General features: G+C 46.3%; 1 long non-coding RNA gene across 1 annotated transcript; it reads right to left on the bottom strand.

The window, feature by feature from the left end:
* Positions 1-27973: 27973 nt before the first annotated feature.
* On the bottom strand, positions 27974-48980 carry LOC134736408 (uncharacterized). Its single transcript, XR_010120408.1, has 4 exons — positions 48855-48980; positions 42274-42350; positions 28938-29152; positions 27974-28224 (listed from the first exon to the last, which is right to left on the bottom strand). It is a non-coding gene; the product is annotated as an uncharacterized lncRNA (long non-coding RNA).
* Between the last annotated feature and the right edge of the window lie 23109 nt (positions 48981-72089).

Below are 72089 nucleotides of genomic sequence, written 5' to 3'. Positions count from 1 at the left end.
TCCCTCTTTATGCACTGCTCCAGTTCCTACCCCAAGCCTTATCACTACACATGGTGGGGAGGGGCATGGGGGCACGCACATAGGGATCATGTCCTTTTGTAGGAGTTTAGGCATCCTCCTGACATTGCTTCTCTCTCATCCACCATCCTGAGACCTCACTCCTTCCAATCAGCAGGCTTTTATTCTCCTGGCTTTGAGGCCATGACACCTGTGTCTATAAATAAGAAGTGGCCTGGATGACAAAACACGAAGTTCTGAACTTATTTTTGTTGTCAGTTCATTTCTTCCTTCTGTGCCTTATTTTCCCCATATGAAGAGTGAGACGAGATCTTACAGAGACTTTTGGTTCTAAAGGCTGAGGGTTTTAGAATTTGGGGTGCCACCTGCCACCCCTCCCTGAGCTGGAGCCATAGCATATTCTAACGGGCTTCATCTTTAGTGAACTGAACATTAATGAGGAACATTAATGTTTTATTCAGGCAAGGAGGCAACAAGGACTCAATTTAAGGGAACATGAGATGTCAGTCCCAGCCCCTTCCATTCTCTGAGCCCCCTTGCTGTCTTGTCCTTGGTGCTGTCCTCTAAACCCTGGCCTTGGGGCTACGGCCCCATCAGAGCTGAAAGGGGTCACCTCTGGGCTGGGTAGAGCCTGCTGGGGCACAGATTTGAGGCTTCAGTCACCTCTTTGCCCTGCAGAAATGACCAGAGCCTGCCTTGAACTTCTTTGCTTGCAGCCAGAGTCTCCTGCCCTCAGCTGGGAATTGACCAGGTGGAGGTGCAAGCTGTGATGCCCGTTTCCCCCTCTCTCCTGCTATTCATCCCCATGCAGCCCCTCTCCACCCTGTCCATGGCTTCTGCTTGGCTGTTCTGAGCTGCTGTGTGATCATGCTTTCCTCCTTGGAGGCATTCATGCTGAAGGCATGGAAAGAACCAGAATGGCAGAGTCCTGTCCACTCTGCAGTGATCTCTGCAGACCTGGGCCAGGAGGTCCTTAGAGAGAGAGGGCATGGGCCTCGGCCAGCAGGATGAAGGCTGCTGAGCAGCAGCTATGCAGAACAAGCATAAGCGGTAACATCTTCCCTGTCCCAGATGCCACAGAGGGCAGGGGTGTGCCCAGATATGTATGTTCCTAGATGGGGTGACAGAAGAGTGCTGGCCACCTGCCACCTACCACCCCTCCCTGAGCTGGAGCCATAACAAATTCCTGAGTACCCAGTGTCCCTCTACCCATCAGTCAAAGTCTCTGAGAGCTCAGGTACACCTGGGTCCATTCCCAAGTTCATAGGAAAGGGCATGAGTGTTTGCTCTCCAGTGTTACATGCCCTCCAAGGAATCACTAACCTTAAACTAGAGGAGATTTGCCTCTTATGATTGCCCATTCTCTCCCCCGTGGGTCCCCCCACCACTCACTTTATTTAGTTATCGTATTCAGTAAATACCTTTGAGGGATCTGGAATTTTCCAGTTGGCATAGATACCATGCATTAGTTTGTAGCCACCCAATTTGAGGGATCCTGAGTGTCGGAGATAACTGTGATCCTGTAATAAAAATTCCTGCTTCCCCTTTTAAGCATAACCTAAAAATTCTGTTTTAAAAATTAAGATGAAATTCACATAACATACAATCAACTGTTTTGAAATGCATATTTCAGTGATAATTTTTAGTGTGTTCTCAACACTGTGCTACCCCCAGCTGTCTAGTTTCAAAACTTCTTCCTCACCCTACAAAAACACCTGTATTAACTAAGTAATCATTCCCTATCCCACTTCCTGTCATGCCCTGGTAACCTCTAACTGGCTTCCCATCCCTGTGGTTCTACTTATTCTAGATATATCATATAAAAATAAACACAACATGTGACTTTTTGTGGCTGTCATCTTACAGCACTTAGCATAATAGCACTTAGCACTTAGTTTTCTTGGTCCACTCATGAACCTTTTCAAGATTTTTCCTTTTTTATAGTTGAATAGGATTCCATCTTATGGATTAGCCAAATTGTGCATGCTTTCATCCTTTGATGGATTTTTATGTTGTTATTCATGAATAATGCTGCTATAAACATTTATATACAAGATTTTGTGTGGATGGATGTTCTCATTTCTCTTAGATATATGCCCAGGAGTGGAATTGCTATATCATATGGTAACTCTACTTTTAACTTTTTGAGGTACTGATGAACTGTTCTCCAAAATGGCTGCACAGTTTTACATTTCCCCCAGCAGCATATGTGGGTTTCAACTTCTTCACTTTTTCACCAACACTTGTTATTATTGGTCTCTTCAACTCAGGCCATCCTGTTGAGTATGAACCAGTGTCTCATAGTTTTAAGTGGTGTTTCCCCAGTGACTAACAATGTCAGTCATCTTTTCATTTGCTTACTGGCCATTTATATAGCTTCCTTGGAGAATGTCTATTTAGAAACTTGCTTATTTTTAATTTTTTTATTATTAAGTTATAAGAATTCTTTATAAATTATGGATGTTAGGCCTCTATCAGATAAATTATTTGCAGGTATTTGCTCCCATTCCATAGCTTGCCTTTTCGTATCCTTGATAATGGTCTTTGATGCACAGCTGTTTTAAGTTTTGATAAAGTCCAATTTATCTAATTTTTCTTTTGTTGCTTATTTATTTGGTGTCATATCTAAGAATCCTTTGCCAAAACTATGATTGTTATATATTCTCATATTTTCTTCTAAGAGTTTAATAGTTTTGGCTCTTATATTTAGGTGTTGACTGATTTTGAGTTGATTTTTGAATACGGCACGAGGTAGGAGTACAAATGAACTCTTTGCCTGTGGATATCGAGTTGTCCCACTTGAATGGGCATGTTTAGAGAAAGGATAAATCAATAAACTGATGTCTTTTACTAGTTAGATAAACAAAGGTGTCCATATAGAGATACATATAAACTGGTTCACATTTTTCATGTTCAGCATTGTTGCGAAGTTATAAAATAATGTGTGTAACACTCATGTAGTTGAATAGGACCTAATGGTGCCACCAAAGGTGAATTTAGGACACATAAATGATTAGAATCTTTGGCAGAAAAAAGTACAGGAATCCCTCCCTTCGTGGGGGCTGCACTCATCTGTGTGGCATTTGCTGTTTTGCTCTGAAGCCCTGCATGACGTCTCAGCCCACATTCATCCTGGGTGTGCTGGTGGCATCTGCCTCATTGCTGGGTCATTGGGGCAGACAAGGCCAGCCCTCAGAGACAGCTTCTGCCCTGGGAAGGTGAAGCTGCCACCCTGGAGCATCTCCCAGAGGCCATAGTGCCTTGCATCTGGCTGTGGGGGGCCCGCTCTGGGTCTCTCCCTATTAGTGGAGGATTAGTCTCAGATGTCACCACCACATGTCTGGCTATCCATCAATACAGGAGAGTGCTGAACTGAGAATGTGATATTTTTTATGGGTTCACATCCCAGGAACAGGGTCATGAGCTCCACTGAGCTCAGTTTTTAAATAGTCGTTATCCTAGGTGGCCACCCTTGGGAGTGGTTGCTCTGCCCTCTGGGACTTAAGTCCCCTCAGTGATCTCTTGCTTGATCACTTCTAATGATTGTGCTTGCTTCTCTGCTACCCACTTATGCCATCATCCAGAGCAAAATGTTCTTTCTTACTCCAGAACTTCCTCCCTTCTAACCGTCTCAATCGGTTACTTGGGACACACAGCTTGAATCTCCCAGACCATCGCTCTCTCTGCCTTCTCCCCACCTCTTGGATCGCCACTGCCTTCATCTGCTCCTCGCTTGCTTAGACTCCATAGATCGCCACTGCAGCCACTCTCCCGCAGGTCTCTCCTGCTTTACTTTCCTTTGGTTTAGGCCCCAGCAACACCCCAGCCATGAATTAGTCCATCCACCCCCTCTCAGCACTGATACCTGGCCTGTTTGGTGCTGCTGAAGAACATCAGACCATGGGTGTGTGTTTGGAACCAGAATCATCAGAACTCATGCTCCTCCTTCACTCTCAGCGTTGCCTCACCTCCAGCTCAAAGCCACGGTGGGAGCAGCAGACACTCTCTCTTCAACCCATCTGTCAACTTCGAGACGGCTCCCTGTGCCCTTGCCCTTAAGGACTACTCGCTGGGGCTTTGGTGGCACAGTTTTGCTCCTGTCATCCTCTTTATTTACCCCTTTTTGGTTGCTGGTTCCTGCCTTGCTCTTCCTTCTTAAAGAAAAAGGGAGCCCAAATTTGCCCCATTCCCTCATGTCCAGCCCCTTCCTTTGCTCACTGGCTTCTACCCCATTCTCCCAATGAGCCACTGTAGCCCAATGATCGAGCCCCTTATGACTGAACTCAATCCAAGGAGCATCCTCCAGCATTAAGCTCTCATAGATTCTCTGCAACACTGGAGTGTGAACCACTTCCTCCTTGGTTTCCACAGTGACACATCCCTTGCATGTGCTCCCTACATTTCCCAGCTGGCTTCTTCTCCGTTTCCTTCGCAGATACCTTTTCTCTGCTGGTAGTTTAGATGTTGGGTTTTCTCTGGCCTTGTCCTTGCTCTTCCTCTCTCCTCTCCCTGGCTCACCTTGCCAACCTGGAGTCTCCCGTGGTCTGGTGAAGCCTGGAGGTGGGTGGCCCTTCCCAGCATGTGCTACCTGCTGTACTCTCTGTGTGGCAGCCAGGCTGGGAGCAGCTGGAGGCTGGCTCCACCAGGAGCACCATGAAGACATTGGCCTCTGGGGGTCTGGGCAGTTGACCCTTTGCACAGCAGTTCTGGGGAGGTCCCTGTGACTGTGCAGCCGGTGAAGCAGCATCGTAGGCATTGCCCGAGAGCTTGTTGATCTAACTGAGAGATTGGTAGATCTAACCGAGAGCCTGGTAGATCTTGGCTTGTTAGCTGAGAGCTTGTTAGATCTGCAGGGTCGCGGCCCCCCAAGCTCCCGAACCAAATACACGTGTTGACAAGCCCCCAGGAGTAGTGCCCATACAGCAGCGTGTGAGGGGCCGCTGGGGACCCGTGTCAGCCTGTTGAGATGGGGCAGAGCCGGGAGAGAGTCAGGGAACTCAGTTTCTTAAGATGCTTTTGCTTCAAAATAGAGGCCAGGTTTCCAATGGAAATTTGATGGAAGGAGCCCTATATTTTTTTCTAATGGAATGGAAGCTTATACTTGGTAAGCAAGAGATTCTTATTTGAAAATAACTCTTGCTCCAACTTTGTGGGCTACAGGGGAATCGAATTAGAGTAGAGGGGAGAGAAGCAGTAGCAGTGAAGCAGCCTGGCCGTGCCTGACGCGGGTGGATCTCAGGGCTGAACTGTTCCCACCCTCAATCTGGGGCCAGGCCTGGGCCCAACACCACTCTGGGAGAAGGAGATGAAGATTTTCTCTAAGGGGCTGTGTGCACCCCCTCAGGTTCCTCCTTCCTAAAGCAGCCAAGGGCAGTGCCGTCCAGGGTACTGCATAGGCCCAGCAAGGCCTGTCCTCCCAGCCCTGCCTCCCTCTGCCCCTCAGGCCGAAGCTCGAACCCTTTGCTCACTGAACTGGGCCTGCAGAACTGGAGTACATGGGCCTGCGATAGCTACATATGACCAAAATCACCCTTGGCTTTTGAGCCGACTCCTGAGGCCAAAAACAACAGTTCCTCCTGCTGTGCATGACCAGGGTGGTTTGGGTTTAGTTGGTAGCTTGCCCGTCACCATCCCTGCCTCCATAATGAGCACCCCTGGGCTGGGCAGAAAAGGCCCAGGCTGTTTCAAGAAACAAGAGCCCCTCTGTGGGACCAGTGTGTTCTGGTTCCACATTCCAAATAGAGATGATGGGGATAGACAGGAAGTGAACTTGGGATGGCACTAGGCTCTTATGGTTTCAGACAGAAGAGAAATGACAGAACAAGAAAGCTCCTGGCAGCATCTGGAAAGGGCCAGGGTCTGGGCTTCAGTCCTGCAGCCACAGTCCAGGGTGTTGCCATGACTGGCCATCATCTCCTGACCCTTCCTGTGCAGATCCCTCGCCATGGGCACCCTCCTCCACTGCTGGGTGCCTCTCATCCACTGCTAAGCCCTATCCCTGACCTTCCAGGGCAGGTGTGTCCCACTTCTCCACAGGGCCCTAGTGCACCAGCCCCTGGGTACAAGGCACTATCATTGTAATGCATCTTGCCTCTCCTGTAAGACCCACATGGCAGGCACAGAGACTCACTGCCTAGGACCCCTGTAAGAAAGTACTGGCTGCTGCCCAGATGCGAGATGTGGTCAGCTGAGGGCTAACCTCTGGGTGCTTCCTAGCCAAAGCCACTCCTCCTGGGGCAGTCCTCAGGCACTGACTGAGCAGAGTGGTGATACAAGGGCATAGCTGTTCCTGTCCAGCAGGGCTTCTCCTAATGGCAAATCCCTGCTGTAGAGCTCTCTTGGCCTGGCAGAAACCTTGTCTCAGCTGCATCCCAGCCTGGCCACTCCCTGCCCAGTCCTACTCCCCACCTTTCCTTCCTGTGTGGTACTCCCAAGACACCATTTGCACTCTTAACTTTGTCTCACCCTCTGCTGCCCAGAGAGCCCAGCTGGGGCAGCCTGGCAGGGCTGGGGCCAATGCAGCTTCAGCACCTGGCATGCAGCTGTCACCAAGCCCAGCGGCCAGGTCAGTCTTCAAAGTAGGAAGGTGATGACTAGGCCGGAACACAGAGAGCTGCATCCTCAATGGGGACCATATTCCTGCCTTCTGGAGAGGGAGTGAGGAGGCCAGGTGATCTAGAGCCTCCTTTACCACCTAGTCTGCCTGAGGCATGCTCTGGCTGACACCACGTTTGCAGGATTCCCAGGGATGCCTGCCCAATGTTATATCCCTGAAAGTGCATTGGAGGTAGAAAAGCATGGGATAGTGTGTGCATGGGTGTGTGCGTGTGCATTGAGGGGCAGCTGTGGGCAGTGGGTAGTGGGAGACCTTTGACATCCCCCTGTGGGCCTCCTAGCCTGGGGACTGGACTTGGGAAGTGAGTCAGGGGGGATGAGTTCTGGGCCTCAGCCCAGCTCCCTCCCCAAACACAGGCAAGATGTGAGAGTTTGGGGGGAACCTAGACGACTCCATCCTAGGGTCTCAACCCCAGGGCCAACTCCATATGGGTCCGAGTCCCTGAAGGGTGTGGTGTAAGTGGGGCCAGGAGGAAGTCTTGACCCCAGGGCCTCTCCCTGCCTGTCCTCCAAAGCCTGAAATGCCACCATTTGGGAAGCCTGCCTTTGCAACTGCACAGCTTCAGTTTTTTGGGGGGCAAAATCCTAGGAGGTGGTGAAGCTTTAGGACAAATTCAGCCTTGCAGAAGCTGCCTCAGCCTTCAGCTCCCAGCTCATGTGCCCTCACTTGTGCCTTGGCCGCACCTTGAGGCACCTACTGCAGCAACATGGCCTGTACTGCAGGTCTTCTCACAGCTATGAGGGACTGAGCCCAGTTATCCCCTCGCCTGGCACTGCCTGGCACAGAGCATGCGCTCATCAATGAAGATGGGGTGCAAGTCAGGCCGATGGCAAGGGAGACAGCACTGTCACTCGTGACTCAGGGTTGGGTGCTGGTTTGCCTGGTGTGGGAGGAGCTATTCTGAACACTCCAGGTTAATCCCTTCACTTCATCCACACAGCTTCATCCTCATGAGGCTGGTGCTATTGTGATCTCCATTTGTGAGGAGGACTGAGACACAGAGCAGTTAAGGAATGTGCTTGGGTGTCACACAGCCTGGCAATGGGAGGAAGACCCCGCATAATGGGTCAGGCTGTGGTGGGGTGGGTGTGGGGGTCCTGGGGCTGAGGCTCAAGCTGCAGGGCCATCTCCAAGAATCATTCATGTCCCATCAGGCTTACATTGTCCTGGGGGATTCTTGAAAAGGTCCAGGGAGCCTGGTGGGAATGGGAAGAGACACTGTGGTCTGGGCATCTGTTTCCAATGACATCTGCACTGTCTAGGCTGCAGCCAGGCCTCCCTCCTGCCAAAGCACCAGCTCTGCAGTGCTGCTGGCTGGCTATGCCTCAGCAGGTCTGCACTGTTCAGAAGCCTCATCAGCATGTTTTTCCCCAGGAGGCTGGGGCTGGTGGGCACCCTGGGACACGACTGTGAGTGGAGGAGGCCAGGGCTCTGGGGCAGAGGCAGCCCAAGCCCACTGCAGGGCTGGCCCATCCTGTGCTCCAGCTGCTGAGCCTCCCCACACCGCACCACCCCTCCACCCCACCGGAGGGCACAGGGACAGGCACCTGCCAGGTGAGCTTGTGCCCAGAACACCTGGGGTGTTTTCACACCCCCGTCTCACTGAATCCCACGGCACCTCTGTGTTCTCCACTTTCCAGGAGAAAATAGGCTCAGCAGTCAGGGAGTTCTAAGGCCACCCAGAGGTGAGTGGATCGGTGGCCAGGGTTTGGACTCAACATTCAAAGAGATGGAGAAACATATCCATCCCGGGTCTGAGTCTAAGCAGTGAGTCACTTGGGCCAGGCATTAATCCAGACCATTCTCATTTGGATGAGAAAATGAGTGGCAGGTGAGGCTCCCCTGAAGAGCCAGCACCCCACATGTGGGAGGGGCAGGCCCAGCCCCCCTAGCTTCAGGCAGGTCAGCCGGCTCCTGCATGACACATCCGCATTGCTTTGGGCACTTCCCCACCTCATTTTCATGCATGGGGTGGGGTCAGGAGGGAGCCCCGCCTTTCTGCCTGGACCAGAAGCCCCTGGTGTTCCCCACGTGGTGGTCCTAGACCTGCACTTATCCTGAAGCACAAGGCAGGCTAGAGTCCTGCTGACCTGTTTCGGTTTTCTCCTCTGTTAATCTGGAATGCTAACACATTTTTCACAAAGTGGTGGGGAGGACATGAAGGCATATTATAGGCATTACAGAGCTGCAGTGCAGACTCATAAACTATTGCTATAATGAGAAGCCGAGGAAGAAAACTGGACTAGAATTCAAGTGTCGAAGGCAAGGGTTAGTCTGTGGGGCAGGGGTTTCCAAATTTCTGATCAGGGGTCTCTGGGTGAGGCCTCGGGCTGAGTGAGCCCCTCTGCTCTTGTCTGTCCCTGCCTGTGGCCAATGTCAGAACAACTTTCTGAGGGTCCTGAGAGGTGCAGTCCTCCTTCAGGTGTCACACTGGTGAGATGCTGTCTGGATTTTTATTGAGCCTGATCAGAAGCCATAAATCAGCCATGTAGCAGATGCTGGGCCTCATCCCAGAAGTGTCCACTACATACGAGAGCCTCCTGGGTGGCCAGGCAGTGCCCTGTCTGGAGCACACTGGGGCTTGGCTGGCCAAGGCCGGCAGGCTCCCAGGCTCCCTGGAGACTCTAGGGAGGAGGATGGCTGTGCTAGGAAGATGGGCCACTTTTTCACTTTGCTTCATTACCAGTGATGAGAGGCTGCAACTGGCTTGCACAAGATGGTGCAACCCACTCCCCGGGGGCCTGTAAGTCAACAGAGGCGTAAGTGTCTTGCCCGCCCTTGGCTGTGGCTTTCCTGGAGGCTGAAGGCTGGCTGTGACATGCTAGGAGGCCCCTTCTGATTTTACATTTATTCTCTAGGGCCCAATAGGGCCTCCTTTCTCCTAGCTGCTGGAGCAGAGTGTCTAGGAAACCCACGTTTTCAACTCCTGCACGGAGTCCCTGGCTTTGGCCTGGGCTGAGTTTGCCACTCTCCCTATTCCCTTCTACTTTTTGCCCTTATCAGAGAATCAACCCAACCTGCCACCCTGTTGGGCTCTGTGGGACTGAATAGGGAGAGGCAGGGCAGGTCCCACTTGCTTGCTGTGGAACCGGAAACCCAGGCCACCCTCAGGTGGGAGAAGCAGCACAGGCTTAGCAGAACATGGCCCACAGGGAGAAGTGGGACTCAGCAATCCAGAGCATGGGCTTGAAAGGAGGCAGGGCCTGGGTTCAAATTCAGATGCAGACTTCCCAGCTGCACTACAGGCCCCCTGCATCTCCCGGAGCTGTATATGAGCACCCTGGATAGCAGTTACAGGTAAGCCCTTTAGTGCAATGTCTGAGCCCCATGTGCAAGGGGCTGGGGAAGTCATGGGAGTTATTACTGGTGCCATGCCACACAGTGTAGGTGGCTCATCTCAGCCCCTTGATGGTGCGGGAGGTAATATTATACCCATTTTACAGGTGGGGAAAGCTAAGGTAGAGAAGAAAACAGACCATTTTGATTTGCCCCAAGTCTCACTGGAATCCTGATGTTTTTAGCCCCAAAGGCTGGACTGCTATTTACTAACTTTCGCATTATCTCCTGGGGTTGAGGTTTGATGCTCGCAGTGCCCTGGATGCGGTAGAACTGGGTTTCTCTGGTGCAGGACTTAGAGCAGCAAGCTTGTTTTGGCACAAGCAACACCCACCATAATTGAGCATTTCAGAGATGAGAAAGTATGCCTTTCTTCTACTCCCCACCATCTTCTAACAAAGACATGTCTATTATGACATCACAAAAATAACAAACCAGACCAAGGAAAACAGAAAGTAAAAGTGGAGAAGCAAGGCTAGGTAAACAAGACACATATCCATCCACTGCAAAGACCAACATAGATGCTATAATTGAGCCCTGGAGTTCACCCCGAACTTCTGGCAGCAAAAGAGAGCCTCAATAGGTTATAACATTCTCACAGACACAAAGAAGCCCCACTGGTTGTAGTTGTTCAGGGACGCTCAAGATTTCCACGGCAGGGCTTGGCATGTGTGGCGGGGCTTCCAGACCTTCTCCACTGCAAATGGTAATGGCCCTCCCTCAGCTGCCCCTGAGGCATCTCCTCCGTGGAAGCCGAGATTTCAACTCCTGAGGTTTCTGCATTTCTGGAAAGGGACAGGCTTACTCTCCTTTCGTAGAACACAGGTGGTTAACCACCAAAAGTCAGTCGCTCAATGGGGGAATTTATCTAATGGGGAGATGCCTGTCAGAACAGCCACTGGACTTCAAGACAATGACTGTGTACTTCCCAAAGGTTCCCATTTTCCAAAGACATTCTGGCTTCATGGACACCCGGGGCTGTGGCCACACAGAAGGTGGGTGTGGGTTCTGGTGCTGCACTTGGCTGCGAGTGGCAGAGAGGTGGGCATGGGGCATGTGGGGCCGGCGGCTGAGGTGGCGATGCGGTTAATTAGAGTCCCACGCCCATGATCCCTCACTGCTCCCTGGCACCTTCCAAAGGAACCCAGACATTTTCTCAGAGACACAGCTAGTGCCAGAAGCTGATTCCTTTTGACTGATCCTGGGGCGATGCCATGGGAAGTTTCCTCTGAAATGCAAGTCTGTCTATTCCAGGCTCCAGAGGGGCCTCTAAATCCAAAGGCCCTGCTCTCTTCCCCTCCCCAGGGTAAATGAAGGGCTGTCTCAGCTTCTTGCTTGAAGAATACGCCAACTTTCACTCTCAGAATAGAAGTGTGAGTCAAGAGGGAGGGAAATAATTCCTGAGCACCTACCTTGTACCGGGTGCCTCCAGTGGGAGAGTCAGCTTCTCAGTTTGTCCACAATGGAGGAGTTTTCTGGGACACTCAAACTTGAATAGCTGGTCACCCAGCTTCAATAACCCCACAGCATTCTCATGAGGTGGGAGCTGTCACTGTTCATTACAGATGCAAAAGCTGGGGCTTTAGGAAGCCATTTGCCCCATCTGGGGTCCCCAGGGTCATGGTCCTTTCAATCCCGCATCTTTTCACTCCTGAGGGTATGAGAAGACATTGAAAACCTAGCAAGCTGAGTTCCCTGAAACCTTCTGGCTTTCCTGGGCTTGTTCTTTGCTTGCTGGTGGGGAGGCCCTCCTTCCCCCTGACTCCATGTCTCTATGGAAAAGGAATCCCCCCATTAACCTCCGAGGCCTCTGTGTGCCCCAGGTCTCACTGGAATCCTGTGGCTGAGGAATCCTGAGCCCCATGTGGCTCAGAGCCAAATCACAGGCTGTGCTCAGATTTCTGTCCCATGTCGGGATCACTTGCCCTGCAGAGAACACTCTTGGCCATGTAGGGTTGGAGGAGGAGATATGTCTACCTGGCAGGTCTGTATAGCTGCACATCTAATGCTGCATTCTTCAATCAGCTTTGCCAGAATGAAGGTCACATCTTGCTACCCATAAGTAGGGCTCCTGCTTGTCCCTCCTAATGGATGCCTAAGAGGAATGTTATGTTTTGAAACCCCAAAAGCCCTAATAGGTAAGTTTTCCTGTGTGTCAGAGACTTCTAGCAAGACCTTTTACCCCAGGAAAAGCCGCAAAGTGCTTTGCTAGAAGTAAAGCACTATGTGGCTTTTCCTGGGGGACCCATGGACCACCACAATTTTGTTTCTCAGAAGAAAGGAGCCTCCTGTGCAGAGGCTAGTTAGAGTCTTGTGAGAAGTCAGGCTCTGAGCTTTCTCAGCTGAGGGTCCAGCATTAAGGCCAAACCTTTCTGTGGCTCTGAGAAATGGGAGACTTGAGGGCTTATGGGACAATGCAGAGGCTTCCAAAATATTCTCCTGAGAAATGTTATGCAGGGGCTGCAGGAGACCTCTGTTTTTTTCTTGCTCCAAGAAATCCTCCCTCTCTGGTCTCTGGCTGGAGCCAGAAAGAATTCTACCCTCCTTCCCCTTCCCTCCTCCTTGACCTAGAGGATCCTGAATCAAAGGGGACCTCATGCCTGGCTTGTTCTTATCTTGATTGGTGCCCTAAGCTTCCCCCCTTGGTATTTTCAGAGTGAGGGCTTAGGTTAATCTGCAAGTCCTGCTGGAGACCACCCACCTCCCTTAAGCAAGCAGCTCACCTTTCAGCCTAGCGCCGCCTGTGCCTGGGATGTTTGACAGGCATGCTCACACTGAAAGTGGCTGATAAGCCCTGGGAGCTATGGCTGTTTCACAGATGTTGGAGCCAGAAAGCTCATTGGCAGAGTCCTTCCTCTGAATGGCATCATTTTGTCCACTGGCTTGGGACACGGCAGTGAAGGTCAAAGCTGAGATGATGTGGCAGAGGGGACAAGCACTGTGGTCCCCTGGCTGGAAGATGGACGTGGGAGGCTAGAAAGCTCCCGACCTCCCAACAAAGCTTCACAGGGATCTCACCCACATTGCCCAAATATATGCCTCTGGGGCAAGGATTTGGGGGGTGAAGATCAGATAGAGCTCAGAGTTTGGTTTGCAAATCTTCAAGCACTTCTCCTGGTGTCCTCTAAAGAGGAAGTCACCATCTCAGGCTAAGAATGGTATGTGCAGGGCCCCACCTGAAGTCAGTTTCTTGTGTTTGTCACTCTGTTGTCTCATCTTTGTCCCTGTAGGGAACCTGTAGGAAGAGCCTTAAATTGAGAGTGACCCTGGGCTTATTAATAGCAGAAAGTAGGGAATGATGATACCAAGGGACAGGACGAGAGAAGGCCACACTAGGAAGAAGATGAAGCTGTTCAAAGTGTAGGGTCTCAGGCAGGAGAACCAAGGGGGTCAGGTGCCTGCAGGTCTATGAAGAGCTGTTTCAGCTAAACATTCCACTCCAAAACTTAGTGGCTTGAAGAAACAACTTATGATTATTTCTCCTGGTTATGTTTTGGGTTGACTGGGCTCAGCTGGGTGGTTCGTGTTGAGAGTCCTCATGCAGTTGCAGTCATAGGGTGCCTGGGCTACAGTATGTGAGGGCTCTGCTAGGCAAGACACAGCTGGCTGCTGATGCTGGCCTTTGGCTGGATACTCAACTGGCATGTCAACACCTATCTGTGGTCTCTCGGTGTGGCTTGGGCTTCCCACAGCATGGAAGCAAGAGGCCCAGAGAACATCCCAAGGGTGAGCTGGCAAGAGGCCCAGGTGGAAGCTATAAGGCTTCTTTCAACCCAGCCTCAGATGTCCTAGAATGTTACTTCCATCGCACTGTATTAGCCAGGAAGTTAATGAGGTCAGCCCATTTTTAAGGGGGCGAGGATTAGATGCCACCTCTTGACGTGAGGAGTTAGTTGTGCATGTACGGGGGGGCAAGGACAAGAGGGCAGCACCTGGCATCTATCTCTTGCTGGACTTGCCAGGTAGAGTGTGGAAGGCAGGGATGAGGGTTTTCTTCAGGCTCTATCTGGTATTGCTTTTGGCAGCAGTGATAATGGTGAGGCTATTTCCCAAACGCACTTCACAAAACATTTTTCACATCTACATGATTTGCCAGGGAGTAAGCAAGAGGTTAGTGAGAAGCAGAATATTCTTTACCTACCTGTGTTAAAGGTGAAGAGACAGGCTTGAAGCAATCAAGTGACTTTGCTCACATGACACGAGTTTTCTGCCATTTGCCCCAGCACAAGCCCACCCATCCTCGCAGGTGACACCCTCCATGTATTAATGTGCTCCTGTCCCAGGCTTTGGCAGCATCCCCAAGCCCTCTTCATGCCTCTGGGCAACAGATCTCCTCCTGGGCTCTGACCTGGTTCTCTTGCTGTTTGCTGAATGCCCAGTTAAATGGCTTCACTTCCATGTGACTCCGTTTTTCCATCCTTAGTGTGGAATTGGAGCCAGGGCTGGGGAGCAAGGAAAGGAGTTGGAGAAAGCAAAACCTTTCTGGGTGATGCAGAGTGGGCTCTGGGAATGTCCTGGGGGCAGACAAGAAGGCCAATTCCAGCTGGCCCCATGGCCTCCTTGCTGGCTGTCACTGGGCGGCTCCTTTTCAGGCCACTGGTCCAAGGAGAGCGCAGGTCAAGGGTGAGCTGCTGGTCAGATCCCTAACCCAGGGCAAGCCCGGAGGCTGCAGTTATGTGTGGAACCACAACTGCCCCAATCTGCAGCTGTTGAAGCATGAAAAGTAATCCTGTTTTGCCTAAATGTACTCAAATCATCAGGAGTGTGTGTGTGTGTGTGTGTGTGTGTGTGTGTGTGTGTGTGTGTGTGTGTGTGTGTGTGTTGGGGGGGGGTATTTAATGAGTGAGTGGATATTTTAAAACAGGTTTCATTAATAAACTGTACTTAACCATTCCCTGCCCAAGCACCTACCCTACTTCCTCCAACTCTGAACCATCTGGGGGTGCTCTTGGCTAGTATTACACTCAACACAGATGAGGACCATCGGTAACACTGGCTGGAGTCCCCTGAATGTGCCAGCTAGTCTGGAAACTGTGGGCCCAAACACCAGCAATGTCTGTGGCTGACCTCTGTCTCACCGTCACGTCCTGGTACTGTTATGGAGCCCTGGCCCTCAAACTGAGGGAGCACACTGGTCACTTCCATGAAAAACCACATGGTGCCCGTGATGGGGTTAAAGTGCTTCATCTACGGAGTGAGCTTGTGTATCTTACAAAAGGGCTGGGCATGGGGGTAAGAATGGAATTTCACCCCAAGGATCAAGCTCTGTTTCGACCTTGATATAAGAGGAGGAGGAGGAGAAAACTGACACTATACAGAAGAATTAAACCTCTGACACATGATTTCCCTCCCCTGGATGGCAGCCCAGGAAGTGCTGCCCCCTGTTGCCAGCATAAACACTATTTGCAGCTTCTGCCCTGGGCCACCAGTCATAAAATATAAAATACACAGAGCCCTAAGTCAACACCAGGGAGAGCCACCGCACATGGTGGGCTCCAGTATGGCCTGGGGGTTGGCTGGCATGGATTCCTTGAGCCCCTGCCCTTTCTAGATCTTTCCCAGGTTCCCTCGGGGAAGCCTCACCATGCCTGGGATGGGCAGCATCTGGACATTTCAGAGCTCCGGGGTGGAGAAAGGAAGACTCAGCCAGGAAAACAAATGGCTGGGCCCTGGGCATTGCCTATATCACTGGGTACTGCTAGGGAAACTAGCAGTCAGCAGCAGGCAACCCCAGGAGGCTCCAGGGCTCCGTGCCCGGAAGAGCTGTTTGGAACCTCTCCGACTTCCGCGGGCAAGAGTGAAGTGGGGAGAGGCTGGTATCCTTGCTATCCACATCTGGCAGAACTACTAAAGCCAGTGGGGGCCAGGGGCAGGGGTGACACTCTCCTCTTACTCCAATCCAGAGAAGTGGTCCCGGTGTCTGCAGAGAGGGTGGCCTCATACGGCTCCTTGAGTTAATGTTTAATGTATTTCTGTGTGATCAACTACCCCAAAACTTAGACCCTCAAAATAATTTATCATGCTCTTTCACAGTTCTGAGGGTTTACCGGGCTCTGCAATCAGATGTCACCTAGGACTAGAGTCATTTGAAATCTCACCTAGGCTGGACTCTCAAGACAGCATTTTCTCTCTCATGCCCAGTGCCCAGACTGAGATGGCTGGGCCAACTTGGCTGGCTGGGAATCTTTCTCTACAGATGACCTCTTTGTGTGGGTAGCTTGGGCTTCCTCACATCATGGTGGCTTCAGAAGAGTTGTACTTCTTACCTGATGTCATGCTTATTGTGGATTAAATGAGGATGTGAATATTGGGAAACATGGTTCATCAGGGAGCCATCTTTAGTGACCAGCTTCCACAGGTAGAAAGAGAGGTGCTAATATTGGGGTGATTTGGAGACCTTTACTTCTCCTTGTTAAGCTCACTGTGGAGTCAGAATGGCCAGTGGGGGTCATCTGGTTCACTACTTCAGACAGTTAAGCACAGCCTCCCAGTGCCCTGAGGGTTCTGGGGTCATGTCCAGACAGACCCCCTGGTCCCTGCAGCAGTCTGCTTGCCGTCAATATATCCTGAAATGCTCCTCAGACAACTTGGTTCCTTGTTTCCATGTGTCCTGCTATCCTGTTGTCAAAGCAACTACCCAATCCTGGGAAGTCTTATTATTATTTGTCTTTTTTTATTATAGCCATCCTAGTTCTTGGTTCTTTATTTCCTGTAGCCATTTCTTTTCTATTGTTTTCACTGTTTCTAGCCTCTCTTTGCTCCACCCCCTGGGGCACATGATTGCCAAGGTAATTATCATCAGATGTTGATCTTAGCCTAATATTCTCCTATAGAGGAACTTGGAGTAGATATGATAATTCTCCAATGAGAAGTTCGGGGAAAATAAAATACATCAGGTCCATATGAGGTCAAAGTCATTTTCTCTTTGTTTGATACTTAAGTGCACAGATTGCTTCTTTGAGTTTTTTGGTGTCATATACATATACAATTCACACATTCATGAAATTCATTCTTTTAGTGTGCAATTCAGTGGTTCTTAGTATGTTTACAATGTTCTACAAGTATCATTCCTATATAATTCCAGAATATTTTTATCACCTCAGAATGAAACCCTGTGCCCATTAGCATTCACTCTCCATTGCCTCCTCCCCACTCCACCGACAATCTAATCTATTTTTGTCTCTATGGAATTGCTTATTCCGGACATTTTCTATAAGTGGAATTCTACAATATGAGGCCTTTTGTGCCTGGATGTCTTTACTTGGTGTACTGTTTTCAAGGTTCATCCATGTTGTAATATGTATCAGTACCTCATTATTTTTATAGCTGAATATTTTATTGTATGGATATACCACGTTTTTTATCCATTCATCTATTGATGCACACTTGGTTTGTTTCCACTTTTTGGCTATTCTGAATAATGCTATTATGTTTATCCATATTCAAATTTTTGTGTGCACATATGTTGTCAATTCTCAGCATTGCTGAGTCATGGGGTAACTCTATGTTTAATATTTTGAGGGACTGCTGGACTGTTTTCCAAAAAGCCTGCACCATTTCATATTCCCACAACAGTGTATGAGGGTTCCATTTTCTCATGTGCTCACCAACACTTTCTATTATCTGTCTTTTTAATTATAGCCCTCTTGGTGGATGTGAGCAGTATCATATTATGGGCTTTATTGCATAAAAAAGGCTAACGAAAAGATATAAATGTCAGGTGGTCCAAGTGTGAACAACCTTGAGATTATTAAGGCAGAGTTGCAATCTAAATGCCGAACGGGAAGAGTTCCCGACCCTTCTGCATCATAAAGTCCAAAGAGCCTTAGAATCAGGGCTAGCAGACTCCTTTCTAATTCTTATAACATGGGCTTCCTTCAAGAAAGCTGGAGTCCCATCCCTTTTAGTAGAGCCAACTGACTGCTGCTGTCATCACCATGAACAGGACCTGGTCCACCAAGAACTTGACATGATGCAGATGTGGGACCTCACTTACACACATGAACCCAGCAGGCCAAGGCAGGACATTGTGTGAATAGGACCAGCAGCATGAGAGCATTGACCTTGAGGAAAGTGCTCAGGCCCCTCTCAGGCTCAGCTGACCCATTTCAAAAGCGAACAGGTGGGATTGCTATTCTACTCTACCGCTTTTGAAAGATGAAAATCAACAGCCCTTGCCTCTATTGGTGGCCTAGGGCAAACACAACAAAGTACCACAGACCGACGACTAAGCGACAGAAATTGATGCTCTCGCAGTTCAGGAGGACAGAAGTCCAAAATTAAGGCATCAGCAAGGCCACGCTTTCTCTCCTCATTTCTTGTGGTTCCCAGCGATCCTTGGCCTTTCTTGGTGTGTAGCTGTGTAACTCCAGTCTCTGTCTCCATCACCACAAGTCTGTCTTCCCTCTGTGTGTCTGTGTCTTCACGTGGCTTTCTCCTCTGTATGTGGGTCTGTGTATCCTTCTCCTCTTATAAGAACATTCGACATATTGGATTAAGGGCCCACTTCACTTCAGCATGACCTCATTTTAATTTATAACTTAACTATATATGCAAAGGCCTTATTTCCAAAAAAGGTCACATTCACTGGTACCAGGGGTCAGGACCTCAACATATCTTTCAGGGGGACACAGTTCAATCCACAAAACTGCCCATGGCTCGATCTTTTTTGCCATATTCTCTACACTGCTTCTCGGTCCATCATGAATGTCTTTCTTCTTTTCTATTCCCCCACCCTCCATCACACTTCCCCTCAGGCCTCTACCACTCCTTCCAGCTTCTACTATCCTAGTGCCTCTCTCTATGCCCTGATGACAAAAGCTGTAGAGTTAGCCACTGCCTTGTACCTGGCACTAAGTTGTACCTTTCTCCATCTGCAGTTAAGAAACTTGGATAGTCTCTCCTACTAACTTCAGCTTCAGAAAGCATAAAGTCCTTCCCTGTGCTTGCCCTGGATTCTTCCACAGATGGAGGGATGCAGAGTTGCCTGCCAAAAGGTGTGTGCCTGCTTCTGTGGTCTGTATAAAGCAGCATGCTGTGCAAATCAGCAGCATTTAGAAAGCTCTCAGCATCTCCTGAGAACTTGTCAATAACGCAGATTTTCAGCCCCTACATCAGACCTACTGAATCAGAAACTCTAGGTGGACCCTGGCATTCTATGTTCTGACAAGTCCTCCAAGTGATTCCGATTCATGCTGAAGACTGAGAGCTGCTGGTGTAGACAAGTGCTTTAGATCTCTTGGAGAGGCTGATAAATCAGAAGGCAGTAAATAAATTGCCAAACGCTTAGCCTGCAAGTGATGAAGTGAGACCAAAATGTGTGTCTGGCTGAACTGACAAAAGCTGTCCATGGGGCTGCTAGCTCTTGGGTAAGAGACAAAGCAAGTTTTTAACAACTGGGGGGAATTGGTGGCCTGGCTCCATCATACTGCCCCAGTGAAAATCTGCATAGTGAAAAAGTAAAAGAAAAGGAGTAGAAAAGTAAAAATCACATATGAGGAAACTAGAAAACAGGTACATTTGAGCCACAATTGGTGAGGAAGCATGCATGGCCTTCCAAAGGCAAGCTGCACAAACTGAGGGGTCTAAGGCCAGACTCCCCCTTTAGAATGACACTGGGGGACACGGGAGGGTTCTTCATGCAGCACAGCGTGTAGAGTGTAGGGAAGCAGGGCAAAGTGATAGAACATGGGGAAGCATGTGGACATGCATCTTTGCAAAAATGTGGATACCAGCATGGGGGCCAAAACAGGGAAGGCAAACCAGCAGACTTACCATTCTGATCTTGGTAACTAGAAGGAAAGGAAACATGAAATCCTAAAGATGCACAAAGAGATATAGAAATAAACCAATTTTCTGCATACATCCATGATATTAGGGGCTTCACTCTAAGCTTGGAAGATCTCATGACTTGGCAACATCAGATTTTCAGGGAAGAATGTAGGTGGAAATACATTCACAGACGACAGGTCAGAACCAAGCTGCCTACTTATCTGCTATTCTTTAACACTTAGCAAGAGTTAAAGACTCCCTTCCAAGATAAGTAGTGATCAACAAGAAGCCAGCATGATATCTATGGAAGGTATTGAGGAACATGAAAAGGAAAAGAGTAAAGACAAAGGGCAGATGAGAAACACATACCTGGAGCATGATGACATCCAACACATGAAATTAGACCCCAAAGCCAAGAAATCAATAAAATTAGAGGAAATGTCATCACTCTGAAATGAGAGCTCAAAGAAAAGGTATGAGAACTTGAAGAAGAGATGATAAGATAGCTAAGAAGATTTAAAAAATGAATCTGTAGCAATAACATTAAAAATTGTATAGAAAGAAAAGTTACATGACAGTCATCAAAAAAGAGACCAGATACTGTTGAGTAAATAGGCAGTGACAAGAAGGACAGAATTGAGAAAATGAAGCACAATGAAGTGGAAAAAAACAAAGAGCTAATATAGATAAGAAGAAAGTGAGATTTGAAAGACAGACAAATGCTGTCTCAAGTACAAATAGTTGATTTTTCTGAAGACAATAGCAGAAAACAGAATTGAAAAATAAAGATATAATAGAAGAAATTATCTGCATGTAAAGAAAGATCTAAATTTACCTGAAATTTCATGACCCATAAAAATGGTCATAGCACAACAAAATATGAGTGATATTCTGATGGAGATACTTTAATTAAAATGTAAAAAAGTCCCAACTCATTGGCCATCTAGGTTTAAAAACAATCAACTCAATTGCAAGAGAAGGAAGTTTCTGATAGTGGCCTGCAGTTTTCACAACAGAATCATTCAAAGTTAGAAGACAATGTGGTAATCTTAATCTTCAGAGAAGAAAACATTATTTAAGTTTAAGCAAGTAAAGCTATCATTTTAAGAGTAAATGGTAGGCTGGGTATGGTGGCTCATGCCTGTAATCCCAGCACTTTGAGAGGCCAAGGCGGGTGGATCATTTGAGCTTAGGAGTTCAAGACCAGCCTGGGCAAACCCCAGTCTTTGTGATAAAACCCCATCTCTACCCAAAATACAAAAACTTAGCTAGGCGTGGTGTCATGCATCTGTTGTCCCAGATACTTGGGAGGCTGAGGAGGGAGAATCGCTTGAGCCCAGGGGCGAAGGTTGCAGTGAGCTGAGATCTCACTACTGCACTCCAGGCTGTGCAAGAGACTCCATTCCAAAATAAAAAAAAAAGATTAAATAATAGTAATGGTAATAATCAATTTTACTGATAGCCAGACCCTTTTTAAGTGCCTGGCATGTGCAAGTGTGTGCCAGAGAGAAAGGGGATGAAATACTGTCTACTGCTGTCATCCTACCACCTCAATCAGAGTGACTCTACATCATTCCACATGCATGTTCTCCTGATAGGAGGCATGTGTGTTTGTGTGTGTAGGGGTGGTGGCTGGGGCCGGTTGTTAAAAATCACTTGACCAGCTGTGACAAAAATAAGGACCACAATAATGAGTCATGGCTCCCATTTAGCAACTAAACCAGAATTAACCCTATCTTTAAACAAAACAAACCCTTTTTATTATAAAATAATACTCTTATAGACAGTTTAGAAAATATAGAAATAAAGAGGAAAATAATAGTTGCTAGTAGTACAACTTTAACAAAGAATAATTTCTTTCTATTTTTTTTTCAGTGCAGCCTCTTTTATTTTTACATAGTTGTTCCCAAATAAATATAGTTTTTATTTTGCATGTAACATTTAATGTTTTTGTATCATTGGCATTTTTTATGTCTTCATACATTTTATATTCATAGCCTAATAATATCCCTTATGTGAAATACATGTATACCTAGTGGGGGGCATAAAGGTTATTTCCATGTGCTGGCAGGAGAAGGGTTTGGCTTCTGCTGACAACTCTTATAAATAGCAGTGCAGGGCATAAAGCCTTTGGAAGGTGGATTGCTTCTTGGAATAAATTCTCATGAGTGAAAATAATTAGTTGCAAGATACATCTGGGCCTGACACAGAATGCCAAATTGTTTTTTGGAAGGTTCATGATGGTTCACACTTTCACCCACAGGGCAGGGAGAACCGCTTCATTACACCCTGCTCATCCCTTGAGTATTCTTCCAGAGGAGAAAAATGACTCTACAAGAGGCTTTTAATTCTTTGTTTCATTGATTGCTAGTTAGGCTAAACCTTCATTGCGCATTCTGCAACTGAGTAAATGATCTGCTTCTACTGTGGCCTGTGCATCCACTGCCCGGCTCCGAGCCCTGTTTTACTTCCTCCCAGTCTTCAGCTCTCCAGCCAGATGCCACACATCCCAGCCCCAGTCTGGGTGAGTGTTCTGAGCACATCTATCCCCACCCAGCTGGGAGACTTCTGCATTGAGATCTGTCCTCCACTACAGCACGACCTCCTGAGAGCAGGGAGACACACAGAGTAGACACATCGTCTGTGCTCAGTGCTGAACCAATCTGTGTCTTCCTCCCAGTGCCATCTGATGAGACTGCCTTTGAACTGTTATTTCCATCTTGAGGTCTTGACTTCTAGGCTCTGATCCTAGAACTGTGGCTGCTTCCAGCTACAGAAGTCACCCCAAATGCCTTCCATTTCTTAATAAAGTCATCTTTCTGGGCCTCAGGAATCTCAAATCCCTTCTGTAGAGCCTCCCAGCACAGGGCTGCTAAGAGTTAATTAATCCACTTGGGAAGCCAGTCTGCCCTGGCAGGGTTCAGTCAATGGAGACGATCACATTTATCAGTTAGTTAAAGGCTTCATTTAGCCCCTGCCCTGAGGTGCGCACAGAGACGTTTTCTTGGGCAAACTTAATTATTGCATCAGAAGAAAAAACATGTTCTCATGTTAGTTTTGGGGAGGGAGCAAGCGCCAGCAAGGCTTCCTGTAATTTTCATTACCAGTAATGACATTTTCCACAATCCTGAATTCATTGGGTTATTTTAATTCTTTTTATATTCTTTATCTAAATGATGAAGGAATCTATCAAGGGGAGGCATGATATCACTTTTCATAAACTCAAGAAGTTGTAGGGTATTTTGAAAATCACCAAATCTATGCCTCCACCTTCAGACAGCAGAACCACAGCTAAACCCTCTAACAGCTAGAAACCTCCTGGATCAGTCAAGATTTCTAGAGAAATGACTTCCACAGTCTCCCTGAAAAAGCTGTTCTGTGGTTTGGAAACTCGGAATCAGGAAGGTCTCCCCAGGTCTGATAATCGTCCTTTGCAATAGCAGTGACAGTGTAAGGCTCCCTTTTATGGGCTGCAGCATTCTCAACCTGGGTGCACGTGGAAATCACTGGGAAAATTTGAAGGTCCTGATGCCCAGGTCACACCCAGACCAATTAGATCACCTGCCTTGGGGAGAGAAAAGAAACTTGTCTTTTCAATGTTCCTACCCTGGGGGATGCTGATGGGGAGCCAGAGTGAAGCCCCTGGCTCCATTTCTGCTTATTTGTCAAATATCTCACCTGCAAGGGACATTAATATCCACCTGGTTCATGGTTCCCAGCCCTACCTGAACAACAGAATCACCTGAGAAGGTTAAACAACCTACTGGTGCAAGGACCCCACCCCTACTGGTCCTGACTGAATTGATCTAGGGCCTGGCTGCTTTTTGAGAGCTCCCCAGTGCTCTCTATCCAAGTGAGGAAGGTGGCCAGGTCGGCTACCTTGTGCGAGAGGAGCTAAGGTGGACTCCAAGAGACCTTCCCATATGCGAATGCATTCATTTTGCAAGGGCATTAAGAGTCCCTGAGTTCTGCTGTCAGGCCAACAGTGCCTCTAGGACCCAGCGGCCACTCCATGTGAGTTACTTAGAAAGATGATTTCTTATCGTTTGGTGCCTGAGAAGGTCCTAATCCCTGCAACCTGCGAATGTGAATTTCTAGGCAAAAACAATGTATTCCAGATGTGATTAGGTTAAGGAATTTGACAAGGGGGATTATCCTGTAGTATCCAGGTATGCCCTAAATGCACCACAAATGTCTTTATAAGAGAGGCAGAGGGAGATTGAAAACAGACAGAAAAGAAGTGATGTGACCATGGAGATGGAGAGTGGAGTGATGCGGCCACAAGCCAAGGAATGCTGGCAGCCACCAGAAGCTCAGCCAGGCAAGGACCAGAGTCTCCCCTTGGGACCCCGGAAGGAGCATTCCCCAGCTTTTTACCTGTAGAGGGTCTTGACTGCAAGTTGTACAGGTTCTTGGTGTTTTGAACAAAGAATTGAACAAAACACACAGCAAAGCAAGGAAAGACTGAAGTAACAAAAGTAGAAATTTATTGAAAATGAAAGTACATGCCACAGGGTGGGAGTGGGCCAGAGCAGCAGCTCAAGGGCCTTGGTTACAGTATCTTCCGGGGTCTAAATATCCCCTAGAGGTTTCCCATTGGCCACTTGGTGATCACCCCATGTAAATGAAGTGGTGGTCGGCAATCAGTCTAATTGTTTTGGAAAGCAACCAGAGTCTGAAGTTACAAAGTTCCTCTATGCAAACATCTGATTGGCTGCTGCAACCAATCAGAGGTACTTTCAATTATCTATCTGCCTCAAATAATGACAGCTTGGATTATTGCTTTCCAAATTCCTCTGCCCACCTCCCAAGGGCAGAGGAAGCTCAGTTTATTTCTTTTTTCTTCTTATTGCACTGCCTAAGCCATTTAATGCATTACAGCATTGAAAAGATAAAAGAAGGCATTCTTGCCATTTTTCTGATATTAAAGGGAATATCTTAAACACCTTTACATGTGATTTGCCATAGATTTTGCTTCTTTATTAAGTCATGAGTTGAATTTTATCAAACAGATCTTTGCATCTATAAACCTGAGCATGGACTTTCTGCCTTCGATCTGTTGATATGACATGTTACATTAATTGATTTTCAAAATTAAACATCCCACTGACATTCTGGTGGCTTCCTGAACTTGCTGCCTTGTATGGCTCTTTGGGCTTCTACCCTTTCTTCGGTTCCCATGGGAGTATCTTTGAGTGGCCCTGCTCACCCCAGAACTAGACATTACATTTTTCATGACTCCAACAGTGCACTTGCAATCAGGCTTATGTTGACGGACAGGGCTAGATTTCTTCCATCGTGCTGCCTCCCTCGACTGTCCGATCTTGGGACATTTGACAGCAAGCCTCTCGGGTGACCCTCAAATCATCTTTCTCCCAGACTTTCTGACAGTTCACCTTATTTATTGTCTTTGGCCTTGGGACCTCTCTCTTCATCATTCTCCTGCATCCCTGATTCTCTAGGACCTCAGTCCTGGGGACCAGGCCTTTGCCTGGCTGAGGAGCACATCCTCCCCTCTGCTCCCCTGCCCGCTGTGCTGACCCTTCTGGCTGTGCTGTGAGACTGGCCAGAATGCCTAATGGGAGCCCCCATTTCTGGGCCTCCTGTTGCTCAGCTTGGTCTTTTAGAGAGCACCCCTCAAAACCCAGAGCACCAGATGGCAGCCACCCCCAGGTCTCCACGTCACCTATGAGAAGTGTTCAGGCCCAGCACACGGCCTGGCCCCGGAGTGGTGCTTAAGAAATGTTTGTTGGTTCTTGCTCTTTCTTATAGTTGAGCCCGGGTCTAGTGATGCCCACCCTGGTCAGGCATGGCTAAGAGGTGGGGTGAGGGACTTCATGGGTTCCCCTGTGTCCCCTGCAGCACCCCTCACTACAGCCTCAAAGTTACCAGGACCCCCACTACTGACTAAACACACATGTTGGATCCTACTATTAAAAGCAATGAGAATTTAATCCTTCAGAGTTCAGCTCAAACATCCTTTTCTCAGAAGACTACCTAACTTCCCAGACTAGGTCATTGGGTCGGTCAGAGACCCTGTGGGAAACAGATGGTATATTTAAATTGGGTAATTTGATCAGAGTTCAGTGAGGGGACTGTCTACAAAATGTGACGACTGGTTTAGGTAAAGCCCCTGGGGTGGGGTGGTCCGCTAAGCCAGTGGAGCTACGTTAAGTGGGGAACTCTACCTCCCCAGACCTGATGGAGTGGGGGCAGGAGTGATTCTCAGAACCTCGTGCAGCATGGGGGCTGAGCGGGAGCTGGGCCTGCTGCGGAGAATGCAGCAGGCAGGGAGTCAGAAAACCAGTGCCCACATTCCTCCTCAGCTGCCTCCAGCCTCTGGTCTCCAGCTGGCCCTCCTATCAGGTGAACGCAGCTGGAAGGCATGGGCCAGCCTGCAGGGAGGCTCTGCATACTGCACATGTGTGCGATTGTGTGATTGTGTGTCTGCCCCATGAGAGTGTGAGCTCCACGAGGAAGGAAATGTGCACATCTCACTCACAGCACAGCATCTGGCACATTACCAGGCCTCACTAAAAATCTACTGACTGGTGCAGAGGTGTAATCAATAGACTGTCCTGGAAGACATTACTGAGGAACCCAATAGGGACTCATCACTCCTCTTCCCTTGAATACAGTGCCCTTACTGTTTTCTCTTGTCTCTTCATGGAACTTGGGAGGTCCTAGATGAAAGGTCTCAAGGGCAACCCCCACCTCATCTCCAAGTCCATGGCTAGAGCATGCTCACCCTAGCATGGCTAGGGGCCTTCAGCGTGGCTTGATGTCCTCCGAACACGTGACTGCTCTCCTGAGATGTGTGGGTGTCTCCTCTGCTCTCATGCCCCAACTTCCTCAAGTGCCTTGCTATGGACTGAATGTCTGTGTTTCTCCAAATCCATATGTTGAAGCCCCAAGCCCTAGGGTGATATTATGGGAGGTGGTGCCTTTGGGAGGTAATTACGGTTAGATGGGGTCATGAAGGTGGTGCCTCCATGATGGGATTAGCCCTTACGAGGAGATGAAGGGAACAGAGCTTTCTTTCCCGCATGTGAGGACACAGTGAGAAGTCGGCTATCTGTAAGCCAGGAAGAGAGTCCTAACCAGGGACCCTCCATGCTGGCTGGCACCTTAATCTCCAACACCCAACCTCCAGAACTGTGAGAAATCCATGTCTTGTTTTAGCCCCTAGCCCCTTGGTCTATGGTATTTTGCAGTGAAGACATCTCCTGGAAGCTTCTTTCGGACCCCCCAGCTTCCCTGTCTCTGGCCCTTGACACCACTCTTGAACTTCCCTCCTGTCCTACATGTGGTATCTAAGGAGGAGTCAGTGTCCCTTCTGAATGCTGAAAGGCCCTGAATGGTCAGGAGTGGCTCTGGCTTCCAAAAAGTGAAAGTTAGTCCTAGAATTCGAGGTGTGGGCTAGAGGGAACAGCCCCTCCATCCTCAGGACAAGTGGGGGCGCTGGCCTTCCAAAGCTTCTCTTCAGATGCGGAGGAGGACAGGCTAATGGGAAGGAGCTGCTGGCTCTTTCCCTTGGTCTACATGAGGCGCATCCTGCCCTGGGCAGACGGCCAGGCCTCAGGGAGGAAGGAGTCATGAGGAGGTCTGCAGCATGGGGAGGTACCGGGACTCGGAGGGAACCTGAGCAAAGGGGAGGACTTGAGCTGAGTCTAGGGGGACCGGGCCACTTTCCACATGCAGGGAAGATGTTGGCAGAAACCCTGAAGAGAAGCTGTGCCTGCTGAGAACCATCAGACACAGGGTAGACCCATATAGGGCTCACTCAAGGGCATGGTGACCTTGAGGCCCCAGCTTCAGGTAGGTAGGTTGCCTGCATTCTTCTGTCATCCCCAACTTCTCTCATTTGACTAGGTGTGAGTGATAGCGTCAGTGTCTCCTAACTCAGGAGATATCACCTGGCCACACATCAAAGTCATGTAGGGAGCTCTGTGAAAAGACACTGGTTTGGGGGCTCCTCCTCCTGAGATAAATATTGACTGGGCTGGGCAGGGGCTGGGAGATTTGACAGTTTTTAAACCTCCTGCAGCTATTTGAGTGTGTAGCTGAGATTTAGAGCCACTCGTCCAAGGAATGTCTGCAGAGGCAGGCAAGCTCTTTCTCTGCGTGTCCCAGCCTATTAGCTGCCAAAGATGATTCCAAAGTCCATTCTTTCCACTTTAAAATACAAGATGCTGTTTGATAGATCTCATTTTATGTTTTTCAAAGCAATGGTTTTTTTTTTTTTTTTTTTTTTTTTTTTTTTTTTTTTTTTTTTTTTTTTTTTTGCAGAATTGAATGACTGTGGAGTTTGGGGAGAAATAGAGGCTGAGTGCCAGCTTTTCTTCCTCCTCTTGGAACTGGCACATCAGCTTGTGGAAGCATGTGGAGCTTCTGTGGAGTCCTGGGGCACGGACAAGTGGGAATCAGTCAGCTAATAGTTCAGTAGGGCGTAGGGAGTGAAGCTTTGACTGCACCCAGGAGAGCTGTAGAAAAAAGTCACCATGAGATATTAAATGTCATCACTTTCAGATTATTTCATTATATATATATATATAGGAATAATTTTAAAAGCCACTTGAGAGATCAACTGAAGAGGTGTGGACAGAGTTTATGCACAGAGATACACATATTGAAAACCACCAACTTTTTCAGCAAAAAGAGAAAGCTGCTGTGCCAGATGACAGAATCCAGTGGAGAAAAAATTTAGCGACAGGGAGATCGTGGTATAATGCTAAACCAAACAAATATACAAGCCTACACATAAAGTAGCATCTCAACCATGTAAAATTCAAGAATGAGGCCACAATTTTTAAGTATTTTCAAATACTGCAGCCTTTCAATTATCAGTTAATGGTATTACATATGAGTTATCATTTCTTTCTTATTTATTAGTATTTTTAAAGATTTTCTGTAATAAGAGTGCATTATTTTCATAATCAGAAAATAAATTATAACAAAAATGTCATAACAAGTCAATTAAGTGGTAAGTGGCCAACTGGAGGAAGGGTTTCTACATTTAGCAAATAAAAAGATAGAATGTTCATTGCATTTGAATTTTGGATAAATGACAAATAAATGTTTAGTATAAGTATATCATAAATATTGCCTAAGATATACTTATGTTAAAAAAGTATTTGTTACATCTCTGAAATTCTAATTTAATTATGTATTTCTTTAATTTATCTGATAACCCTACCTGGAGGGGAAGGTGAACAGGCCCAGGCCAGGTGGGAGATTTCAAGCCATCCTGAGAGCTCCCGTGCTACCCAAGACACAGGCTTTGGCTTGGCTTCCCTATGCCAAGCGATGGAAGGCACCATCTACGCAGCAGCCATGCTCTCTCCTGAGTCCTCAGATCAATTGTCTTCTTATTTCTGGACTTAAGTACAGCTGCTCCAGCATATACACCTACTTCATGCAAATGATAACAATGATATTTATTTGTGTTGCATGCTAACATTCTCAATGGGCATCATATTACTAATCACATGTGTGGATTTTTATCTCTGATGGGTCACCCATCAAGTGTCAGATCTTAACACAGCTCCTCTAAGACAGGGTCTATTCTTAGTCCCATTTTGTGGCTGAGGAAACCAATGCTCAGAGACGACAGAAGCTTGCTGCAGGGTCTGGTCTCAGAGCCCGCTGCCCTGCCCCCACTGAGCCTGGTGCAGGAAAGCTCTTCTCTGTGCTGTGCTCTGTCACTGTAATCTTGGAAGCAGCCCTGGGAGATGGCAGCCCTGGGAGATGCCTACCGTAGGAAAGCCAAGTCCCCTCTGCCCCTCCCCCAACCCCAGCAGGATCCCATTGGTTTCTTCTGATCTTTCTCCCTCCCTCTCTGCAATGAAGGTTTTTGGAATCTGCTGGGTCTGCTAGATCCTCTCACTATCTCTGAACCTCAGGCAAATCACCAGAGCTCCCAGTGCATCAATACTCTCACCTGATTCAGAAACATGAGCTTGGCTCTCAGTGCAAACACCCTTCCCACCGGGTTGCAGCATTCCCAGATGGCTTTTAAGTGGGTTACAGTGAAAGTTTCTTCAAAAGCATCTCTTTCCCTGCTATCCAGGGCTTTAACTGCTGATTAATGATTTATAACATAACAAACAGAGAAGTGTTTTTTTTGTGATTGAATTTCTGGCTTCGGCTCTTATCAATCTTATATTGTCTAGAAAAAACCAAGATCGTGACTTCTGAGGAAAACCCCCAGATACATCTCATTGTACTTATTTCTTGATGAAATCCTTAAACTGAAGTCTTGTTGTGAATACATTGTTTCTAATTTTTCTTATTTCTTTGAGTCCCTTCAAGGCCTCTCACCAAACCAAATCCTAAAGCTTTCTTGGAAATCCAGAAAATTAAGTGAAACAAGAACACTGTAGAATATATTAAATGGTCTGGCACAAATTAATGAAAAGCTCTTTGCTTGTAAAAGAAAATAAAGATTCAGTTCACTCAAACAAGGAAAGCTCTGTGGCGAAAGCCCACATTTTCCATTTGGCTTCAGCACCTCCAAGTGCAGTGAGCGGTGAGTGAGCAGCTCAGTATGCGTATGCCACTGTCTACACGGGTGGCATGAGGAACAAGAGTGGCCCAGCACAAGGCAGGGGCTGCTCAAGAACGGTGACGGATAGAGAACACCATGTTCATTTTCTGCATGAGGAGATGGATCCTCCCATGCACAGAGGGGTCCAGCAACATGCCCAGAGTCTCCCAGCTAGTAAATCATGAAGCTGGACCTGACCCCAGACCCTGAGCTTTCCAGCACATGGCTCTGCCTCCCTCATGGGCCAATGTCTCCAAAGTCTAAGGAAGGATCGATCCTTTAAAGTCAGAATGTACTTCAGTTCAGAGGTTTTTGAACCCGGGGTTGGCTCTGAACCATCTCCAGGGCCTGCCTTTGGGCTGCCCTGGAAGCTTTCTTGGCACCTTCAGTCATCACTGGGCTAGCCCCCATCATTCCTATCTCCCTCTGAACTGATTCTCTTTTCCAGCTTCAGCATGAGGGAGAATGCCAAGGTCATAGACCATGGCCAACAAGTAAACTGTGAAGATTTGTCCCCTTCACAGTGTGGTGACCTAGGGCAAGTTATTTGACCTCCAGGACTCAGTCTCCTTGTCTGCAAAGTGGGTATACTAATGATCACTTCCAGGACCGTTGCAAAGATTTATGAGACACTGAAGATGTTCAGTAACCTCGTCCATCCTCCGGCTCTTTGCAGGCTCAAATATTTCAGATAAACCAGACACTGAATGAGTAGGAGAAGGAACATGTGAAGAAAGCCAGGGGCCCACAACATCGCTTTCTTTGCACAAGATACTGCAGTTCTACTCCTAAAAATGATCCTCCAATAAGACTATATCTAGGGTAGAAGCACGCCCAATGATACTTGGTATCTCTCTGTGGTCAATGATAGGACTAAGTTGGACATGAGAGATGCTATTCTCAGAATTAAGGGTCAGGGAATACAATGTGGTGACTGCAACCTGGTGCTCAGCTACCCATTAAGAAGCTCTTTAAAAAGTAAAGTCGTGGTGACATTCAGGGATGGTAGGGCAGCCAGTTCAGCTGACAGACACTCAAAGCTCTATGTGGGATAGTGGAGGAGCCTCAAACTGTTCCCTGGCCCCGGCCAGAAGGAAATGCCCATGCCAGGCATCTTGGGCATGGTGTTCTTGCCTCTCGCCTGGCTCCCCATCCAATCTGCAGCCCTCTGCCAAGGATTGAAATCATGGCCACCTCCACTTCCAACACCCGCTCTGTGGCTGTGCCAGGAGTTGGGCATTAGCTCCCTTTCACTTATTTGTAGAGGATGAATTATGCCAGGGTCGTGTTAACCATCATTTGGAGATTATTTTTGGAGACAGAAAACTCTTTAGCAGCAAGCGCTGGAGGTTATACAACGACTGTGTGAGGGAGACTCTTGGATACTCAAAATAGACCTTCCAAGGTGAGGTCATCATCAAATGGTGCTCTGGGGACAGAGTTTACGGACTCACCTTTGGAATACCGTGTGGTGAGCGTGCCGTCACCCCAGCCAAGAGCAGGGCCTGCTCTAATGCAGCTGGGCTCGCCCTCATTTATGTTGGGATGGTGCTCAGTGTGGATTGATGGAAAGAGGTGGAGCAGGATCCAGAAACATCCACTACCTCACTCATGTTATCTCATCGCACAAGGGATCCAGTGTTAGGGAGACCCAGGGCCTGGCCGTGGACATTTCACATGTCCAGTTCTTTTTTAACCCTTTTCTGCAATGTGCTGTTTGGTCTGTGGATCCTGTGGCTGGTTCCCACATGCTTGTGTTTCTCTGTCTTCATGATGAGAACTGTAGCTCTAGATCTTTGAAGCTTGATTTTGCTTGGGGACCCACTGCATGAGAGCACTGCATCATAGGAAATGTTGTTAAGTTCCAAATATCCCCAAGAGAGCTTCCCTTACAAACTGCAGAATAGGACTTTGCTCTTTTCAACCGTTAATGAGGTCTAAAATTTGAAAGGCCAGCCAGTGAATATCTAATGTTTTCAACTGAATTCACCCCATAAGAATTATATTATATGTCTGTATTAGTCAGCTAGGGCTGCCATAACAAACTGCCACAGACTTGCTTGCTGAAAACAACAAAAAATTAATTATCCCAGTTCTGGAAATGAGAAGTCCAAGATCAAGGTGCCAGCAGAGTTGGTTTTTTCCCAAAGCCTCTCTGCTTGGCTTGTAGATCCCATCTTCTCACTGTCCTCACATGGTCTTTCCTCTGTGTGTCCATGTCTGTGTCCCAATCTCCTCTTCTTATAAGGGCACCAGTCATATTGATTAGCATCCACTCTAAGGACCTCATTTTAACTTCATCACCTCTTTAAAGACCTTGCCTCCAAATACAGTCCCATTCTGAGGTTCTGGGAGGCAGGGTTTCCACTATGAATTTGGAGAGGGTACAATCCAGCTCATAACAATCTCAACACTCAGTACATAAAGATAACTAACAAAGGCCGGGTGTGGTGGCTCATGCCTGTAATCCCAGCACTTTCGGAGATCGAGGCAGGTGGATCACCTGAGGTCAGAAGTTTGAGACCAGCCTGGCCAACATGGTGAAACCCTCTCTACTAAACATATAAAAATTAGCCAGGTGTAGTGGTGCATGCTTGTAATCCCAGCTACTTGGGAGGCTGAGGCAGGACAATCGCCTGAACCCGGGAGACAGAGGTTGCAGCAAGTCAAGATCGTGCCACTGGACCAAGGCCTGGGCGACCAAGGGAGACCCTGTCTCAAAAACAATAATAATAATGATAACAATAATAATAATAATGAGATGTGAGTTAAAAAACAGAACAAAACAGTACTTACCTGATATGGTTTGGCTGTGCCCCCACCCAAATCTCAACTTGATTTGTATCTCCCAGAAGTCCCACGTGTTGTGGGAGGGACCCAGGGGGAGGTAATTGAATCATGGGGCTGGTCTTTCCGTTGCTATTCCTGTGATAGTGAATAAGTCACAAGATCTGATGGGTTTATCAGGGGTTTCCGCTTTTGCTTCCTCATCATTTTTTCTTGCTGCTGCCATGTCTTGCCGTTCACTTCCCACCGTGATTCTGAGGCTTCCCTGGCCATGTGGAACTATAAGTCCAGTTAAACCTCTTTTTCTTCCCAGTCTCAGGTATGTCTTTGTCAGCAGCAACAAAACGGGCTAATACATTACCTTTACGATGTGGGAGACCATTTGATCTTTGCTATTCTATTCTATTTTTTTTTAAATAACCCTGGTTATGGCCCACCAAAATGATTTCATAATCCACTAATGGTTACAACCCACAGTTTTTCCAGATCAAGGCCAAACCCTGAGAATACCTATTTCCACTCTGATCTAAGGAGCTAAGCAAATACTAATCAGAATCAAAGCCTTTATCTTAATGATGGGGGAGCTGAGACAATGGATAGGCTTGAGCAGGCCTGGTCAGGGAATGGTGGTTACAACAGTGGCCCCGGTCTGGGGACCAGGGGTTTGAGCTTCTTCCAGAAAGAAGGACGGCCAGGCAGGATCAGGATGGAGGGGGAGCGAGAACTGTGTCTGAGACACAATGCTAGGGGACAAAACCAGGGGACCATTCACAGAGCAAGTGCAGGCCAGAGAAAAGAAGGAGCTGCCAAGAAGGCGAGACTCAGGGCAGAGGCAGGGACAGAGGGATGAGCTAGAGCCACATGGCTGCAAGCATCCTAAAGGTCAGAGCTCATCTATGTTGGGGATGGTGTTGGCACAGGCTCGGTCCCTGCGTGCTGTAGACTACAAAACAAGTGTTGCCCTTTTAGGTCCACTTCGTCTCGTTTGCCTTTTCCATAGAACACAGGGGAGCTCTGGCTGAGTCCATGTGACAGGACACCTCACAACAGAGGGGCCCTGGCACTTTACACTTGAAAAGTTTGGGGAAGCCAAGGAGAGGAGGCTTTAGCTACTGGTAAATCACCAGAGAAATTCAAGCTGCAGAGAAAGCCATTTCTAAAATTCCAAAATGGTCATCCCAGCATTATGCCAATTACCTTCCTAAAACACAAGTGCCATACACCTAATCCCTTGATTGTGTGAACACATACTGTTTCCTGATGGAGTATATAGTTATTGCTTTAGAACAGAGTAAAAATTCTTTAACATGGGATTTAAGCCCTAAGGATTTTTTATGTCATCGTCCAACTTAAATCCTTCCAGCTTCTTAATTTGTCATTTGTACTCCCTGCCACTTCCCACTGTACATACATATTTTAACATCATGGTAATAATACCAGAGATATGGTGCTCTGCTTTTTAAAAATAGCATAAAATAATTTCAAACAATAAAATACATAAAAAGAATTGAAACTGTTTTTAATAATAAGAATTGCAAAATAATCTAATATAAAAAGAGCCCAAAAAGAGTATATGTACAGCTGAAACAAGAAAAATCCAATAGACATCATGAATCTACCACCCAGCTTAAGAAACAGACCTTTCCAAATGTACTAGAAACCCATAATGTCCCCTTCCTCAGTTATACTGCACCTACTCCCTGCAAGCGACTGTCATCCTGAATAATGTCTTCATCACCTGTTGCTTTTCTGTGTTATTTTCAAACAGCATCGAACTTTAAAAAATCGTATTTTGTAAATTCAAGTTGCTGATGTTCAGAAATGCAGTGTGACTTTCGTGTTTTGAATTTAAAAAATTCAACTAGTAAATTTGTCTCTTAGTTCTAAAAAATTATCTGTGGTTTCTTTGGGGTTTTCTATATAGAAAATCTTAACATCTACAAATAATGACGCTTTGTTTATTGCTTTCCAATCTCTCTTTTATTTCTTTTTTCTTCTTACTGCACTGGTTAAGCCCTTTAATACATTATTGAGCAGGAAAGAGAAAAGCAGGCATTCTTGCCATTTTTATGATCTTAAAGGGAATGTCGTAAACATCTTTACATGTGATTTGCTGTAGGTTTTGTTAGGTGCTCTTTAGTAAGTTAAGGAAGTTCTTCCCATTCTTGTTTTGTTACAAGTTTCGTTTTGTTTTAAGTCATGAGTGGATGTTGAGTTTTGTCAAACAGATCTCTGCATCTGTAAACCTGAGCACGGACTTTGTGCCTTCGATCTGTTGATGTGATGTGTTACACTAATTGATTTTCAAAATTAAACAACTTTTATTCCTGGGATAATCTCAACGTGATTATGATGTATGATTCTTTATACATTTTCCTTTGTGTGTTCTTTATGGCAGTTTTATTTCGATGTTTTCACTTTTATTTATAAAGAAACTTAATCTGTAGCTTTACTTTCTTGCAGTTACTCATCTGTTCTTAGTATCAGACATATGATAGCCTCATAAAATGAGTTGGGATGTGCTTTCACTTTTTCTATTCTTTGGAAGAGTGTGGGTAAGATAAAACTATTTGATCTTTGATGTTTGATAGAAATCAACTGTAAGGCCGCTGGGGTCTGGGGTTTCCTTTGTGAAAGAATTTTAGCAACTAATGAGGCCTCCTACATCTTCTTGAAATAATTTTAGTAAGGAATTTTTTAGATATGTATCTTTCTCGTCATTTATTGCTATGACATTGTTCATGACATCTCTTTGTTACTAGTTCATAGCATTTTTTTTTGTCCTTTCCTTTTGTGCCTTATTTTGGATGGAGTGCTTTAAAATCAGATTCCACTATTATCCCTCTACTTGTTTTACAAATATAATTGTCTATTCTATTAGTGATTATCTTAGCTATTTCAGTATGCACATTTAAGAATGTCTAAAGCTTATCAATATCTACTGTCATCTCAACTGATATACTTGATATACTTCATTTCAAGGTTTATTGCTTTCCACAAGTGGATGTACTGTGAAGCTAATGAAATATGAGTTTTTCAGGATGCTTCATTTTCATGAGCTCTTTCTAATCCACTGAGCCTAATTTTGCTTTTTAAAATTTGGTATTCTTTTCGTTAACAAGGCACATTTTGTACATTTACAGTCTCACAGAACCTGGATTGACCCCTGATATTTTCAAACTATTCTGTGGATTTCTAACTTCTGTGCCAGCTAAGCATTATATTTAAAAATATATTATTTGTGGCTGGAAGCGGTGGCTCACACCTGTGATTCCAGCACTCTGGGAGGCTGAGATGGTCAGATCACCTGAGGTTAGGAGTTTGAGACCAGCCTGGCCAAATGGCCAACCTGTCTCTACTAAAAATACAAAAAATACACACGCTTGGTGGCAGACGCCTGTAATCCCAGCTACTTGGGAGGCTGAGGCATGAGAATCATTTGAACCCGGGAGGGGGAGGCTGCCGTGAACTGAGATTGTGCCACTGCACTCCAGCTTTGGCAACACAGTAAGGCCTCACCAAAAATAAAAAAAGAAAGAATGAAGAAAGAAAGAAAGAAAGAAAGAAAGAAAGAAAGAAAGAAAGAAAGGGAAAGAGAAAGAAAAGAAAAAAGAAAAAAATAATAATTTGTATTGTATCGGTTATTTCATTTGTCTCGGCAGATCTAAGGGACCTCACTGCTGTGGCAGGGACTGAGATCATGAAACTTGCTACTCGACTGCAAACATGGCCATTTCTTATAGAAAAATTAAGATATCAAATAGTGGATCCCAAAGCTTTTGAGGACAATGAATTATGGCATCAGCTCCAGGGAACAGAACCAGTTTCTAATCAGGGACATTCTCTTATCCCAGAGCAGGAGGTTCTGCTGGAGCCCAGGTAGATTTCAGCAGTTGTAATGTACCTCCCTTTCAACTCCTTCTGGGTGGAAGTGTCTATTTAGTTATTCTTCTGTCTCTGTCTCATGATTGTATTCTGAATTAGGAATGAGGGGCAAATAATTTCTTTTTTCAGTTTTTAGGTCTCTGTGCCTGACTTAGATGACAAGATCCTGAACTTTAAAGAGCTTAATGTTATAATGAGATGAAACTTTTGGGTCTAGCGGTGAGAACACTTTGCCAGACGACCCTGCTTTGGGCTCAGGAAAGCCCTTGACCAGAGCCTTGCTCTGCTTCCTGGGTCCACAGTCTGCTCTCAGAGGCACCTGGAGCCACTCCTAGTTTTTGCTCTGCATCAAAAGCTAGTGGGGATATTTCTGGAAAGAGAAGTCCATCCTGGGATTTCTTTTTTCTGAACGTTAAATATAGACATTAAGTATAAACACTAAATAAAATAAATAAAAATAAATATTAAATATAAATAAATATAATAAAAATATTTTCCAAGGTGTTAATTCATTTTAAAACAAATAACTGAATAAAGTATCTTTGGGTGTCTGCTAGAGTTAATTAAATTACCTATTTAATTTCAAATATTCATGCCCCTCTTCATATAAATAATTATTGGAGGGGGCTTATGAAAATTGGTATGGGTTAAAAAAGAGTGAGTGGGGCTAAGAGAGTAGAAATAGTAAGATGAGGCATGAAATATGCTTTATAAGAGTCCACACACAAAGGGATCTTAAAGTGTTTCTGGGACTCCAAGCAACCCACCAGAAAAGGAAAACAGGATCCTGTGACATGAATTACAGTGTCCTTGATATAAACAAACTGTAACGACTGCATACTGCACTTTATGCTGCTGATACTTGAGACCCACAGCCCTGTCACTGTATAGGGCCAGGGACAGCGTCCTTTACCAATATCCTCACAGAGTTAGCAATGGTGGGTTTCCCAGCTGCCTTTGAGTTTGCTTTCCACATGTCTGCACTTTAAGCAGGAAGCACACTTTCGTGAAAAGAGCTCCACGGGAGGGGCTCTGAGAACGAGGTCCATGCTGCTCTGGATTAATCCTTCGCCAAATTCTCAATGAATAATTTTTGCTCAACTTTAAATGTGAGGTGATGATGTTTTCAAGGTTTGACTCCCTGATACTTGCAGTGAAGCTGGCCTCCCTTGCCTTTTCGTTTGAAGGATGACAAAAAAATGCTTAGTCAGAGTGAATCCCAGATTCCATGCTCTGCAGAGAGCTGGACAGCTGCTTAACCAGGACACCAGCCTGAGAGCAGATCATGCTGCCTGTCCCACCCCTGCCCAGCATCCAGGGCTGACCTCTCTCCACTGCACAAGAGGCTTCTGGAGGGCCAAGCCCATTGCTGACTTGCTCACTGTTTATATTGGTCTGCAGGGGTTGCTGTAACAAAGTGCTGCAAGCTGAGTGGCTTAGAGAACAAAATGTATTGGCTTGAAATTCTGGAGGCTGGAAGTCTGAAATCACAGTGTCATCAGGGCTGGTTCTAGGCCACTCTCCTTGGCTGTAGATCGCCATTGGCATATTCACATGGCCTTCTCTCAACTGTATGGCTGTCTCCAAATTTCCCTTTCTTATAAGGACATCACTCCTCCTATTAGATTAGGGCCCATTCTAATTACCTCACCACACCTCTGTAAAGTCTCTATCTCCAAATAAGGTCACATTCTGAGGTTCTGTGTGTTAAGATATCAACATATGAATTTTGGGTGAACACCATTCAACCTTAACACCATCATAGCTCCAGTTCCTAACACAGTAAAAAAAGCAACTGCACAGCACTAAAAAAAATTTGGAGAATAATGTATGAAGACATAAATTGGAATCTATTTTATCAATAGACAGAATGTGTTCAAGGCCCAAGATTTTAATATTATAGCAATAATTCTGGGCTGCAAAATTTAAAATAGATGTTACTAAATGCTCATGTTTGTCATAAAAGGCTTAGCAAAGTTTAGCAGAAGATGTCTAACTTTAAGTTATGTGACTTCCTGAGGAACACCCCAAGATAAACCTGTTATAAAAAGTACCTCTTAGCAAATGAATGAGTTGAACTTGCACCTACACAGGGTCATTACCCAAACATATAGGCACACCATGGAGATACTACAGGTTTGGTTCCACACCACTGCAGTAGAGTGAATATCTCAATAAAGCAAGTTGTATTCATCCATTTTCATACTGCTATGAAGGAATACCCAAGACTGGGTAATTTATAAAGAAAAAGAAGTTTAATGGACTCACAGTTCCACATGGCTGAGGAGGCCTCACAATCATGGTGGAAGGCAAAGGAGGAACAAAGGCACATCTTACATGGCAACAGGAAAGAGAGCGTGTCCAGGGGAACTATCCTTTATAAAACCATCAGATCTCATGAGAATTATTCACTATCATGAGAACAGCATGGGAAAACCCCATCCCCCACCCCATGATTCAATTACTTCCCACCGGGTCCCCCACATGAAACGTGGGGATTTTGGGAGCTACAATTCAAGATGACATTTGGGAAGAGACGCAGCCAAACTATATCACAAGTCACACAGGTTTTTTGGTGTCCCAGTACATATAAAAGTTATAATTTACAGTATACTGCAGTCTACTAAGTGTGCACTGTCTAAAAAACATACCTTAATTTAAAAATCCTTTGCTGCTAAAAATGTTAACAATCGTCTGAGCCTTCAATGAGTCATTATCTTTTTGCTGGTGGAGGGTCTTACCTCGATGTTGACGGCTGCTGACTGATCAGGTTGGTGGTTGCTGAAGGTTGATGTGGCTGTGTCAATTTCTTAAGATAAGACATCAATGAAGTTTTTAGCATCAATTGAGCCTTCTTTCAATGAAAGATTTCTCTGTAGCATGCAGTGCTGTTTGATAGCATCTTGCACACAGAACTTTCAGATTTGAAGTCCATCCTCACAAACCTGATTTGTCAAATCAGTTCATGTAATATTCTAAATCCTTTGTTGTCATTCCAATGATGTTCACAGCTACTTCACTAGGAGTAGATTGCATTTCAAGAAATCAGTTTCTTTGCTCATCCATAAGCAACTCCTCTTTCTTTCGAGTTTAATCACCAAAAATCAGCAATTCAGCCACGTATTCAGGCTCTGCTTCTAATTATAGGTCTCTTGCTATTTCCACCACATCTGCAATTACTTTCTCTACCAAAATCTTGAATCTTTCAAAGTTATCCATAAGGTTTTGGATCAACTTCTTCCAAATTCCCATTAATGTTGATATTTTGACCTCCTCTCATGAATGACGAATTCTCTTAGTGGCATCTACGATGATGAATCTTTTCAGAAAGTTTTCAATGTATTTTCCCCAGACCTATCAGAGTAATAATCATCTATGGAAGCAATGGCCTGACAAAATGTATTTCTTAAGTAGTAAGACTTGAAAGTTGAAATTAATTCTTGATTCTTGGGCTGCAGAAAGGATGTTGTTTTAGCAGGCATGAAAATAACATTCATCTCCTTGTACACCTCCATCAGAGCTCTTGGGTGACCAGGTACATTGCCAATGAGCAGTAATATTTGGAAAGAAACCTTTTTTCTGAGCAGTAGGTCTCAAAAGTGGACATTAAATATTCAGTAAAGCATGCTGTAAATAGATGTGCTGTCATCTAGACTTTATTATTCCATATATAGAACACAGGTAGAGATTTAGCATAATTCTTAAGGGCTTTAGTATTTTTGGAATGATCAATGAGCATTGTCTTAAATTTCATGTCACCAGCTGCATTAGTCCTTAACAAGAGAGTCAGTCTGACCTTTGAAGCTTTGAAGCCAAGCATTGACTTCTCTCTACCTATGAAAGTTTTAGATGACATCTTCTTCCAATCGAAGGCTGTTTTGTGTACATTAAAAATCTGTTGTGGCTGGGTGCAGTGACTCACGTCTGTAATCCCAGCACTCTGGGGGGCCGAGATGGGTGGATCATGAGGTCAGGAGTTCAAGACCAGCCTGACTAACATGGTGAAACCCCGTCTCTGCTAAAAGTACAAAAATTAGCTGGGCATGGTGGCTCACACCTGTAATCCCAGCTACTCAGGAGGCGGGGGTTGCAGTGAGCTGAGATCATGCCACTGCACTCCAGCCTGGGCGACAGAGTGAGACTCCGTCTCAAAAAAAAAAAAAAAATCTGTTGTTTAGTGTAGCCACCTTCATCAATGATCTTAGGTAGATCTTCTGGATAACTGGCTGAAGCTTCTCCATCAGCACTTGCTACTTTACCTTGCACTCTATGTTATGAAGATGGCTTCTTTTAAACCTCAAGAACCAACCTCTGCTAGCTTCAAAACATTTATTTTGCAGCTTCCTCACCTCTCTCAGACTTTGTAGAATTAAAGAAAACCTGGGCCTTTCTCTGGGTTACACTTTGACTTAAGGGAATGTTGTGGCTGGTTTGATTCTCTGTCCAGACCACTAAAACTTTCTCCATATCAGAAATCAGCCTGTTTTGCTTTCTTATCATTCATGTGTTCACTGGAGTAGCACTTTTAATTTCCTTCAAGAACTTTTCCTTGGCATTCACAGCTTGGCTAACTATTTGGCACAAGAGACCTAACATTTGGCCTATTTTGGTTTTCAACATGGCTTCCTCAGTAAGCTTAATCATTTCTAGCTTTTGATTGAAAGTGAGAGAGTGTGGGCCAGGCGCGGTGGCTCACGCTTGTAATCCCAGCACTTTGGGAGGCCGAGGTGGGCGAATCACGAGGTCAGGAGATCGAGACCACAGTGAAACCCCGTCTGTACTAAAAATACAAAAAATTAGCCAGGCGTGGTGGTGGACGCCTGTAGTCCCAGCTACTTGGAGAGGCTGAGGCAGAAGAATGGCATGAACCCGGGAGGCGGAGCTTGCAGTGAGCCGAGATTGCGCCACTGCACTCCAGCCTGGGCGACAGAGCTAGACTCCATCTCAGAAAAAAAAAAAAAAAAAAAAGAAAGTGAGAGAGTGTGACTCTTCCTTTCACCTGAACACTTAGAGTTCATTGTAGGGTTATTAATTGGCCTAATTTTAATATTGTTGTTTCAGGGAATAAGGAAGCCTGAGGAGAAAGAAAGAGACAGGGGAATGGCCAGTTGGTGGAGAAGTCAGAACACACCCATTTATCAATGGAGTTTGCCGTCTTGTATGGGCATGGTTCCTGGTGCCTCAAAACAATTACAATGGTAACATCAAAGATCACTGACCACAGATCACCAAAACAGATGCAATAATTATGAAAAAGTTCAAAATATTGTGAGAATTACCAAAATGTGACACAGAGACACGAACGAGCACTTACTGTTGGAAGAATGGCACTGATAGACTTGCTTGACCCAAGGTTGCCACAGACCTTCAATTTGCAAAAGCATGCAACGCCTGCAAAGCGCAATAAAGTAAAGAGCACATAAATAAGGTATGCTTGTAGTTAACATGAAAGGAAAGCTTCCAAAATGATGACTTGGGTTTGAAAGGGCTGGTCTTGATCTAACACTAAGGAGACATCTGGTGAACTACCCGGCCTCATAATTTTAACATGAGCACTTCTGCTCCAAGCTGTCTGTGCCATCACAGCTGCAATTGAGAGGCATTCCTTATTCTCCTTTCCCCACCAAAATGTAAATAGCTGTGTTTATTTTTTCTGATTGAATGGGTAATGCATGCTAACTGTAAAGAAGATAACTAACAAATCTGAAAACTAAAAAGAAAATGTTCATTATAAACCTCTAGAAGTTTGTGATAGCAACTTCACAATGAAACTATATCATTCCAAACATTTAAATTAAATATATCAAATATGACATATATTTATGCAAATGGGATAATACAATATGCACTATTTCATCACTTGAATTTGGCACGTGATAAATCATGACCGTGAACCATGCTGAAACCTACTTGGTAGCATTGTAGGATGTAGCTCTCCCTAGAAACCTGGCTCTTTACTGAGGAACATGCAGCATTTCTAGTTTCTGCTACTAAAAATATCATTTCATAAACCTTCAGGTATGTACACATTGGTATGATCACCCAATAATTTCCTAATGAAGTGCCCAGAAGTAGAATTGCCACATTAAAATGAATACATATTATCCTACAGATTTTTACAGTGTCCTTCAGAAATATTGTACCGGTACTAACCCTTACCAATAGTCCTTGAAATTGTGTTTGCCCACAACTTAAACTACATCAGATGTTATTGTTTTTAAATTTTGCCAATTTGATGGATAAAACTAATATCTCATGGTCAGTATAATTTACATTTCTTTTATAACCTAATCTGTGCATTGGCCACTTGCCTTTTTTTCCTTTTTGAGTTTCTTTTTTCATTTTTTATGTTTATTATTTATTTGTCAATTTTCTCCCCTACATCTTCTCCATTGTCCCTTTCTGAAACTTCAGTTCATTCAATTTTGGATGTATATTTTGGTTTTTCTTTTGCTTCATATTGTGTGAGAATTCTCTATTTTCTAGAATGTCTAATGACTTGCTATCTTGGCAATTATATCTCTAAGAAGTCTATCGTTCTCAGATTGTTCTCTTTTCATAGTCCCTTCTTCTTGCTTTAAATAAATAAATATATAGATATATTTGCTGCTTCTTAATTAGCTTATTTATTTATTTATATCTATCTATCTGTCATCTATTATCATCATATGTAGATACATCCTTTAATTATTTTGGCTTCCAAGAGAATAGGTTGAAATATCAGCACGATCCGTTTATATGAAGTTGCCCATATTGTGCACAAGTTCCAGACTCTGGAAGTAGTTTTGGAACGGATGGAGGGAGAGAGGTATTACCAGGTTTGTGACTGCCTTATAGTTTCCAGTGTCCTCAGTTTCCTTTTTCTTCACTTTTGAAACATTTGTCCATTTTCACAGAAGCCGTGATTACCATATTAGTTAGAGTCTGTTTTGGCACAAATAATGCAACGCATTCAAGAGCAGCTAAACATATTACTATTACAGGGTGGACATTGTTGTCTTTCCTCATGTGCCTGGGATCTGGTTCAGAGGCTCAGGACTGTCAGAACCATGATCTGAAATTCTTGTGGCCTTTCCTAAATGGTTGCAAGATGGAAACACACTCTTGTTTTCTGGGAGGGGGAGAGTGAAGAGATAAGGAAGAAAGAGTAACACTTAGAGCTGGAAGCAGAAACTGCCTGCTAATGCTGCTGTCATCGCATTGGCCATTTAGAACAATTTCCCAGCATCCCTGGGGTTTGAGGTGATCATGTGACACCGTGACTGGTGCAGACACTGCTAGCTTCCTATGTACTGCCCGTTCTTAACTTCTTTCTTACTAATATGCCTCAGAGTTTTGCTTAGTCTGTTTTTGTTTTGGTTCCTGATAGATTTTAGGACTTTTCAGAGTGACCTGTTAATTACCTTATTTTAAAACTCCCCAACAGTGCTTAGCCTAGGCTTGAGCGCACAGCAGGTGTCCCCAGTTCCTGGAATTTGGTTGGCTGCCAGTCAAGAACTTAATAAAACATAGCTACTACTTCTTGAAATTTTCCTATGCCAAGTACACTTCCAAATGCATCACATATATTAATACATGTTATCCCACCATAGCCTTATGAGATAGATATTATTATTATTACACCCATTTAACTGATGAGGAAACCAAAGCACAGATTGGCTAAGTAACTTGCCTGAAACCACACAGCTAGAAAGCAGAAAGGAAAGAATTGGAATTTGATGGCAGGCAGGCTGCTTCCTGCACTTGTTCACTACCGAATTGCATTAGTAAATTAAGCCGTAAGTGGCTTACACCTTCAAATCTTCATTACATGATGAAAAGTGATAAAAAGCAAGAAAATATACAACTATTTTAAACCTATACATTAAGGGGAAACTGACAGCCATGTAAAGTCAAGGAGCTAAAAAAACCTTGTTGCTACAGACGTTCCATCCTTCACCTCTCGTCCACGTGGATCACACTGAAAACCTAACCACCTTCTTCCTCATTCATTCTGTGTTTGTGGAAACTTCACAGTGATCAAAGCTGTCTTGGGGTGAAGGGTGAGCCCGGCCGTAAAGTGAGCTCTGTGAAGACTGCTGCCTTTCTTCCAGCCCAGGGCTGTCAACACAGTGGCTGGGGAGTGTTGTGTGACTCTCCTTTGAAGCAATAGGTCCGTTGTGCAATTTCCATAACATGGCCTAGTGAGAAGACGGAAGCCCAAAGGGCCCAGTGTAAGCTCATCCAGAAACTAGGAGACTGCAGTTCCACATCTATAAAATAAGGCTAGCTTGGATTTCTAGGAAGGAAGTAGTTTATAAAATTAGCAGATAATGTGTAGATTGGCAGGCACAATGGGGGTGGATTTTTCTCACCAAAGAGAGTCTTTGATCTTTGCATAGAGCCAAGGTGGCAACTCTAGCAGCCTAGTTTAACTTCATTTCACGATCTGTGACCTTCTTGGTTCCCAAACTTTCATGTAAGGTATTGCCCATTTAACACGGAAGGAGACCTAGTCATGGCCTCTGGGAACTGGAGAAATATGTACAGTGCTCCAAGGCTCCATGAAAATAGGCAGACCCAGGGATATGACTCTCCTTTTATCTGTCTCTTCAGAGCCCTGCTCATCTTCTCTAGTCTCTTCTATGGCCCAACAGGAAATTAACATGCCCTTTGTTCTCACAGCGTAGCAGCTAGGGTAGGCTAAATTGTGCTGCAGTAACAAAATACCTCAAACTCTTTGTGGCTTACCACAAGAAGTTGATATCTTGGTCTCATAAAGTTGACTGCAGATCTAGGTAATTCTCCTCCATATTTAGCAAGTCAGATTGTTTCCTTCTTTTGGCCTTTCCATTTCAACACTAAGCAATCCCAAACTGGTGCGGATGAAGAAAGAGGTGGAGGGTCAAGCAGCTGTAGTTAATTGCTTGGGCCTAGGAGTGGCACTATTTCTATTCATGTTTCTTTGGTGAGAACTATTTACTTAGCCATACCTAAATTCAAGGAATACCTTATGATTCTCTGTGTAACTGAAAGGAGTAAAGTACTAAATATTGGTGAACATTAACTCTTTTGATCATACAGACCAAAGCTCTCTTCATTTGCTAAAGAGTTCCATCTGGCTAAACTCTGAGCTATTACATTTGTGTTAGCCAGATTCAGGATTATGAAGTCTTGGTGAGGAAGAAACTTGGAGGCCATTAGTCCAGTTTATCCCAAGTCAGGAACCTTGACGTTAATCCTAACAAATGATTATCAAGCCTCTCTTTGGACACTTTCACAATGGAGTCTCACTATCTTATGAGCCAGAAAATTCCATGTTGAGACAGCTCTTTGTAAAATTCCTCTATGTTCTGATCCTGTCTACCTTCCTGGCAGGGCCAGTCCTCAAGTCCAATTCTCTATGCTTAATAAAACTGGCTCTATCCACACCCACTGTCCCATGCCTGAGGCCATTGGCATTTTCCATTTCATCTCCTCCTTGCTCGGTTCCATAGCCTCAGTTCCCTCCACCACCCCTCCCATGACCTCCAATTTCTCCCTGTCTTGGTCACCACTCTGTATGTCACCTCCTTTTAGTGTGGTATTCAGAACCTCTTTGTCTGATGGTTGTCAGATAAAGTGTTATCACTGATCTTGTTCGAGGCGTTGCATGATTCTAGCAGTGTCACCTACGATAGCATTACTTTTCCCAGCAACCACATCACACTCTGGGCTTATATTCCAACTGGAGCTATTGGGATTTGAAGTCTAAAACTGACCCCCTCTTCCCTTCCAAGGTTCTGTTCCCATGGCTTATAGGCAAAAAGAGATGTAAATAAAAGTGACAGGCTGATTAATGGTTGGGCATGCATCCCAAGATTGACAAAAGGCAGGCCTCTTTGATTTAAACTGGAATAGAGAATTCACCTTGAATTTTTGAGGCTGAAGGGTGACCGCAGCTCTCTGCATCCTATATTGAAGACAACTGGGAACTAATGCAAGGCTGACTTAACTCACTCATTTGAAGGTAAAGAAACTGGAACACACACACATACACATTAGAAGATGGCCAGGCCTGCCTACAGAAGATAAGCCCTTGGCCTGGCCACTTATGCTTAGACTGCAGAGAAGGAGGAAGATGCTTCTGGCTCCTCTACTGGCCTTTGAAGCAAGCTGTGAAGTAAATGGGTGAAAAGACATGGTAGCCCTGTCCATTAGCTAAGGGCTCTGAGTAACATGCTTTCTTTCTTTCTTTTTTTTTTTTTTGAGGCTGAGTCTTCCTCTGTCGCCCAGGCTGGAGTGCAGTGGTGAGATCTCGGCTCACTGCAAGCTCTGCCTCCCGTGTTCCCGCCATTCTCCTGCCTCAGCCCCTGAGTAGCTGGGATTACAGGCGCCCACCACCACGCCCGGCTAATTTATTGTATTTTTAGTAGAGACAGGGTTTCACCGTGTTAGCCAGAATGGTCTCTATCTCCTGACCTCGTGATCTGCCTGCCTTGACCTCCCAAAGTGCTAGGATTACAGGCTTGAGCCACAGGCTTGAGTCATCTTTATTTAAATGTCTACTAGACCACTTCCCAATCTAACAAGATCATTTTGAATGATGATTTGATGATCCAGTAGATTAATTTTTCCCCATCCCAGGTGGTGTTGACTGGTTTTGTGTTATGCAGTCTAATTAGGGGTAGGTTAAATTGTCACTGCAACACAGTTTAACCTACCCTGGCTCTGTGCTTTGAGAACAGAGGATATGTGAGTTTCCTGTTGGATCAGAGAAGAGACTAGATGGGCTGGGCAGGGATCTGGTGAGACAGGAGAGCAACAGTTACGGATAAGTGGGACACACATCTTAGTATCTCTAACCAGGCTCATGCTCCTTGAGTATCATTTTTAGCTATAAATTAATATGTCACATAGCACAAGATTAAAAAAATAGTATTTGAATGCGTTCTGCTAAAATTTTACTAATAGTAAAGCCTTCCCAAAGAGGATATGGGATTGGTTTGTCACGGCTTGTTCTTGGTGAACCCCTGTTGGCTCACCCTTTCCAGGTATGCCACCATTTTCAATGTAATGGCTTCACTTAGAATCTGTCTATGAAGGAGTATCTTGTCTTGTCTTTTGGAGTCCACCCTTTGCTTCTTTATGCTCACCAGGACAACATCTGTCCATCTACCTCTTTACTAGGCTGATAGATTTTTTTTAACATTCGAAAGGCTTTTGCACAAGAAGAATGGTTCTATTTGTACATCTTGAATTTGATAGGAAGTTTATGAATATTAAGATTGTAATAATAAATATTTTTACATGATGATAATATTTCTTCTAATCATATATTTCTAATATAATCTTTCACAATTATGAATACAATAAATTACACATTTCCTAATGTTTATACATCATTACAAATCTATTTGATCAAACTTTCCACTTAATAAAAAATGCAGATCAAATATATGAGATTCTCTTTAATGTCTTACATGCTTTGTAATAGTGGTTAAATATCTGAATCTCTTCTGAGTACTGCCCAATCTAGGTCTCCTCTCTGCCTGAGTGCATGGGAGGAGCCTGTGGCCCCTAGCAATCTGATATAACTCCTTGGCCAATTCTGGCTGAAGGGCTGACAGCAGAAATGAAATGTGCCTCTTCTAGCTAAAACACTAAACTGCTAGAACAAGACCTTCCAGTGGTCTTTTCCTCTGTCTCATGGTATTGGTTGTTTTTAGCTACGTAACAAATTGCCCTAAAACTTAGGAGTGTAAGACAACAGACATTTGTTATTTCACGGTTTCTGTGGGTCAGGAATTCAGAAATGGCTTCGTTTGGTGGTTCTGGCTCTGTGGTCTCTCCTGAGGTTACAGCCCAAATGTACCCTGGGCTGCAGTTATCTCCAGAGCGGAGCCGGAGGATTTGCTTGTATGACTGCTCACTTACATGCTGTTGGTGCAAGGCCTCAGTTCCTCACTGGCTGTTGGAAAGAGGCCTCCACTCCATATCACATGGACCTCTCCTAGGACTCATTGAGTAGCCTCAAACATGGTAGCTGGCTTCCCCAGGAATGAGTTATCCAAGATAGAATAAGGCACAAGTCACCATGCCTTCTATGACTGGTCTTGGAAAACACAGGTTGTTACTTCTGACCTATTCTATTCATCAAAGGCAAGTGACTAAGAACAGTCCACACTTAAGGGGAAGAAGCTCAGTCTCCAGTTTTTGAGGGAAGTATAAAATAATTTGTGAACAAAATTTTAAAACCATCACATTGAGTGACTAAACAGGCCGCATTTTCTGGATGAGGCAACTGCTAGGCTGTGGAGCCCCTGTCAGCCTGGGTTCCTGAGTGACCTGGTGGAGCAGAGAGCCCTTTGCTGAACTAAGATAGATATGAAGCACAAAAAAGAAATAAACCTTCATTGTATCAAGTCATTGGAATTTTACCTACACTATCCTGACTAGTAGTCATTTTAAGACATAAACATAAATAAAATCACACTGATAATATGTAAATGTGGTTACAAAATTATGAATTCTCTGTGTTTAAATGATTTTTATTTGTATATCATTCAAAAAGTTTCATTTTTTACACTCACGTAGGGCTTCAGTAATTCTATGATATACTAATAATCACAGCAGATCCCAAACCAGGTGCATACCATTTCAGGAGAGAAGAAGTTGCAGATTTTGGTCCAGGATAAGTCTGTTTGTTTAAAGTGATCCAAACCAAACCCCTGATTGAGTGCCTTTTGATAATAAAGTTCTATTTGTTACATTTGGACTTTTAAGCCTCTGCCTTTCAAAAGCTAAATTCAAAGATTTAATTTTTTAAAACTTGGTGTCTTTCCCAGAAATGATGTATTGTAAAAAGTTTCTTATGGCTGGCTGGCAGTACCTAAACTATTGTCCTGTCATTATGATGAATTAGCCTAGTCTATAAATATTAATTGGAAACTTATGCATGCCTTATCAATATTACATTATAATTAGTGGGGTCATCTTGAGGTTCCATCTACTAAGAGATGAGAGATGGAGTGTGTGCAATGTTTAGCTAATTAATCATCTTAAAACACTGTGAAATTCTCTGTTTAATTGGTTGCTGTGTAGGATCACAAGAGCAATCAATTGCTTGACTCCCTATACTACGCATGCTTGGGGGGGTTATTTTAGTTTATTTATAGTTCCTTGTGTTTATTCTTTCTTATGCACAGAGATAGTGAGAAAGATAACTCTACACTTTGTAAATGGATATATGCTCAATAGAGAAATGTAAATACAAACATAAGTACTTTTCTATTTATTAAAGCAATAAAACTAAACAAATCCTAACATGTGCATTCTTTTGCACACATTATATTAACTTTGCTTTTTCAAATATTGTTGTAAATCCATGATCTTTCACAAAATCAACTTGTTTCAGCTAACCTGGAGTATTATTTTATTTTTCATGCTCTGCTTGGTTGATGGGACCCTTCAAACTGATACCTTTGTCCTTTCAACAGCAACTTACTGTCATTTTTAAAACAGTCTTGTTTTCTAGCATTGAGATTGTCCATACTCAATATTTTTTCTGTCCTGAGATTTGGGACCAAGAGTCTTAATTCCTTTTGGTAGAAAAAGAACCAAATCTGGAACCAGAGGCACACAGGAGCTGTGGCAGATGCTGCAGCCACCTAGCCTATATCCTTTCTCACCTTCTGTGATGGTTAATTTTACGTGTCAACTTGACTGGGCCACAGGGTGCCCAGATATTTGGTCAAAAAGTATTCTGGATATTTCTGGATGACATTAGCATTTGAATGGGTAGACTGATTAAAGTAGATTGCCCTCCCTATTGCGGGTGGACCCCATCCAAACATTTGAAGAACTGAATACAACAGAAAGACTGACCCTCCCGAGTGTAAGAGGGAACTCCTTTTCCCTGACTGCCCTGAGCTGAGAATAGGTCCTCTCCTTTGGAGTTCAACAGAAACATCAGCTCTTCCTAGATCTTGAGCCTACTGGCCTTTGGACTGGAACTACATTCAGTCCCTTGGTTCTCAGGCCTTTGATTTCAAACTGGAACTACACCACCAGCTCTCCTGGGACTCCAGTTTGCCAACTGCAGATCCTGGGACTTCTCAGTCTTCATAATTGTGTGAGACCCTTTCATATCATAAGACACTCTCTCTCTCTCTCTCTCTCTTTCTCTCTCTCTCTCTATATATATATACACACACACACACACACACACATATATATAATATACATATATACACACACACACATACATACATATATATATAGTTGTGTTTCTCTGGACAACCCTGACTAATATGCCTTGCTCCTTATAAGAACTCTGCATGCAAGTGACAATGTGCTTAGCTAGACAGATGTGCCTTCACAGACTCGTGCAGCTGAAGATGGCCCAGGTCGGCATGGTCTAAGCTGCCTCAATTCTTGCCTGGATCATTGTAGCCGACTTCTAGTTCCTGATCCCGCTTTGCTCCCTGAACCAGTTCTTCTCACAGCATCCAGAGTAATCCTCTCACAGTGTAACCTGATCACATCACTTTTTATGCCCAAGACTCGCCAATGGCTTCCATTCCTACAAAGCGAGAGCAACGTCTCTACAGTGGTCTCCAAAGCCCTGTGTGATATGAATACTGAAAGTGTGCCTCAAACATGGAAAAGAATTACATTCTACACCTGTTTCTCCCGTGTCCACTTCATTATTCTTCAGCAATGCAGCAGTGTGTGGATAAAATCTTTCCATGTCCCACTGGATTCACAGTCTTGAGATATAGTCCTCACATATTACAGTAGACGTGGTACCCATTGACTTACTCCTGGCCTCTTTATGCTGTCCTCACAGCATGCTGTACCTTGTCCTCCATCTCAGTGTATGACTGTGTCCTGTGTGCTGGTCCTGGGTGCTCTGGCACCTCACCAGAGAACCCCTGACACAGATAGTTACAGGCAAATACTCGTCCTTCTATTTTACTCTCTTGGATTTCTTCTGTAAAGATTGGGGTAGAAGGTGGGGTACAACATACACAGTGGATACAAATAAGAAAGATTCAACTTAGTACTTATTTATTCACTTCACTTCATCCCACAAATAATTCGAAGGGGCTTATATTTCAGCTTAGTATTAAGAAGAGCTGCCCAACAAAGACTCCTAATGGAACAGAAAATTTTAGGAGGCAGTGGGTTCCCCATCTCAACAGGCATTCAAGTACAAACTGAAGGACAGGTCGCTAAGGCTGCTGGAGCAAAGTGTTCTGAGATAAGGCCACTCTGGGTGCTCAGTCTGCTTCCTGTCTAGTTTTCTCTGGGATGTTCTCCTCCTTCTGAGCTCCACTGGCTGAGCTAAATGCGGTTCCTTCAGAAATCCTAGAGAAGCCCAGGACCCGTCACCATGGTTATGTTCATCATAGACATAACCATGACAAAAGACAGGAGAGGACACCCACCTCTCTTTTCATAGGTTCATCTTCTGACAGCGATGATACAGAGGGGAGGGAAGCTGGGGAAATGCACCACCTGATCACATGACATCAGCATCATGGGATGGATTAGAAGTTAGGCTGCCCTCTAAACCAATGAAATGAGTTTGATTTTTCCACCCTTTCTCAAGAATCCCTCCCTCTCCATTGCTTCTTCTAGAGGATTGATATTTAAAAGTTGTTTTTGGCATTTGTCAACATACATTCCTTCCAGATGTTAACCAAAGGTCCCAGACCAGTTTTGATGGCATGGAAGTGCTCAAATAAGTCATAAGAATTTTTTAAAAGACGAAATTGGTGGTGAGTCCAGCCTGGGTCTTGGGTCTTGAACAGGATTTTTTATTTGCTGAAGGCAAAAGCCTATCCTCAATGCTCTACTGGCCAAAAATATTATTTGCATTTAAAGAAAAATAATCAAATGCTTTTTTGGGTGCTTACACTTACTTTTCCCTTCTGTTTAGACTGAGGACAGTGGAGCCCCTGTTCTCAGTTAACCTCAACATTCCCAGCCCTCTGCCTTCATCTCTAATTAAAGAGATAGGACCAATGGCATTTTAAATTTCTTTAAAATTTTTCAATAAACAAACACACATTTCAGCATCCAGCATTCTATTTACTCTAAGATGTTCAGAATAAATAGAACAAACAGAATTTACGTTCTCTGCTCCCCACTTCATTTTATATGCCTTGAATGAAACATCTCACCCTCCCTTTAGAAAACATAACATCTATTCCAATGAGATAGATGAAGATCCTGAGTTGAAAAACAGTCTGTTTTTACTTGCTCATTTACTTGTTCATTTCCTACAGAAATGAACCCAGTAGAACCTGGGAGTTCTTGCCTGGAACAAATTTGTTGATGGAGATTAGAGCCTAATGTTTTTCTCTTAGTTTTCAACTTAGATCAAGAAACAGTCTGATTTTGGAAATTACCCTGTAGGAAAGATGGAAGAAATAATTTTTTTTCACAGAGTCTGGGATGTCATATTTTAAATATGCACAAGAATATGGCCTGCAAAAGAACTTTCTTTGAGCAGATTGCTGTTGGTGCCTGCTTTCGTTCTTGTGCTGAAAACCTGATTTTAGAGAAGGAGGATCAGTGTCAATTCTGCAGAGGGAAAAAGAAGAAAATTTCAACTGGGTATATGTATTTCAATTTATCTGCTACTCATTTTGTGGCAGGTTGTATATTCCAAAAAAGAGTACAACAATATTTTCCATCCTACATGCTGTTTGACAATGTGACTTTGCAACCCTCACATAGACAGACTCCATGTTCCATCCTCTTGAATTTTATGAGCTTGTAAAAAAAAAATAAAGCAATACGTCTTCCTCCTTAACCACTTGAATAGTAGTGCTAGAGGCCTGAACTGATTATCCATGTGGCTGCCATCTTATGAGGAAGACAAGGTGACATGGAGAGGCCACACATAGGAGCTGAGTGAAGAGGTCATCAGATGATTCCTGCTGTCAGCCATCAAGTCGCACCCAGCTATTCTAGGAATCCCAGCAGAGGCTGCAGACCTTATGGAGCAGAGACAAGCCATCCTACTGTGCTCTGACTGAATTCCAGACCCAACAGCCATGAGCATAATAAATGAGGATGGTGTCTGGGGCTGCTCAACAAAAGCCCCTGTGACATCCTTGTTCTCAGGCGCCTGTAGGAGCTCTGCAACCCCATGTCCCCAGGGTAAGCAGAGCAGCCTCTGGGCAGTCAACTGGCCTCAGGCAAAGGCCTCTACACAGGTTCTAATGAGTGGCAGAGCCAGGAGAGGCCTCTCAGAAGCTGCAGCCTCCTGTGGGGGCTCTGAGATTATGCTGAAATGGATCTGTCTTGAGGCCACTTTGAACTCCTGAGAAACTCCGCAAGTTGAAAGTATTATCCACCGGAATGGCTGATACATGAACTGGGCACTACGGTTGGCTTAACTTTACAGAGGGGTTGGAAGTCAATGCACATGTATGGAGCATCCCCTCTGTGCTGGACCTTGGGTTAAGGTTCTCTCTGCTGCAAATCCTAGGCAATACGCCCCGAACCCAACAAGTCTCAGTTTCTTCGCCTTAGAGTTGCTCTTTCTGTAAGGCCTCAAGGCTGATGAGAGACAGATCTTCATCATCTCATCACTTGGTGAAAAACTTGGTGCTGGGCAGAGCATGGTCAATATTTGCTATTATTATTACTATTATTATTATTATCCTCAGTACCTAAAGTCAACTCCACAAACAGAGCATTGTCACCCTCATCTCATGTGCAGTAATGAGCACTCAGGAGGCTGAGAACTTGCCAAGAGCCACAAGCCTCTGAGAACTTGAGCTAGAATTCAAACCCAGGTCTCCTGTCCTCCAGGCAGGGCACCAACTGGCAGCCACCACCTCAAGCAAGCAGCCCTTGTCTTTGGCTTGGACCTTTGTAGTGGCTGCCAGTGAGGTCTTTGTCCAACTCACTTTCTACTCTGCAGGTATAGCGGTTGGAGGGACCACCCCCTCACAGTGTCCCCCTTCCCAGGCTGCGACTGTGTCCCTTACCCACAGCAGTTTATTCCATAGAGATGGAAAGGAGAATGAAAGTTGTCAGGAGCTGGGGGCTGGGGGTTGTTGTATAACGGCAACAGAGTTTCAGTTTGGGGTGATGGAGATGGATGGTGGTGATGGTTGCACAGCAATGTGAATACACTTAATGCCACTTAATTTAAAAATGGCTAATATGGTATATTTTATGTTATGTGTATTTTACCACAATTTTAAAAAGTGACTGCATCCCCTAAGGATGAGGCCCAAGCTCCTCCACTTGGCATGTGGGACTCTCCCAGAAGGCCATCTGGTGGGGCCTTAGCTGCCCCTGCAGCCTTGTCTGCCTGTCCCTGTCTCCCCAGCACCCCGCAGCTCCACTCCTGGCTTCCTTAAACACACCACACCATTTCTTCTTCTTGCTCAGGCTGTTCCTGAGATTCTCCTTAATCCCCCCTTTCTTCTCATTTTGAGGGCTCGGCCCAGGTGGGGCCTTGGCAAGGCCACCTCTCCTCACAGGCCTCAGGCTTCCGGCCCGTGCTGTGCTCTGATGTATTTGCGGGCCCACCCTGCAGAGGACTGTCATGATCTCGCCATCTCTCTCTGCTAACGTGGGGGCTTCTCAGACTAGGAACTGCCCCCAAGTCATCCTGTGACTCCAGCTCATCATACCGGTGCTGGCCAATGATCCAACCAGCTGGAGAAGCAGCAACCACGTGGGCAGCAACCTGGAGCCCTTGCCGGGGAGTGGAGGTCCTGGGGGGTGGTGTGGCCCTGAACTCACCCTGACATCCACATCTGGGTCCAGGGATGTGGGGTGGAGGAGACTGGCCTAAGGGTATATGGTTGCACAGGTGGGACACACCCTCACCCTGCATCACAGAGGGCTGCATGGAGAGTGGGAGAGGGTAGGGGAAGACATTGACAGGGAAGGTGTCCTCTTCCTATGTAGAGGCCAGGGTTGTGGGCCAGGGTCAGATGCCTCATTGCTCACCTTCCCCATCTCTGGCAGACCCTCTGGACTGTGACATCCGTGGGAGCTTTTGTCAGAGCTCCCGGGACAGCAGAGGCAGGGATGGGGCCAAGCGGCATGTGGCTGTCAGGTGAGAGGGATGGAAGAAGGTGGTGAGTTTCGTACTACCCTTTCCTCCTGGGATCAGTGGCTGAGGTGTGACCTAGTGCCCAGCCCAGTCTGGACCCAAGCCCGCCATGCTGGTGTCTGTAGAGAGGCAGGAGACTCAGAGCTCCGTGGCGACAGGCCTTGCCAAGTAGCTGGCACAGGGCCCTTCCCCACAGCATCTCCCTCAGCAAACCTCTCTGGGGGTGATGCCACAGTGAACAAAGGCATGCATTATGGAGCCAGCCTGCCCTGGTTTGAATCCCAGTTCTAGCACTCACTGCCTCCGTGACCTTGAGCAAGTTGCTTAACCTCTCTGTGTCTCCATTTACTCAACGATAAAATGAGGATACTGATAGCACCCACATCCTCAGGTTGTTCAGTGTCGGTCCTGTAGAAAACATTATGTAGATCCTGGGTGTTAAAATTATGAACCTGTTCCTGGCATCTCCCTGAGAGGCCAGTAGGGAGAGTTTTGGATCATGATTCTGAGTACAACCTGGTAGATGAGGTCGTGTGATTTGTCCCCTTGGGGACAAAGCCAGGCCATTGTCACTGCAGGTTAGCTCCTTTAACTTTTCCAAGAGGCACTTGGACCCTGGGGCTCTCACAGCCTTCCTTCCCTGCACACCACAGTGACCCTACATCTAGGGCAGGTTTGGGGGTCTAGGTCCAGGGGGCACATCGGGGCATCTGGAAGCTCCTCCCCACTCCATGAAGGCTGGCCTGAGCAGTGCTGGGGGAGGCGGGCCACTTTGAGCCAGAAGATAAACATATTAACTGAACTTTCCATCTGTCATTTCAGAGAGTCATTTACTGCCTAGCTGTGGTTGGAAAAATTAAGTCCTTGTAATTTAGAGTCAACATTTCTCGCGGAATCATGTTAGACAAGTTGGCGGCATTCGCAGCCTCTCGGCAGTTGCCTACAATCAAAACAACTTTGCCCTGGCCCCGTGGACTCCCCTGCCAGTGGCATGGCTGGCTGTTCTGCACTGGATACAGAGCACTACAGGCTTTGGGGTGGGCCTGGGCACACCAGGCCGGGGGCCCCAGGAGGAGCGGCAAGGCAGAGCACCCTCCTCTTGGGTTTTCCCCTTTGCCTAATGCAAAACCAATCCCCCTTCTATTAGTGTGCAAATGCCGCCATACAGAACACCACAGACTGTCCTTAAACCATAGACATTTATTTTCTCACAATTCTAGAGCCCTGGAGCCTGCGATCAAGGTGTTGGCAGGGTAGATTTGTCCTGAAGCCTCTCTCCCTGGCTTGGAGATGTCACCTTCTCCCTTTGCCTTCACACAGTCTTACCCCTGGGTCCATTTGTGTCCTAATCACTTCTTATAAGGACACCAGTCATATTGGATTCGGACTCACCCTACTGACCTCATCTTAACCTAGTCACCTCTTTAAAAGCCTAATCTCCACATACAGCCGCATTCTGAGGCACTAGAGTTAAGGACTTCAATGTATGAATTTGTTTGGGGGGAAGGTCACAATTTAGCCCATAACACCCAGTCCATTCTGGATTAGTTCATTCTCAGTCTACCCAGGAGAAACTGGTTTCATTGGCTCCATTTTGCAGAGGAGAAAACTGACTTTGGAAAGACGGTGGTGCTCCCCAGGTCCCACAGCAGCAATGCCAGGCCGGGAAGCCAGGGCCGGGATTTCTGGTTCACACAGTTTGCATCACAGCCCAGCTGTGTCTGCCCCACAGCCCCAAGGTGAGCATTCTACTGGGTCCCCTGCACAGGCCCCAGAAACCCCCAGAAGCTCCATGCAGATGACAGGGAGATGGGCTGTAGCATAGGCGGAAGTGTCCAGTAGTGGGCGGGGAGCCCTGGGAAGCCTCAGGCAGAGACCCCTGCTTGCCTCGGGAGGTTGTCTTCAGTGATGAACTCTCTCATACGCCGTCTGATCTTGCTGACCCTCCATCCTTACCCATCCTGAGGGGCTTCCCCAGAGACTTTCTCATTATTCAGCCTAGTTTTAGTAAGGGAAATATTGGGGCCCACTAAGTACTGGTGCTAGACAACGTAGTTTAAAATGGGGTCAGGCGTGGTGGCTCACACCTGTAATCCCAGCACTTTGGGAGGCGGAGGCAGGCAGATTACCTGAGGTCAGGATTTCAAGACCAGCCTGGCCAACATGGTGAAACCCCATCTCTACTAAAAATACCAAAAGTATCTGGGCATCATGGTGGGCACCTGTAATCCCAGCTTCTTGGGAGGCTCAGGCAGGAGATTCACTTGAACCTGGGAGGCGGAGTTTGCAGTGAGCCAAGATCACGTCACTGCACTCCAGCCTGGGCAACAGAGCGGCACTTTGTCAAAAAAAAAAAAAAAGTCACAGCAAGCTGTCCCAGATCAAGGGGGCTTATCCCTAGACCTTAGGCTACATAGTGGATATTGTAGGACCAGCCCAAATTCCTCATTTTGAAATGGGGAAACTGAGGCTCAGAGTACGGCCCTGGTTTATCCAAGGTCACTGTCTTAGTTCATTTGCATTGCTATAAAGGAATAGTTGAGGCTGGGTAATTTACAAAGAAAAGAGGTTTATTTGGCTCATGGTTCTGTAGGCTGTACAGGAATTGTGGCACCAGCATCTCCTTCTGATAAGGACCTTAGCGAGCTTCCACTCATGGTGGGGTGGAAGGAGAGTCACCTTTGGTTTCCTTGACTCTGTTTGGTAAAGGCTGTCCTAACTGTTTGCGAGAGATGGCAGACACAGGCAGGCAGAGGAGAGATCGATCTTTCAAACCAGGTTCAGGCAGACTCGACTTCTCCCCAGCAGAGCAGAGCAGGTCACTGCCACACAGATCTGCAGTGTGGTCTCTGGGAGCAAAAGGCATGTGGAACACATCAACTATATGTGGCCATCAGAAAACTTGCTCTCATAAAGGTCTCTCTCCATCCTGCACCTACCCCATATTCTGAGGTGGAAACTGAGGCTCAGCCAGGCTCTGTGACTTGCCCGAGGCCAACAGTGAGAGAGAACCCAAGTTCCCAGCTCCAACCCCAGGACAGTCCCTGAGACTCAGTGTTGACTTTCAGGTCCCACATGGGTTTCAGCCTCGCAGTCAGAGGCCTGAATTCTGGCCACTGGGCTGTGGTCCCTGTTCGGAAGCCCTGCTGCCAGGGAGTTGAGTGGGGCATGCCTCCTAGTGGTGGCCCCTGGACCGAGGCCAGGGCATCTGTTTCCAAAGTGGGGAGAGTTCTCTGACACCCCTCACGTTGTGTGCCAAGGCCCCACACACATCTGCTATCACTTCCAGGGCCTCCTGCCCTCTGCTTCCCCTGAATGGGGAGAAGAAAATATTAGTGTGGCTGCCCCAGGGGTCTGAGGTCTGCTGCCCCTCTGTGTGTGGCATTGCCCTAATCTCCCAGCCCTGTCCTCCTACAGGCTGCTCTGCTCCCCCGCCCCTGCACTTCCTTAGGAAGATGCACAGGGAAGGAGGTACAGCACCTGCAAACGAGAAATCCATCTCCTGTCTGCTCTATCCCTCTGCCTTGGGGACTGCAGAAGATCCCTCTCCTGATCAAGGCCTCCAAGCAAGAAAGAGCTCTCCTTGAAAACGTGGTCCTTTGCGTCTGCCCAGGACAGCTTAGTATGTGTGGTCTGGAGGCTTCCTCTAACTGTGAATCCATTGACCTTGGAAGAGGGGACCCTGTGGTGGGCAGATTCTGAAATGGCCCCAAGATTCCTGCCCCTGCGTGTCGACACCCATATAATCCCTTTCGCTGGGCTATGGGCAGGACCCATGAATATGCTGCAGAATCACCGTTGTCATCAGGTTACTGTATCTGACAAAGGGGCCTGGGCAGCTAGAATTAAAGTCCTTGATCATTTGGCTTTGATTTAATAAAAAGGGAGATTATCCTAAGTGGGCCTGACTTTATTAGGTGAGGCCTTAACGGGGACACCTCCAAAGCTTTCCTGCTGGTCTGGGAGAAAGCAAGCAGCCACACCTGTGGAGGGCACCACACGGCCAGGGACTGCTTGCCGGGTCTCTAGCAGCTGAGTGTGGCCTCTGGTTGACAGTCCTTAAGGAAGCAGGTACCTCAGTGCTACCACCACAAGGTGCTGGATTCTGCCAACCATTCGAATGAGCCAGCCAGCTCCCACCATGATTTCAGTCCAGGGTGACCCTGGCCAGAGGACCTCACCCCCTGCACCTGGAATCTTGGACCCTGGAAACTGAGATGACAGGTTTGCATTGTTTTAATCCACTAAGCTTTGTAGCCATCCAAAACTAACATGGCCTTCTCCACCCCCAGGTTTCTCCTCCTGATAAATCTCTCAGAGCTCAGCCTGGCATGACAGTGGGCAGGGATATATCTCAGTTAAAGCATATTTGATAGGAAAAGTTAATCATCATGCTGACAACATAACATGGAAGCAAAAATAAATCCATTACTATCGTGGTTGTGGGACAGAGGTGGGACCAATGAGAGATGGAGGGGGAGAGAGAGACAGATGGACACAGAGAGAAAGAAAGAAAGAAAAAGATACACACAGAAAGAGAGACAGAGAGAAAGAGAGACTCAGAGACAGACTCCTCAGCTGTCACAGACACGGTGCTTTTGTTATAAATGCTTTCATCTTGCTTCTGTTTTACTCATTCATTTATTTTTAAACCTTGTCGTCCTAATAGTGCCAAGAATGAAATAAAGCTTAGTAAATTAATCCTCACTACTTCTGATTAGAACTTTATTTTTCTTTCTGGGGAATGGCTGGTCCCTGCAGACAAGCGAGCTAGCTCCGGGGGTAGAGCAAGCCTAGATGGAGAGGCTCTCTGGGCGTGGCCCCGTGTAGCTCAGCAGCAGGCATGGCCCTTGGGCTGCCTGGGTGTGAACACGCCTCCCACTCTGTAAAGTGCCCCAGGAGCAATAGTTTTGTAGAAGGTAAATATCTCCATTTTGAACCTGGAAAACAGAAAATAAGGATGGCAGTTGAGTCATTTGCTATGGTTTCAAGGTGTGTCTGGGACCTCATGTATGGTGTTGCCTTTCTTAGGCCATTGTCAGGGCATTGAAGGGTGACACCGAGCCATAGGCACTAGGAAACTTTCCCAAGGCATCTCCTGGCAGCACTCAGCTCACAGCAGGCCCTTGTGGCCAATGGTGCTGCCCTGAGGTGGCCAGTCCCCCTCTCCTTCCCAGCACAGAGCAGGCTAGCCTCCTCCATGGGGAAGGCCATGTGACTGGTTTTGACCAGTGGGGTGTGAGTGGGAGTGATGTGAGCTGCCTCCAGGATGGAGCATTTAATTATGGATGGGAGCCACTTTACATCTCTTGCCCTTCTACAATCTGCAAGGGGGACCCACAAACCTCCAGGCCCAGCAGCTTGCATTCTGAGTGAAGACAGTGAGGAGCAGAGTGCCCAGTTGAGCCACTCTGGACATGTAACCTGAGTGAGGAATAGACCTGTGCTGTTTGGAGCCACTGAGATTTCTTGGTTAGTTGTTACTGCACTAACCCAACTCATATTGACCAGTGGAGCCTGTCAGGGCCACCTGGTGCAAGCAAGTACCCTTGCTGGCCAGGTACCTCAATGACATGTGTACTGACCTGAGCCATGCAGGGGTGCTGCCTTGTAGACTATGATCTGGAGTTAGGAGGTGCGGGACAGATAGGTTTCCTGGTTAATAGAGGAATGTTTAAATCTATTAGAACTCTGAGGTTCTTCAATTTTATTTTCTTGTACACAAAAATACTTGAATTTTTATTTACTTGTACACAGACATACTCACAGTATATATGCAGTTATGTTTCCCACTTTTTTGCTCATTTTAAACATTTCTCCTTGTTGCCATAGAATGTGTAAGAATCACTTTTAATGGTTGAGTAAATACTTCGAGTGGATTATGAAAGAACTTAATCATCGTTCCCTGTGGTGGGACATTTGGATTGTTTGCAGTTCTGTGCTCATATAAGTACCACTGCAATAAACATCTTCATGCATAAAGCTTGTTTTCTGTTTAATATTATTTACTTTGGCAAAGTTCCCAGAAATGGAATACCTGGGCAGAAATGGCAGGAAGTCTTGCCGTTTTCAAACATAGGTTTTTAAAGTAAACCATTCATCCATGCTGATGCCATAGGATGATAAGTCCAGGGAAAGTAATGCACTCTGTTCTTAATCATGAACACTGAGCAAGGCCTTGGCCCCCGACCTGACTGTCTGTTATTACTCTCCAGGACTTCAGGGATGCAGGCCAAGCTCCAGAAGCCCAAGCCCACCTGGGGGGTGTGACCCAAGAATGGGACCCAACAGCTTCAGCTCTGTACTCTCTGGCTCTAGCCCAGCTCACAGAACTCCCGAGGGCCCACCACTGTCCCCCAAGACACCTCCACTGACTCATTGGCCCCCAGGGTGTGTGCTGGTGGTCGGTGGCAGCCCTCCTTCTCTACCTTGAGGTTCCCAAGCACATCTGCCTCTGGCTGCTGATGCCACCTCTGCAGGCTCAGAGCTACTGCCTTGCCCCAGGCTACGGCCCCTGCCTGCTGTTGCTCCTCCCTCTGAGTGGCAGTGCCTGCAGCTCACTGGGGTCTCACAGCTGGAGTGATGCAGGTATATCCTCTATTCACGGGGAAAATGCCTGTGTTGGGCTACACACCAGGATCCCTGGGGCCCAGCTTTTTCCTGCCACCTCTTCTAGATCTTTCCCCTAACCCACAGTCCTGGCTTATGTCCCTGGGAGCCTGAGAACCCTCTGAGGCACTCCACAGTGCTTCACTCAGATCATTCTTTCCCTTCCGTGCCCACGCAGACCTGTGCCTCAGGCAAGCCTTTCTCTCTTCAAGGGTGACAAAGACTCTACTTGATAAAATTTTAACCAGGCTCCTCTGAGCCCTCTTTCCACCTAGACCTTGGCTTTGGTCTGTCCTTAGCAGGCTAAGCCCAGTTTTAGCAAAGAATTCTACTAACTCAGTTGGTGAAAATCTTCCCATCCTTGAAAGCTGATCAAACTCCTCTTCCTCCACCCCTGATTCCTACCCAAACTCCTCCCAGTAATTTTTCCTCTACTCCTTTCTCCCTGCTTTCTGTAAATCCCCACTTGCCCTGGTATATTCCAAGTTGAGTTCAATCTCTCTCCCCTACTGCAATAATCCCAAATAAAGTCTTGCAATTTTTAACAAGTGTCAGTAATTCTTTTTGACAGAGGACATTTCTTCCGTCCAGGACAACACGATGGGAGAAGTGAGTACTTGGGGTGAAGTTAGCCCTGGTGAATGGCTGTCACCATCCCCTAGACTACAGCCTTATCTCTCCAATAAAGAGCATGATCCTTGGTGTAAAGCCAACCCATCACACACACAACAGTGGGTGGGTCAGGAGATGGCCCCTGGAAACTGGAGTATTGTGCAGGACATCTGTGTTGTGAAATTTCTGTGCTGTGTTGGAGTGCTGGGATTCCCTGATAAAGGAATGTTCTAAGCATCTTCCCTAGAGAACAGAGAATCCCATGCCCCCCTACCTAGCATCCCAGCCTTACCTTCACCCCACAACATTTCCCTTTAGGCCAAGTATCCATTCATTCAGCATTCATTGATTGTGTTCCTCATACATTATTGGTGGAAACTCAGTATCTTCAGGGATTTTTTCACCCTTAACTTTTAGTTTTATTTTATTCATTCAGCAAATATTTTTGAGTGGCTGAGCACCTGTGAGGTTCTGAGGACACCACCATGGGGTGTGAGGTGGACCAAGCCTCTGCGCTTATGCAGCTCCCAGTCTCAGAGAGAAATTGGCCTGAAGCAGAAGTTTTGTGTCTGGCAAGATGATGCCTGGTCTCAAGGCTGAGTTGTCAAAGACTGAGTCACAGACCGGAAGGAAGGTCAAGCATCTAGACGATGGTTTCTTTGTGTGCATGTGGCATCGAACATTTCAAGTAGATTGCAATAATTTTCAGGGTGTGATAGGAAATAAATTCTTTGCACCTTTCCCATTTCCTACTCCTTCTCTTCTTCCTCTCTTCTTTCTCGTCCCCTTCCCTTCTTGCTCGATTGTCCCAGAAGGTCTTGAGGTAATTCTACTGCAGGCCTGTGCAAACTCGCCCTCACCACATCTTGGTGGGAAGGTGGGGCCTCAGGTACCAGCAGAAGCTCAGGATAGCAGTGGCCGGGCTGTCATCCAGTCTCCCAGTGAGAACCTCACCTCAGGGGCTAGTCCCTCCTCTCCGCCCCCTTCCACCCTACCTCCTCTTCCCCAGCCCCCCACCTCGGCCCTGCCACCGTGAAACCCTTGCCTGGTCCTCTGAGGAGGAGGCACCACCCCTGCCTCACTTCCCTGCAGGCTTTTGCCTCATTTGTGGCCCTTGAGTCCGGTGACACTGTGGCTGAGGGTGTTGGCAGATGCCTCTCCCTTATCAGATGGCTTACCCTGAGGATAGAGATCGTCTTTCTGTCAGAGCACCTGACATACAGTAGGTGTTCAGAAGATATGCATTTAGAAGATGAAGGAGAAGCCAGTGATCCATCATGGTTTCCCTCTATAGTGGCCACACAGGGGATCCCCCTGCTGTGGCCCCACACACTGGCCCTCCTGCCTCAGCTCAAGGCCTCTCTCAGAGGCCAAGGCTCTCAGAAGAGGTGGTATCTGGCCAGGTGGTGTCTGACCAGGCCCACTTCACCTGGGGCCCGTTCAGAGAAGGCCCAACCATGCCACGTTTCTGATAACTTGTTCTAGAAATGTTTGTATTCTTGAAGGCTCCATTGCAGGCAGGCTATGGGACTGCCCTGCAGTGGGTGAGCCTGTCTCCTCTTCCTTGGGGAAGTGCGTCTTCATGGCCAGCTGCCTGCATCTCTGGCCCACCGAGGTCGCAGTAAAGATATGAGGTCAGCAGTTCAAACCAGGTATCCCTGCAATCCATACAAATGTGGAGGAAAGGACGCAGCATCTAGTGTGGGCAAGGGTACTAGCAAACCACCCCCTTCACTTGGGCACCCTGCTCAGGTGAGTGGGGTGTATATGCACTTTAGATTTCAGATGAGAAAGAGAGAAAGAAGGGGGCAGGTGTGAGACAGAAAGAGAAAGTGTCACATGGTGACAAAGCAAAGGGCCAGCAACAAAGTGGCTAGATGAGGGGGACACATGCCCTTGAGCTCTGCTCAGCGAAGCTCTGCAAGGCTGCTGAATGAAAAGGACCTTTCTGCTTCACCTCTGCAGCCATCCCTGCCTCTGCCTTTAGACATATTGCATGGTGCACGCTTGCGGACACTGCCGCTTCTCTGTGGTTGGTTCACTCCCAGGCAGTTCCTAGCACATGGTTGCCCTAAACGCCTCCCTTCTCTCGGGTCCCATCTCCCCCTGCTCTCATGACCGTCTCCTGCCTGCTTCTCAGCCCTAGCCATCATGTATGTTTGTTCAGAACTTTGCACCTTAGGGTCACCTTTCTGCCCACAGTCACGTTAGTCCACACGGCAGCCTCAGAGGTGACACTGCTATTACCACTGCAAAGACAGTCAGGGTGGCATCCATCAGGGTCAACTCCCAATTGCATGTCTACTTTTGAGGACAAGATAGTTCTCCACATTGGATGGACAGGGAAGCTGCCATGCAAAGGCTGCATAACTGCTCCAAGGTCCCACATGGCCCATGAGAAGAGACAGAGAAGATATGGCAGGCTGTCTTTGTGACTGGATTCTTTCACTCAGCATAATGCACTTGAGATTCAGCCATACTGCTGCATGGATCAGTAGTTATTTTCTTTTTATTGATGAGTAGCATTTTATTGTTTGATGTACCATGATTTGCTTATTTACTCATGGACATCCATGTGGGTTCCAGTGTTTGGAAATTATGAACGAAGCTGCCATAAACATTTGTGAGCAGGTCTTTGCATGGAGTTCCATCTGGGTCCATCTGGGTCCATCTAACGACCAAGCCTCTGTTCCTTAGCCACGAGCTTCCACTGACACAAAACGCAATTGCGAGAGCACTCATCCTGTCAAACGGCCACTTTGAAATACACTGATAATTGTAACCTTGTTTCTTGGGGTGTATATATTGTGAGGTTTCCATTTTCTCATAAAATTAACAGAATTGAGACCCAATTATAGAATACATTAAAAGACTAAAATACCCAGCACACACAATAGATGTGTCAGAAAGACTAAACAGGAATCCTGACCATACCAAGGGCTGGTGAGGATGTGGAGCAGTTGGTGGTCTCCCACACTGTGGGTGGAAGGGGAAACAGCACAGCCACCGTGGGGAGCACTCTGGCAGTGGTGGGAAGGTCACTGTAGAGTGAGCCATGCACTAGCCATACAACCCAGCAACCCCACTCCTAGGTGTCACCCAAGAGAATGCAAAATATGACTCCATACAAATGTTCACAAGTGTTTATAGCAGCTTCGTTTATAATTACCAAAAGCTGGAATCCATGCAGATTCCATGAAGGAATAAACAAACCGTGGTACATCATACAATGAAATTCTATTTATCAATAAAAAGGAAACGACTACTGATTCCATGCAGTAGCACGGCCAGATCTCACATGCATTATGCTAAGTGAAAGAAGCCAGTCACAAAAACAACACACTGTCTGATTCTATTTATATGACATTCTGAGGAAGGCAATGCTATAGAAACAGGGAGATTCAGGTTAGGGGAGAGGTTTGACTACAGTGGGGCATGTTCAGGAAATATTCTATATGGACATAGATGATGAAATATTATTCCAAATATAATAGGTGGAAATACTCTGTATCTTGATTATGGTGTTGATTACATGGCTATATATATATTTGCCATAATTCATTGAAGAGTACATCTAAAAGGACAAATGTTATTGTATGTAAAATTATACCTTAATAAATCTGAGTTACAAAAACTACCTAGCTCAGCAGATGCTCTTTGAGAGTGAATGAGCCCAAGCTTCACCCTTGTAGGTTATGCAAATGTATAAACCTCTGTGAAAACAGTGATTCCTGATTGTCGCTGCAAGTTACCAAGCTGAAGGTGAGCAGCAAGAGAGGTGCAAGGTGTAGCAGGAGAGTGTGCCAAAGCGCAGAGAGGAAGGTGGGGAGGGGCCCAGGCCAGAAAGGAGTTAAGGTGCAGCAGGGCTCAGAGCCCTGCACCTCCGGAGTGGGTGTGGCCTGCCTAGAAGAAGCAGTAACCAGGTGGTGATGGAAACAGAATCCCTGGAGAGAGGGGCAGGTAGGGGCAGGACAGGGGTCGAGGCCCTGGCTGGGGTTCAGGAAAGACCCAAGATTGCCAACACAGCAAGAATAGCAGATCTCAGGGGCGGAGGCTGCAGCACAGTTGGGCTCATGGCCCCCGGTGAGACCTGCACACAAGCACTCAGATCTAGGGACCTGGGCCAGGCAGTACTGGGCACCAGATGAGGTGCTGTCCACTCAGGAGACCAGGAAGTCCTCCCCACTGTGAGGGTGAGAATGGCATGCAAGAGGGCAAGGGCCCACAGCTGTTACTTCACCCAGGACGCAGTCCAGGGCTGTAGCCCATGCTCTGCCCTGTGTGCTACAGTCCATAGCTTCTCTAGTGCCCAAGGTGGCCCTGTGCAGCCCTATCTCAGGCAGCAAGATGTATTCTGGGCCCCAGGTGGTGTCCCTGGGGCACCTCGATGTGGCCCCCTCCAGGCAAAGTAACCCAGACACAGGGGGTTGGCTGGTGGTCAGAGAGGTGTTGGCCTCTGCAGCCATCTGACTCCAGCATAGTGAAGTGGTGACATCTGTCACCCCTCTGCAGCCTCTGGCCCTGGTTTTCCAGCTGCACCACTTGAGGATGTTGCAGAGCCATGAGGTCAAAGAAGCAATCCTTTCCCTCTGAAGTGAGGACCTGGAAAGTCCACATTTGCTGGAGAGCAGGGGAGGCCTCTGCAGGATGGTTACGCTGCCTGTCACCAAACGGTCCAACACAGCCCCAGTAGGGGTGTGGGCAGAGCAATTTGCTCCCTTTGAATATCTAGTTCAGTGGCCTGCAATAGCTTAGAGAGTGGCCCAAGGGGGTTTCCCTAGTTAAATCCTGCCGGTTCCTCACCCCAGACTCAATACGCACCTGGCATTAGGCACAAGTGGTGAGCCCAAAGAGGCATAAAACAAGGCCAAGGCCCATAGGCAGACTTACCCACTGACTGGAGATAAAACATACTGAGGGATGATCCAGCTGCCTGGTGCCCATCCCTGGGAGGGGCAGGTGGCTGTCTCTGAGGGCGGTGGGCCGCTGCACTGCCAGTGAGTTTGGAAGACATGGCCCCTCAGGTGCTGGGAGCACTTTCTGTGTTCCTTCCTCTTCTTGTGGCTTGTCCTGCACCTGCACCTCCAAAGGCTTTATTTTCATTGTATTTCATTGCTGGGCTCTGATCTAGGGAGGGGCCTGTTTAAAAGGCACCTGTTCCTTGGCACCAAAATTGTTCTGGGCCTGCTCATGTGGCATCCGCCTCATTGTGCACTCCCTGGGGGCCACTCTGCCTCCAATTTTGTCCCTCACCCTGACTCCTCTGTGTGAGGCCCTCTGCCCTCCAACCACAGAGGTGCTGCCCCAGTTTGCCCCGGCTCCTTGGCTCCAGGGAGAGGCTGTGCTTTGCATGTTGGATTGATTCCTTCAGCCTTGCTGGAACGTCATGTACCTGTCCTGGCGGGATTTCATGATTCAGAAATGTGAGGTCTTCTTTGGCTGCAGAGCCCTGTGTAATGAAACAAGCCTGGGAAGTATAAGCTGCGATAGGCTAGGACTTCTCCAAACCTGGACAGTCCCTCAGACAAAACTACAAAGCCAATTCTGAAGTCCCGGCAGTTTGTGGTCGTGACTGCTCTGTTTGCCACATACAGCTGTATCTTCAGAGCTGCAGGCAGATGGGCGGAGGGACCAGTGCTGACTCTTGCAACTGGGTTTCATCACGGCAGTGTGCTCCAGATCTTTGGGCATCTGGAACGACTGTGTAAGGAGTGAGGACAGGGAACTGCAGCCTTTGTTAGCTCCCTCTGCCCAGGTGGTGGGTTGGGGAGGTCCAGCGGTGCCAGGTTCCGAGGATAACTTCTCTGCTGCTAGATTTTGATTATGTCAGAGTCTCCTGGCCAGACTCCCAGTGTGAGAAATGGGGCGGGGATATCATGGGACAAGTCTAGCCACCGAGCCCTCTAGGTCCAGGGTCTGCCCACATGGGGGACATATGGAGGCCAGATGTGTGCCCACAGGGCACCTGGTGAGGTGGGAAGGTGAAGAGAGTCTCTTTCTTGTGTGAACTATGTCTTTTGAGTGGGGCAAACCCCCATCCAAGCCTCTTCAAATATTTACATGTCTACCTAGGCCTGGACAGCTGTTTGGCAAGGGAGGCAGCTGGTCAACCTCCATATGCTTTCTAACTTGAAATAGTGCAGATGAGCTGGTCCTTGCTAAATGATTTAGGCTCTGACTATTTGAGTCCAAAACCTGTCTGGCTCAAGATATCTGGTCCTTCACTCCCAGACACTTGAAGATCCATGCAGTGTTTCCCTACCCTCAGTCATCTAGCACCAATGTCCAGCCTTCTATGATTTACTTAATATTTTCTTTAAATTGATCCACTCATACTGCCTACATAAATAGAATTTAAAAGGAAACTTTATACCACAAGTATAAATAGGAAACTATTAATACTTGCCATAAGTAGAAGGGAACTATATTTTAAAATACAATGAAAACAAAGCAAGTTTATTAAATTCTAGCAGGACACTGTTTTGCCAAGTTTCTCAGACTGAAACTGTTCTCTTTGTTAAACAGTGAAATTATCATGTGTTAGAGCAGTGTTATAGACATGCCTTTGAGAATCTAAAGAGAACTAGAAAGAGAATCACATTCACATTACAAAAGTCAGTGTTATTTTATTCATTCAGTTATTAAATACCCAGCAAGTGGTTGAGTGGAGTGGATGGTTCTTAGGACTACAAAGGCAAAATTAAATATAATCCTGTTTCCTTGTAGAACTTATGATCTAGCAGAGAAGACAGACAGGGAACAAGTAAATAAATTTAAAAAAATCAATTTCAGTTTGTGGGAAGAAAAGAAAGCAAAGTATGTGCATACAGAGGAGTATATTTTGAGTAGGTTTGTGTTGCAATGTGGGGACTGCACCTAGAGCGACCTTCATACTGAGTTTGAGACTCCAAATGGATATTTGAATGATGACTTGAACTGGGTCTTTGTGGAAAGGCTGGGGCTGAAATGATAAATTTAGGGATACCAGTAGCATAGATGGTGTCTGAAGCCACAGGCCCAAATGCCTAGGCGGCACGCATGCATGAAGAGTGGGATCTGAGGGCTGAGCCCTTGGTCCCCCACATTAACGAGTCAGGAAGGAGAGAAGGAGCCAGCCAGGGAGATGAAGGCAGGCAGACCCCTGTGGTCTTCCGTGGTTCTGTGGAAACACAATGAGAGTGCTTGGGAAGGATGGAGCGATCGACTAAAAAACATTGCTGAGGCATTGAGTCTGATGAGGACCCCTGGGTTTGACAAGATGGCAGCAGTTTTGGTGGGACAATAAGAGTGAACACCTCACTGGAGCGGGTTAAAGAGAGGACAGGGAGCGAGGAAGGGGAGACAGGGAGCACAGGCTTCTCTTGACTTTTTCAAGGAAAAGTGCTGGTGTTGAAGAACTCATCTGTGCTGCTGAGCCTGCAGCAGCTCATGAGCCACTCGAAATCAAGCTGTGGATCAGATGGTCTGAAAATTCACCCTGGATACCCAATCCCTGAGACTGATAACACCCCCAGGGCGGTGACTTCTAGGTTAGTTTTCCCCCAGGAAGGGTCTTTCTTCTCTGGGAGCTGGGGACCCGGGGGCCCACACGCAACACAGACGTGTATAGCAGCAGGGCAGGCCTGTGCCAGGGCCACACGGCCTCACACAACCCGGGCCCTTATCCCAGAGCACAGCGAGGCGCCGGGCCAGTCATGCTGCAGCATGGATATTTATTGATCTTGATTCACACGATCCAAGAAAAGCTTGGCCACAGAGCCTTTGGTTCAATCACAAGGATATGGGGGTTGGGCATAGGTGAAAGAGAAGGAAATGGAATTTAAAGAAATTCTTTAAGAAAATAATTCTTTGTAAACCTGATTTCTGGGAGCCTGTGCATGCAATAGTGAAATGCTCTGTTACTCCTTGGAGGTAGTGTGAATAGGGGCTCTGTTAGCCACTGGTGGGACCTCCAGAAGCAAAACATGCCAGGGGGATGGAAGAGCGGCCTTCCTGGAGTCAATCTCTAGCAGGGCCTGTGAGGAAGTGGGCCTTCCTCCTCCAGCCCTCGGCCGGCAGCCTGGGAGACAGGAGAGTGCCCACATTGATGTGCATTTTTATTTTGAATGAGCAGAGAAATTAAAGTGCACCAGGGCCAGATTCAAGTTTTCTCCTTGGGCTGTTTCGAGGCTGCCTTCAGTCTGACCTCATCTGCACCTACACATTTTCTTTTATATATATATAGCCACAGACTTTTTTTTTTTTTTGGAAGGTGACTCACTTTGTCACCCAGGCTGGAGTTCAGTGGCACAGTAGTAGTTCGCTGCATCCTCAACTCCCTGGGCTCAAGCGATTCTCCCACCTCAGCCTCCCAAGTATCTGGGATTACAGGTGCATGCCACCATGCCCAGCTATTTTTTTTAATTTTGTAGAGATGGGGGTGGGGTCTCACTATCTTGCCCAGGCTGGTCTAGAACTCTTGGCCTCAAGACATCCTCCTGCCTCTGCCTCCCAAAGTGCTGGGATTATAGGCATGAGCCACCACACTGGCCAGCCACAGAAATTAAGAAAAGCCTGCACTAGCCGTCAGAAAGTCGGAATAGTTTGACTTATTTTGCAGAGGAAGAAAGAAACCAAAACAACTGCTGAGGGACCAGCATGTTCCAGGTATCTGGTGTTTGCCTTCTTTCTTAATTTTCACCAACACTCTGTTTTATAGATAGGAAGCTAAGGCTGAGCAAGGGAAAGGGCTTGCCCAAGACCACAGTGTGACAGAGAGGCATGCACCCTCTGATAAATGGCCTCTTCTGATGTTCTCTCAGCTGTCTGACTTCTGGGCAGCCAGCGGAGATTTCCATCCTTGACCATGACCTTTTCAT

Source organism: Symphalangus syndactylus, chromosome 4 (assembly GCF_028878055.3).
Source record: "Symphalangus syndactylus isolate Jambi chromosome 4, NHGRI_mSymSyn1-v2.1_pri, whole genome shotgun sequence".
In the NCBI taxonomy this organism is placed as follows: Eukaryota; Metazoa; Chordata; class Mammalia; order Primates; family Hylobatidae; genus Symphalangus; species Symphalangus syndactylus.
The sequence above is the reverse complement of the archived record's forward strand: the minus strand, read 5'-3'. Positions and strand labels throughout refer to the sequence as shown.